The following is a 60,948-nucleotide window of genomic DNA, read 5'->3' as shown; positions in this document are numbered from 1 at the left end:
TTGACTTTTTTATTTTATTTTTTTGATATTTTTCCTTCACTTAGGAGCACAAAAGAAGTAACCACAGAAAATATGAGCTCAAACAAGTGAAAGACGTGGCCTGTGGAAATTTCAGAAGACGTGCTCAAAATCGACAAAAAGCTTGTGACCACAAAAAGATGATCTTGTGACCACTTTTTGACCAATCTAAAATTTTCGAACCCTGGCAAAGCGGGGGATGGACGGATCCGGAATTTTTTTCTGATTGATTTGCATATATGGAACGTCGAAAACGGAGTTCGTATGCGAAAACTAAACCAGTTTTAAGAATGAGCTCCAAATTAGAGGACAAAACGGGAACAATAATTTCAAACAGTATTTTCAAGTAGTAAATAATCTCAACTGAAAAAGTTGTCAACTACAAAGTTTCATAACTTTTCGAGATCTACAACTTTCATTTTGATTGTTTCTTCATCCAAGGTCGTTTAAAAAATTTGAATTTTAGTGCTTACTTTTTAATATTCGACGTCCATTTGTAGAGGCACTTCATTTTTGAGCCACCCCTATAAATCAATTTGTTGGGGCGACTGGATATTGAGCCGCCCCTACAAATCAATTTATAGGGCCCTACAAATCGGGCCATTTATAGGGGTGGCTGATAACACCGGCCGCCCCTACAAATTGATTTGTAAGAGCGGCTCATTTAGCAACCATTTGTAGGAGCGGCTCTATCACCAGCCGCCCCTAAAAAAAAATTCGTCCTGTTGCTAAAAAAAACGTTTTTTACGTAGTGGTAGGATCAACATCCATAGCATTACCTCCCTCTGGCTTCTCAACAGGCTGCGGCAACACTACAGTGTGCTCACCAGTCACGGCATCAACTCGTGCTTGGATAAAGTGGGCCTCAGGGTTCTCACGTTTCTTCCACTCCTGGTACATCTGGACCAGGTGTGGCTCAGTTCTACAAGAGCGAGACCAATGGTTCATAGAGCCACAACGAAAACAACCCTTGTTAGGGTGCTCAGACCCACCTGCATCACCTTTCTGGGCCTTGCCTTCACCTTGGCTATTAGGCTTCTGGCCTTTGTTAGGCTGCTTTTTGAATTTCCAATCGTTCTGTCCCTGTTTCTTGCTGTTTGGATTGCCTTTCTTAAAAAAGGTCTTAGACTTCTTATGGAAGCTTGCATGTGCTTCAGGCAAAGCATTAGCACCAACAGGGCGCATGTTAAAAATTTTCATCAGAAGTTCATTCTGAGTCTCAGCAGCAAGAAGGACATTTATCAGTTCAGAGTACTTTCTGTACCTATTGTTACGTGCTGCTGGAGCACCATATTAGCAGGATGGAAAGTCTCAAGAGTCTTCTCTATCATCTCCGCATCTGTGATTTTCTGCCCACAGAAGCGAAGTTGGCCAACAATGCGGTGAAGTGCAGAATTATAAGCCTCCAGAGTCTTGTAGTCAAGAAAGCGTAGCTGTGTCCAGTCACGCCTAGCCTGAGGAAGAATCACAGTCTTCTGCTTGCTAAAACGGTCCTCGAGTGCCTGCCACAACGTGAGCGAGTCACGCACCTCAAGATACTCCTGCTTGAGGTCCTTGTGAATGTGGTGCCTCGAAAGATCGCGATGCCTTTGCGATCTCATGCTTTGGAATAGCAGGAGCACCCTCAGCACGTGGAGTGATCGTGTGAGTCAGTTGCATGGCTGCCAGGTGGAAACGACAATCCACAACCCAGGTCTGGTAATTCTTGCCATTCAACATGAGGTAGTCAAACTGCCTTTTCGTGACTTCATCCATTGCCTTTATGATCATGTAAAAACACTTCAGGTAAGTATACATGAATATTACTTAGATTAGATCAATCAGCTAGTGTAATGGTCGTGTGTAAACTCATCATTTTTAATGCATTCTTATGACTTTTCCATTAACAGGGGGACTTATAATGAATCTAAGCATGTATTAAGCCATAGAAAAACAACTCTGTAATAAACGCAAGGAAATAAACATTAAACACTTCACGGCTATACAGCTTCGGAGCCTAAATCGATCTGCAAAATCTCAACCGGCGTACGCGCAAGCGTTGGGTTGGCCGGTGATGATGTAGTATGTGCATAAAAAAGACAGCCATCTAACCAATCTGATCGATTACGTTGGTTCAGTAGATGCACACAGGACCAAAAAAATCCAATCTACATTGATTTGCCCATGAGAAAAGGGTTCAGGCAATCACGCTGGCCACCACCAGGCAATAGCAAAAAGCATGCATGCAAGGAAATCGCTAATAATAGATCGCTTCAGTCAGGTTGCAGGGCCGGGTAGCGGTGCCGTAGTTTAATGTAGATGCAAAAAACCGATCACATCTACTATTAAAAAAAACATACTAGATACGAAACAATTCTTGCTAAAAGCAAAAGCCTATACAATCAAGAAGTACAGATTCGACCGACCAACTAAATCCATCAAAGGGGAATTCGGTGGAAATGATCACGAACAACGTACCTTTGAGTGGTAGAGCTGCTGATAACGTGTTAAGATCCAGGTGTCGTCGTGGATCTCCTGATCCAAACTCCCCTCCTGATAGCAGATTAGGTGTGTAGAAGATGGTAGATGACCCGTCTCCCTTCCCGACCCAAAAGTAGCACACACGAGAGACGGGGAAACGTGGAAGTAATTGATCTCTTATCATTAAATTAGATGGGTACAAGTTCCTTTATATAGTGTCCACCCTTCAGGGGTATATATGGTATGAGCCCATAATTAAGGTACCCTAGGGATATCTTAACAACATCAACATATCTTCCATGTACTCTCAGATGACCTCAAGTTAGTTATACCACGTATATATGGCACACATGCACGAAAGCGTAGGGATTTGTGTGACTAGTACAGTGCCCGTGCTAATGCTATGGCTTCATTTCAGAGATGCACATGAAAACAACCAAACGATGATATTTTTTTCGTGCTAATGCTACGGTGACCTTCAGTGGTATAAATCAAACATTTAAAAGATAATATGTGCGGTGACAAAGCATAGATATGGTATGTTTAAGATTCACTAAAAACAACGTACACAGCAAGGTGTGTGCGAAGCACCTTTCTACCAAAATCTTCTCTACATCTAGCAAGCATGAGATGATCCAGGCAATTGCGGAGCGAGCTTTGTCGATGTTTTCCATCATGATGCTTTTCACTTGTTTGACCTGAGCCTTCACTTTGGACAGCTTACTCACCTCCTCTGGGTGATCAGTACAGTACTGCATCTGGTCTCTAAGCCTCAACCTATATTGCCAGTCCCCAAGCATGCCCACAGTGAGGATTAAAAAAAAGGGTAGTGTACAGTATTGGAAATGCATCTGAAAGTCTGAAAAAAAAAATTCTTGTTCTTGCAGACAAAGAATGAGAACTGTTACCCGAAATCTCGGGTGAGACTGTTGGCTGTAGCTGTTGCTGCTTTGCCCCCTGCATATCTCTTGTTAAAGTCCTCCTTGATCATCCCCAGGAAGACCATAGGAATCTGCCGCCCAGCTGACTCAATTGCGACGACGCGGTATGCTGCAATTTGACTTCAGTTATTAACCTAGGTGGAGTTGAGCAAACATAAATAATGTTTCTGTGCATCTTCTTATGTTATCACAAAAGTGCCAATAATACATGAGGAGTATTTGTACAACAATCTTTTTATCTTATACACATGCCACATTTTTCTAAACAGAAAAATGCATAACCATTTTCTAGAATACAATGACAAGGATACAAAACTTGTATATGAAAAATAATCAGTCATCCTAATGATGTAACAGCATGTAGATATAATGTTAGAATCAGACATCCTGCAGATCATTCAGACCACCTAATGGCGATATAAGTATTTCCAGTTCCCTGTTTTCTTAACCAAAATAACAATATAATTATTTATTGAAGCAACCAATATAGCAGCAACAAAGGGAAGATTGTGAACAGTAGTCTGTAGTTCTGAATAAAAGCAATGTGTTTTTGTACTTCTGAAGAAATCGACAACTTAATTTCTATAGAAGTTCGAAATCATATACTAACTGTGCACCTTCTATAACCCCGAAACAGTTCATGATAATCGGTAGCATGTCACTTGTAGTCAGAAAATCATGAGATGCAACAAGTTACATCAATTTGCTACGAAACCATCACTTCTCATTGGATAGTACCTGGCACACTAATTTGCAAAGTAGTAATCTGTAGTCTCAAATATCAGTAGGGCTTAGTAGGAGCTAGAGTGGTGCAATCCTAAGCTGGAGAGAGTAAAAGCCATGTCTAATGATGAAACGACCATGTATCCAAACCAGTCCTATCACAAGTAAATTTGCACCAGCATTCACGATGAATGATCTCATGCAAATAAACCGGCTGTCGATCTTCTGCAGGGCTGGACTAAACTGAGCTAGTGCGTCACCCTTGTAGTCATGATTTCCCATAACTGAAAACGCCCGCGTGCACGATGAAGCCTCAGTGAACATATAATACAAGAGTATTTTCCGTTGTCGCATCGATACAAGAGGAATAGAACTGGTAATAGAAGAGCGCGAGTTTCAGGTTTAGTTACCTAGGTACCACGGCTTCTGTAAGCTGTTCGCCCTGTAGATGTCCGTGAAGGATTGCTCAAACGCGTCGTCATCAACGCCCGTCAGCCCGGTGTCGTAGAAGTTGACCCCGGTGGATACCATGAAGTCGATGTCGAGCTTCTCCCCAACCCTTCCCATCTGCAGGAAATTTGCTGATTACTACTGCTGCTCTTACCAGTATTACAGTCCCCAGAGGTAAATTTTCACATCAGATTGGTCAGTTGAGTAAAATCTTCTATCCTATCCCTGTGATTCGTAGATCGTAGATCCACAAGTGCCGGGAGTTTTTTCTTTTGGTCCATTTCCACAGATGCGCAGCAACAAACAGGATAAAAAAAATCACGAGCACGTGCCACTTGGAGCAGGGCGTCGACGCCTTGACGCATAAATAAACAAATCTGATGGAACAACTGTCAACTGGCGATCTATTGTACCCTGCCAGACAGTTTCATTCCCACGCCTTTTCTGCCTAACAATAGGAAAACAACCACCTGATTCCCTGGATTCCGGGCTCCCTATCCTGCCTGATTTGCTGACCACACATTTCTACCCCGACGAACACGAACGGATCATACACGGGAGGAGGCCGGAGCCCGAGGGAGATGAACATGCTTGTTACCTGCTCGGCGACCTAGAACTGGTTGCACTCCCCCTTGCGGCCCCAGTCCCCGACGATGAGCAGGCTCAGCGACCCGTCGTTCTTGGCTGGGTGCTCCAGCCGGAGCAGCGCGGCCGCGGCCAGGACGGCGAGGACCATGGCAGCGCCGCCCTTCGTCATGGCCTTCACGGCGCACCCGGAGCAAGAACGAACCGCACGGGCGGGAGGCCGAGCGCCCATCCTTGCGCCCCCCTGCGGGCTCCATCTGCGGCGGGGCGGCCCTCCCTCTCCTGCTTCCCTGCGGAATCGGGATCTGGAGGCGGCGGCTAGGGTTTTGGCTCGCAGCGCCGCGGGCCGCCGAGGGGGACAGCGCGGGCACGACAGCGCACGGGCGACGCCAGCTGGGGTAGGGCTCGATTAGGCGAGAAGGGCGGGGATCGGGAGGACGGGAATTTGGGTGGGGATTTCTACGGGAGTGGCGAGCGCTCGGGGGAAGGAGAAGGAGGACGATGTTCTGACCCTTTGTTTTCTCGAAAAAAAAGGGAAAACAATGTGGGGGCTGGGAATCGAACCAGGGTCATGGAGTGTTTGAACCGTGGCTGCGGGGCGCGGACGTGAGGGCTTGGGCGTGGAGGTGAGAAGGCTGGCATCACACATCAAAGATCGGCCGTTGGATTAGTTTTTGCGTCTTATTAGCCCATGATTTTAATTGCGATGAATTTTTATGTGTATTTTTCTAGGTGCACAATGGTTGGAGACTCTCGATGAGGGACGTTTTCGTGGGTAGACCTAGTATAATTTTGATTGGTCTGTTATAACAGAGATTAATATATAATCTCGAATGGCAAAATTAATAAGTTGAGGTAAAGCCTAAGATCTGCAGATGAATAGTGTACTCCGAACGGAATTGTGACGACCAGGCTACCGTACCGGCGAATTTCCCTCGTACGTATGAAACTAAACTGAAATTTATCGAGTAGTGTCACAGCAAAAGTGTCATAGATAGGGACCTCAAGTCGGCAGCATGTATCGTGTGTATGCATGTCTGCGCAGTAGGAACGGAAAATTTCATTCGTTACTCGCTACTTAACGCACTAAATTAAGGAACACATCATGATGCATGTCAGCAAATAAATTGATAAATAAACTTGCACAATTGCACTATACTAGTCAAAATTTTGTAGCCTATCTGAAGAAAAGGCCGAACAAAACGTAGCAAAGCCCAAGAAAGGACTTGTAGCCTATCTGAAGAATTCGAGTGCCTCATCCCAAATAACCGCGACAACTCCAAGCCCAGAGAGGTTTTCCATAGTTCCAGGGGTTCCCGCGGGGCGACATGCGCCACCGAACGCTCCAAGGCCCAATCACACTAATAACAGTACTAATGGCTACAAGTGGTAACATTCCAGAACAGAGCACACGGAGGATTGTCGTCCTTCCAGTCGTCCCATGCTCTTGCTTTCTCCTCCCCGGCATCCTCGTCCTCTCGCTCCGAACAACTAGCGCCATCTTGTGCCAGGCAGAGTTGGCTTCTTCGATCATCTTGGCGGTCCTTTCTTGCCATTTCTCCATCATTTTCATCTCCCGCAAACCAGCTTCTTCTATGCTCATTGTTGGCAGCCTATGATCCAAGCAACATAAAAGGGCAACACAGAAGTGAATCACAGGGTACTTCAGTACACTTCTACAGTGCCTCATGGCTCATGAACCGAAAAGGAACGGGCAATACTTACAGGCTAATATAGGGTTACTATCTGACTTATCAGTATGGAATTTTAGAGGATAATATCTATTATTGGTTTTTACCAGAAAATATCAAATGGATTAGCTTTTTATGTGATCATTGTCATAACCTATGGTCACATTTACAAGGAAAACTCGAAGTTTATTTATTAGCAACTGAGGAAACAACGCTGATTACACGTTCCACGATAACAACATTACCATTAGCACTTCAACAGAGATGCAGAATACAGAAAATGGAAAGCTTTGCAGTGTACAGGTGGTAGGCATATAACACTATCTTAAGTCATCATACCTGTAACCAGGCTGAAAAACTTGTGCTGCAATTCTTTCCCTTCCACTGGTTAGTCCCCCACCAACAAGGCTTGCAGGTCCGAGTATCAGGGGCTGGTGTTTGTGCTCATGAGCTTCTGAGACACTCGCTCTACCTTCGAGGATGTCTTGAGCTAATGTTGCGCAAGTGATCGGATCAGCTGGTTTGGAATATGGCACACGTTTGGCAGCATTATGGTGCCATGCTTCAGCCTTCTTTGTTCGTTCATCTAGCATTTCACGAGCAAACGCATTCCCGTCCTGAAGAAGTGGAAATTTTACAACAGACAATTCTTCTGTTTAGCAGAAGAAGTCTCTGTGCATCCAGTCTACTTGAAACAGCCATGTGTCAAAATAAACGAAGGCAAAAGTACCGGCAATTAATGGAAGTAGCTTTTACACATTTTTAACAGCCAGGTTTTCTTCATAAATACGAAGAAACTATTCAATACTAGATCCACTCAAATGACATATTTTTTGTAATTTCCCAAATTAAAAGAGAAACACATGGGATGAAATACATCCGGTTGTGTTCCGTAACAGTTGCCAATGTAAGAAAACAAGTTCTACAAAAGCATGGCAATCACAAGGCAGCACATCTTTGGTTAACCTTTAACAAATGCTATGTAGAAAATTGAGAAACCCAGCTAGCCTAAAACGTTGATATTGATCTATATGAAAGCTACAGTACTTATCACAACATTTTTCATAAGGCTGGTTCCAAGTTGAAAATTTCTCATTATATAGCTAACTACACTGTATCCAAATTGCAGAAAGCAGCATTCTATGCATTTATTCTATGCATTTATCATATTTATGTGAGACATGATAGCCTGAAATTCACTCCCACATTATCAGATGGGGAAAAATGTTACTGAAAATAATTTGCCTAAGATGCCACTGACAAGAAAATACCAAATCACTATCTTTGAGCATTACCTTTGCTTGCCTTTCCTTTACAGCTAGAAGCATTTCTTCTTCCTTCTTCAGCATGTCAAGAAGATCAAAAGCCTATATAGGGAAATAAATACAAACCTATTATAGTACAGCAACCAGCATATATTACTATAATTGCAAGTATACAATTTTTAAAACAGGGAAGCAGCATTGTGTAATAATTTTTGCCACATCAAACTAACCTTGCAGAGAGCCAATGAGATAGTAGCTAACCACGCCTGCAGCATAGGAAAGTAAATGAGAACCAAAACATATGTTCTGATTAATTATATTATAAAATGAAGTGCAAAGTAATAGAATATGATTTGGATGCACACATTGACAAGATATGAAACAAGATTAAAAAGAATTAGTTAGTCATGGGGTGGGGGGAGCAGAGAACAATGTTAAAAAATTTGAAGGCTTTGCAGTACAGATTTTATTGCTATGGGATAAATTTTATGGTAGCGCTGTGTCAGTGTTATCAGAGAGAACAAGAAAGATCCTCATCGGCTTGGTATGCACAAAAAGGAGCATCACAGGTCATGTAGGTATTTAAGAACCTAGCTAGTAGCTACACGCATCAAATTCATAAAGCTCCCTACAAGCATCACAGACTTAATAAATTAAAATAAGAGGTATCAGGGGGGAGGGGGCAAATTTTTATTATCTAAAGTCTAAATATCACATCTCATTCTAATTTGAATATGCTGAAAGATAGAACCAGAATAAACATATGATGAACACACAACAGCTTCAGTTGTGGGATGCTAACCTCTCTTTCTTCCTCCCCATCGTCTTCCAGATCATCTTCCTCCCCAGTTTCAATAGGAGCAGTTAAAGCAGCAGCCCTCAACGAGCATACACGCCTTTCTTTCCTCTCTTTGATCTCTTGGAGCTTTGTTTCTGAAGCCCTTTGACGTTTGAACCGGGCAACCTGGATCATGAAATAGTAAGGAGTGAACACTGGGGAACAAACCCACCCTAAACATGCTCGGGGTAAGAAGCCTATTCATTACAGATTATGCTAGCACGATGAGAGAACTATGTTCCATTTTACCCTGTTTCAATTGTAGAGGCAAACTGCTCATGATTCCTTGGCAAGTTGAATGGGAAAAAAAAATCAGTCAATCGGTCTCACCATGGAAGGTCAACCATGGAAGCCATTTTCTTATAGGGAGAAGAAGGACCTACACATGGTTTTTATTGACTTGGAGAAAGCTTATGATAAAATACCAAGGAATGTAATGTGGTGGGCTTTGGACAAACATAAAGTCCCAACGAAGTACGTCGGGCTCATTAAGGACATGTACAACAATGTTGTGACTAGAGTTCGAACAAGTGATGGAGACACGGATGACTTCCCGATTAGGATAGGACTACATCAAGGGTCAACTTTGAGCCCTTATTTGTTTGCCTTAGTGATGGATGAGGTCATAAGGGACATACAAGGGGACATCCCTTGGTGTATGCTTTTTGCGGACGATGTAGTGCTAGTTGATGAAAGCCAGACAGGAGTGAATCAAAAACTGAAGTTATGGCGGGAGACTTTGGAGTCCAAAGGTTTTAGACTCAGTAGAACTAAAACTGAGTATATGAGATGTGACTTCGGCACTACTACTCGGGAGGAGGAAGATATTAGTTTGGAAGGTCAAGTAGTGCCTAGGAAGGATACCTTTCGATATTTAGGATCAATGCTACAGAGAGACGGGGATATTGATGAAGATGTTAGCCATAGAATCAAAGCAGGATGAATGAAGTGGCGATAAGCATCTGGTGTCCTATATGACAAAAATGTACCACAAAAGCTAAAAGACAAGTTTTATAGGACGACGATTAGACCTGCTATGTTGTATGGTGCAGAATGTTGGCCTACGAAAAGACGACATGTTCAACAGATAAGTGTCGCGAAAATGCGTATGTTGCGTTGGATTTGCGGTCATACAAGAAGGGATCGAGTTCGGAACGATGATATACGTGATAGATTAGGGGTAGCACCAATTGAAGAAAACCTTGTCCAACACCGGTTGAGATGTCCAACGGAGAACTCCAGAGGCACCGGTGCGTAGTGGAATCCTAAGCCAGGATAGTAACGTGAAGAGAGGCAGAGGAAGACCGAAGTTGACTTGGGTAGAGACAATAAAAGGAGACTTAAAAGGACAGAATATACCCAAAGACTTAGCCTTAGATAGGAGTGCTTGGAAGACAGCTATTCACGTGCCTGAACCTTGATTGCTTCTGCTGAGTTTCAACTCTAGCCTACCCCAACTTGTTTGGGACTTAAAGGCTTTGTTGTTGTTGTTGTTGAGTCTCACCTTCTGTGCTCTTCTGTTAGCCATAGTATCAGGTTGCTTCTGTCTAGATAATTCTAGCTCATCCTCTGGAATAAGCTCCAGCACTTCAGATAGAGTGATGAATTCCTGTAGAGCGCAAAAGGATCTGTTCCTAATCCTATCCTATACTCTTATAAAGCTAAGCCCCACTCGAGATTTCTCTCAACATGCAAGCTATCAACATCAACAATCCACTAGAGTTTACAATTATAACCAACTAGCACATGTAATTATGATAGTTATCTCTTCATCCACTAACATGTATTTAGTTGTCCACATAGATGTGTCAAACCATTCCCGAAAATTAATTTAAGATAGTTTCATTCATATAACTATATATAAATATAAATAGTCTAAATTATCTGGAATCCCCGCAGCAACGCGCGGAGTATTCTCCTAGTTATTAATACATGAGAAACAGGTGACATGATGACAGAGAACTACCATGTGGGACATCTCTTACAAAAAACTGCTTCTAGAAAAACAATGTGACGTGGTAAATCACTAACCTTCAAATGGTCCTGTGATTCTTGAAGAATTGGGACCCGATCCTCATGTGCTATCTTCTCAGTCATTTCCGCAAGGTAGTATGGGACCTAAAATTCCAACAAGAGATCAGAGACATAATAATAACCTAACAAATGACGAATAAGTGAATCACCGAAACCTCCCTAGTACCCCACTATGTAACCCTTTAATTAGCTAATAAAAATTACTAATTAGTGATATATTTATTTATTATATTTTCTTTGTGTTAGTCTTTCTTTCGTATCGCAAAATAAATATTAATTTGGTTATTATTTATACTCTTACTAACTTAATACTCCCTCCGTTCTAAATTATAAGTCGCTTTGACTTTTTTTGGTTCATCCATTTTATTATGTATCTAGACATATTATTATGTACCAAAAAAGTCAAAGCGACTTATAATTTAAAACAGAGAGTATATATATATATATATATACACACACACACACACGCACATATTTTATCAATTTTATCATATGTGGTTATCATTGGTATAGCAAAACGGCACCGGTCAAATCGCTCCGTCCCTGTGTTCACGTGCCTGCACAAGCACAGTTCAGTGTACCTTCCTCTATCTCTCCTGAATCCTGATGGATGTTTCCTTTCCTCTCTCTCTCCTGAAGGATGTCGTGGCGGCCGGAGACTTGGCCGGCGTCAATATTTGTGGCCGGGCCAGATCGGAGCGGCCGGATCATCCGGACCGTAGACCACCGCGTCCTGCTCTGTCTGCAGTCTGCACTGAAAAGATGAGCAGAGCTAGTAATAAACGAGTAGTACGAGTATATGCATAGACAGTGCAATATAACCAGGCGGAGAAAGATTAACTTTGCACCGAACTGTCATGCTTCCATTAACATTACAACATCATCAGTACAACAGAAGTAAACAAAGGCCGTAGCAGCTCCGGAAGAGCAGCGGCGGCGGCGGCACACAGTTCCTACAATACAGGCACCACCTGTGCCAGCAACAGCCCAGCCCAACACTGGCTTCACAAACAAACCACCTGCGATCTCGCCTGGCGAGAGATCAAGCGGCAGGATCATCTTTGGGGGCCTTGTTGCGCTGCACAGGACGCCACTCCATCTTCCTTCCCCTCTGACCCTGCTGCTGCCGGCCGACGCTCCTCATCTGGTGCTGCCACAAGTTCTGGTTCCTCTGCATGCTGCCACGGTTCCGCTGCTGGTTTTGCCCCTCGGCCTCGTTCTTCTGATTGCCACGGCCGCAGCCATTCCAATTGCTGCTGCTGCCACCGCCGCCACCTCCACCGTTCCAATTCCTGCCAGCTCCACCACTGACGCCACTGATCCATATCCTGCCACCGCCGGGCAGCATCCTTGCAGTCCCAGATGACGGGTGGCCTGGATCCACCCCCTGCTGCTGCCAGTTGTTGGATGGTCTACCTTCATGCAAGTTATTGTTACTGTTGTTTGGTGTGCAGGAAGGCTGGGCTCCGCGGACTGGATCTGGTATTTGAATTCCCTGGCCTCCCCAAGCAGGGTCAGGTGTCGGATTAGCTGGTTCCCCCCATCCAGTGGGTTTCAGATTAGGAACCGGCTGTCCCCATCCTGTGGGTATCAGATTGCCTATCGGTGCTCCCCAACTCATGGGTGTCAGGTTGTCCATGCCTCCCCAACCCAGGTCGGCTACCAAATCCAGGCCAGCTATCTTATCGAGGCCAGCAACCAACTCCGGGTCAACTGTGCAGTGGTTATCGACCTCATCGATGTATATATCAGGGTCTAGCACAGGATCCTCATAAGGTTCGCCAAAATATTTTGCCCTGAACCTTTCCTTTGCGTCCTCAAAATTCTTGAGCGCTCCTGAATCATCCCAGTCCATGACGTTTTTGAATAATATTTCAATAAATCGCTTGTTTTCGCAGAAGGTCTCCCAAGGAATGCCGTAAGCGTTGCGGCAGAATTCTCTTTCCCATAATGGGACTGGGCGGACCTTGTCCCCTGCGCATATGAAAAAATGGCTATCAGAATTCATGGTAGCACCACGGCAATGCAGAAAGACAAAAGATTCCCTGATGTACGGCATTCAGCAATCTGGAAGAACATAAATAGAATTGTCTTATAGCTAGATTAATTAATATTCCAACATGCAAATTTGGAAGACACCAGACTGAAATTTTAAATTAGTTCAGTAAACCAAATAGCCCAGAGATAAAAATTGTTACAATCATCCATGTTTTCGACTGCAGAGAATATTTGAATTGATCCATAATAAAGAAAGATAGCTATTATGTGGTCACTCAAGGTGTTGTCTAGACACATAAGTCATCAAACCAGCTCTTGTACTTGTTACGTTATCTGAGAAAACAAAAGGTGATGTCCTGCCATTATAATTTCATTGGCGGTGCTAGCTTTACATGTTGGCCGTGTGCCGCTCTCTAATTACCAGAAGGGATTGTTGTTTCCAAGATATGCTGACCTCTGCACCAGTAATGCTTGTTTCAGTAGGGAAATGGTGCCGATCATTTTGTTCTAAAAAATGATAAATAAACTACAACAAACTCTTCCAATATTTTAGAAACAAAAGTGGACAACTACACATATTACTGAAATAGTTAATGAAACCCCCCCAGGCAGCCATGATGTAAGAAATTAATGGCAATGAGAAGTTTCCAACACTGAAAGTGGAAAATCGAAATGCAGTTAAAAGGAAGAAGATCAAGAAAAGAAAAAAGTATGATTGCAAGAAACAAGCCGAGGTTCTATCTTTCATGTGCTTGTTCTGTTAGAAGAGCAATTTCCCACTATGTCGATGCTCTGGTGCTATGATGATGTGCTGTAACTTTATTTTGGTTCCAACACAAAAGTAAGTTTCCTAAAATTTGCACAAATCGAGAATGATAAGGGAAACCCTAACCTTAAAACCAAAACCATTTCCAGAAAGGGTAAAACTTAGCTTAACCATACAGCCCAACCCAACATCCTAGGATTACTATCTTCTGACGTTCTGAGCCTATAGCTACATGGTGCTTATACCCTCTTACAACACTCAAGATTAGGATATAAACTCATCAATCATACGGATGGTCTTCCACTTGCTCTTATTCATAAGAATGGAGATCAAGGGTGTGAAAGAAACATCAGACAGTAACACACGTAGCATGCTAAATCTACAACTAAAACATACGGATTGTCAACATCTACCCGGCAGGACCAAAACACTCGTGCGATCCATATCCGGCAGGCAAATAATCACCGCATAGAGACACTAGAAGACAAGTAAATAAAATGGAATAAAACTCACGGAATCACCGGTAGGCAAATAATCACCGCATGGAGACACTGGAAGGCAAGTAAATAAAATGGAATAAAACAAAAAGAGAATTATGAGAAGAGAAAGGAATTTATTGGAATATCACCACGCAATGATCATTATCGTGATCCAAATCTCGTTTGTCGTCCTTCGCGTTGCGTGTTGACAACAAATACTTTTTTCTCTTCTCTTCTATCTATATCTATCTACAACTAAAACATACGGATTGTCAACATCTACCCGGCAGAACCAAAACACTCATGCGATCCATATCCGACAAGCAAATAATCACTACATGGAGACACTGGAAGGCAAGTAAATAAAATGGAATAAAACTCACGGAATCACTGGCAGGCAAATAATCACCGCATAGAGACACTGGAAGGCAAGTAAATAAAATAGAATAAAACGGAAAGAGAATTATGGGAAGTGAAAGGAATTTATTGAAATATCACCACGCAATGATCATGATCGTGATCCAAATCTCGTTCGTTGTCCTTCGCGTTGCGTGTTGACAACAAATACTTTTTTTCCCATAAAATGAATTATTGCCATGCCTCATGTGGGCTAGGATATTGTAAGTCCGAGTATACATGTTTTGGCAAGGCAGAGCATGGATAAATTCAATTCGATGCCTGGCAATAAATTTTCAGCCTTTGAGGCAACTGATGTTTGTCGTAACTTTTAGACAACAAGCTCCAAGCCTAGCTTTTATTTCAGATTCATTACGATAATGAATGTGTTTCTAGACATTATCATGGTATAATACATGTGAAAAATTGAATTGATATATTCTTGATTTTGACTTGGCTAACAAACATCTCATTCAATTTATGTTGCACCCGTTGCAATGTACGGGCACTCACCTAGTAAGGGGAAACATTCATAATTCTGAGTTTGACCCAAAAATGGCAACATTGCTTCTAAAGGTAAGTATCTATCTCCTACACAGGTCATTCATTTAATGGTAATATAAATAGTAAGAAAAAAAGTGAAAATGTGTCTTACAGCATATCATAACTTTGAGGCCATATTGTTGCTTGGAAAGAAAAAAAAAGGTACAGACACCATGTGTGGGACCAATGGTAATCAGTAATTCCATTGGCAATTGTTACGATATGTCAACGGACATCAGTTACTTATTACCCAGGACAGAATAAGCAACTAGGCGTTACAACAAAGTGCGCAAAACGACAAAGTATACAAATCAAAGATGGCGCGAAAGGCGCAAAGTGAGCCATGGATCCGGAAGATCCTAGCCATTGAATCCATAGCGCGCAACGGGCATTTCAGTACTTGAAATCGAACGCAGTACATAACGGATACTAGCACTTCCATGCATCTTCAAAATACTACGCACTGTGTAGAGTTGCAGACTGGACTGTGTCTGAAAAGATGTTTTGAATCCCCACCTGTACAAGTACAACACTGCTATCTCGCAATTGCAGTGCCCTCCAAATTCCTATTCCCCCCAAAAAGAAAAGGATGTCCCCAATAGATGTGATAATCATGCAGAGATAAAATTTCTGGCATCTCATCGCGTAGTGGAAAGAACAGTTCATATACATGAGGAAGCATACAGCAACAGGCATGTTTAACCAGTAATAACTCTGATCCTAAGCTTGAATCAGTATCCAAATCATCTGATAAACAAAGAGTAAGGAGTAGATCTAGACATCGAGTAAGTTCAAATCCGATCGCAACCCAACAGACTACGGATGATACCACCCAAATCGGAACATCGGGTTCAGAGAGAGGGGGAAGAATCCGTCCGTACCGTTATCAGGCCGAGGCAGAGGAGGACGCGATATGCCGACGGAGTGCTCAGGGTCGCTATTCACGTCCCTCGACCGATTCCAGGCCGCCATCGTGAGGAGGAAGAGGAGGATCACCCCGCCCCAACTCCACGAACGGCTCACCGGAGCACCGGACGGCACCAGACGGAGCCACCCCAATGGCGAGCAACCGGAATCCGCCGCTCACAGAACAACCTCGCGGGACTGCCCGTGCCTATCCTGGAGGGGGAGTATATCGACGCCAGCTGAGTGCAGAAAAGGCAAGCGAGGTGCTGCCTGCGCGGCGAGCGCGTGAGGCACGAGGAAGACGACGCCGAGAATCCGAAACTGAAACCGGCGCGGAAACGTGCGGCGATCGGCCAAGGGCGGTGCCTTGCGAGATGAGATTCCGGAGAAAGTAGGAAGCGGCCCAGTAGGAAGCGGCCCAGGAGGAGACGCGGGAACGGACGGACCTGGTCGACGGCGTGGAGCCGTGACGCCCCGCCGAGGAAGGACGGCGGCGGGAGGCCGGCGTCGCCTTCCGCCGCCGCGTGGTTGAGCCGCATTTGCGACTGCGTCCTGTCGCCCGCCTCCTCCACCATCCCGATCGGGCGGGGTCGCCCAGATGCGAGTGAGAGATTGGCGGTAAAACCCTAGCGCGGCCAGCAGCAACGTGGCGGGGGATTGGGGACGGAGAAGAAGAACGAGGCCGACATGCTGCCAGAATGTTCTCCATGGTTCAGGGGCACGCACCTATGCGCCGTTATAAAAAAAATCAAATTACTCCATCCGTCACAAACTATGTATGGCTTTTGGTTTTCATATCACAAGTTTAACTCAATTTATAGAAAATATGTACAATATTTATATTTTTTAAAAAATTTATTAAAAGATTAGATTCAAAGATTTTTCCAATAATACCAATTATGTACTGTAAATATTAGTATTTTTTAATATATATTTTGTCAAAGTAGTTTCTCAAAAAGCTAAAACGATAGATATTTTTTGGATGGAGTGTTGGGGGCGTGCCCTGCCTATGGGCACTCTGAGAGGCTCAATCGCCGTCCTGGTTTCTCGTGGAAACAGAATAACGGGAGTTGGGCTCCGGCGCGCTCAGCATTTTGCTATAACGAAATGCGAGCGGGCTGGCCATGTGTGATAAGAAGGATGTGTCGAGTCCCCTTCTCGCCACAGCAAAGTGAGGGCGGCACTTGCCGTCCCATCCGCAGGCACCCCTTTTCGCTATAGCGGAAAGGTGGACTCTACGGCCGGGGCCGAGCCGTGTCTAGTTCTTTTCCTTTTCGCTCTAGCGACCGGCTCGCTGGCAAATCTGGTTATTCGCTTAGGCGGATAGCTGTTGGTAAGTTTGGTTAATCGTTTCTGCAGGTTTCGCTAAAGGAGGGCGTGCAGTCGGTCATGGCTATTCGCTTAGGTGAATAGCCATTAACAGTTTGGTCGATCGTTTCTGCAGGTTTCGCCAAAGGAGGGCGCGCAGTCGATCATGGCTATTCACTTAGGCGAGTAACCATTAACAGTTTGGTTGATCGTTTCCACAGGTTTCGCCAAAGAAGGAGCTGGCTACCTTCGCGTGCCCAACGGTTTCTGCCCACCGGGGCCCGTCCGGTCGATTGAACAGGTGACATGAGGCGGAGCCGGTCGGGTCTTGCTCAGTCGGCGCTATCTGAGGCAGGCGGGGGCTCTAGATGGTGAACGAGTGCCAAGGTTGCGGGAAATATTCTGCGAATTTGTAGTAGTTCAGTGGGCATTTACGTCCAATGGAAAGCCCATGGGCATATATAAATAGCCCCTGTTGAGGGAATATAAGGGGAGAACAAATTCAATGAAATCGTTCTTCTTGTTTCGCTCAAGTCTCACTCTACCCATTTCTCGTGCTTGATTTCGCTTGAGCGGCAACCGGTGTTCGAAGGCCTTGGTTCAGAACAACATTGGCTCCCACCATGGTTGTTGCTCGAGCTTATCATGGCACCAAAGAAGTAGAAGACGAATAAAGCGAGAACATCCGTGACTGCAACCGTTGTGGCAGCAGCGGAAGCAGCCGCACTATGAAACCACCGGCGCCGCAGCCGCATATCAATGATATCATAGTGCCAGGAGGGTGAGAGCAAACGCTGGAGGGCGACGTTAAAGAAGTCGAGATCGACCAAAATGGCGATGAGGTCGAAGAAGATTAAGATGGCAAGATCACTAAGCAAGCTAGAAACCTAAAGACGTTGAATCAGTACTAGCAAGACATCCTCAGACTCTAGAATGAGAAGGAGCAGCTGCTCAGGCAAGCCGCTGCCCATAATAGAGTCGAACAGACATAGAGGGCGATTAGGGAAGTCGAAATCCAGAGGGATAGATTGGCAAGAGAAATTCAAGGACTACATGGAGCAGGAGCAGAAGATGCCATTCGTGCTGGCGGAAACATCATAATACCATATGACAATCTTTTGGAAGAAGACAAAAGTGCATATGACCCTACTTCACCCTTGTTGAAAGAACTCCAGCCGTATCCATGACCAGCCGGCTACAAGCCTTGCATTCCAATTTTCAACGGAAAGACAAACCCGAGAAAGTTCCTTGCGAGTTATGAAACCACGGTAACGTCAGCCGGGAGAGACGCTCAAATCCTCGCAAAGTCACTCATCATGGTAGTTGAGGACATCGCACATGATTGGTATACCTCACTGAAGCCTTTATCTATCAAGTCCTGGGGCCAAGTCAGAGCAGAGCTGGTGTCCACTTTCTAAGGATACCACCCAGGAACGAAAACAATGAGAGATTTGCTAAGATGCATCTAGAGAGATGACGAATCCTTGTCTGAGTTTTTGGAGAGATTCATTTAGACCAAAGCTTAGGTTCCGAATGCGCTAGAGGAGACGGTTATAGCAGTAGCCGTGGAAGGATTGCCATAAGCCAGTGTGCAGCTCATTTCGCTATGAATTATCCCACTTCTATAAGGGAGCTGTTTGAGGTGATGAGACAATATGCAAGATCAGATGATGACTTGAAGAAGCGAAAAGTGACAAGAACTTTGTAACACCCCAGGTGTTTGCCACCAGTTAAGCAATGGGTTTGAGCTAAAACATGGTATATTAAGTGATGATGAAGATGTCAAGGTCAAACCTATAGAAACGAGCCCCAACCTAAACTTGGATATTGCACCTGTGCTCGCCTATAGACCCCTTTTCAAGATATATGCTTGGGTGGTGTGATTGGAATATCTTCATGTGTCTCACATCAATACCCATCTATATTGATCCATGGAAAAGTTTCGTGAAGTTTGGAATCAAGAAGTCACATGAAATGACGAGTTATGTCCTTGCTTGAATAATTTTATAAAGCGAATGGAATTCTTGATCATCAACCAAATCTTGCAACCTTGCCCAAATGACTCTAGATGAACTCTACAACAAAAGTCATGAAAGGTTCATGTTGAGCAAATGCCAAGAAAATGCCACAATGGGTCACAACGGATAATTTAAGCTTTATCGTGGTCCTTCTTTGATCAAAGTAGAACTATAGCTTCTGCACCTGTTATGAAGTTGGGCCTTTAATAAAAGTTGAAGTTTGAGTGGAGTAGAACAAACTTTGTTTTTGGACCCAGAGCCAGATCAACTTGGAACTAAGTCAAATCGAGGCTCGAACTTTGAGTTGACAGCTGTTTTCAGTACTTAGAAAATTTTCTAAGTCTGGAATCCATTGTCATCGCTGTTGGCATTCCGCGTTCTCCGAAATTCATTAAGCAACTTGAGTTGGTCCAAAAAGAGAAGTTGAAGGTTATACTATGGAGAAGAGCATGCAAAAAGTTGCACTAAGTTTGACCGAGTTTTGACCTCCGAAAGTGAATTTCCGTGACCATTATCAAGGCGCTGACACTGACAGTTTGTGGCCTAATTACCCGCTGTTGAAGAGCTCTAATGACCTTGGTCTCTAAATGAAAAATGAAGAGCAGTTCGTGGGCTACAAACTTCATTTTTGGCCCAAGGACTGATTCGGCCTGGAAGTGGCCCAAATTGGCTCCCCACGTCGCCCTCGCCGGTGCCTGCCACCTGTTCGACAGAACGCCAACGTGGTCGCCATGCACCAGAGCACGTCCCGCCATGGCCGACGCGCGTCCTACCTCGTGCCACGCGCTGCTGTACGCCCTTCTCCTCCGTAACAGAGCGCCAGGGCTGCCCCGTCCCTCTCCGTCCCTTCTCACTCTCTCTCGCTCGCGCTCTGGCCGCACCAGAGCGATGCCGCCATGGCCGCCGCTGCCGAAGCTCCATGGCCGCCTCGTTTCAGCTTCGGCTTTTCCTCAGGCCCCACCAACCTCGCCTACTCCTTCCTCCATTCGCGCCGCACCTTCCCATCGAGCTGTTTCGCCGGCTTCGCTCCTGCAGCTCGCCGCCACCGGCGCCGCCGTCGCGGCTGCAGCTGGCGTGCGTGGCCGGGCCACCTTGAGTCGTCTCCGGCCAAGCTGAGAGCCTCAGTGGATGCGCGGGGACCCCCTGATGCTGCGCCGCCACCCCATCGCCGCCGGCGAGCTTCCTCCGGCCGGCAACAGCAAGCCCGGCGGGCTCCTCTGCTTTGAACCCCGTCAAGGACCTCGCGCAGCAATTCGACTAAAGTGAGGGGTGTAACTGCAATGTCATAGACTCAGGTGAATAGTGCCGTAGGACTGGTTTGTAATTATTTTGCAGGAACTTTGGAAATTCATAGTAAATCGTAGAAAATTCGTAAAATAGTAAATGAGGACTTTTTGGAATCCTTGTGAAATTCTCTATGCACTAGATCTATAATATTACATGTTTTACTTTAAAGTTTTAGCTGTAAAAATATATTTATGCAGCTAGGTTTGTAATACTAGTGGTATTTGTCTTTTTCATAACTGTAGATCTAGGGCTCCAAATGGAGTGAAATTTTTGTGGCACGCTACTCATATGATAGTTGATGTGTGATAAAAATTTCATGAGTATTGGATGAAGTATGAGTGAGTTATTGGTTTATCTTGCTCTCACATGAATTCTTGCTTTAGCAACTTGTCTTTTTCGTAGAGGTTGCTATACATATCCAAATGGAGTGAAATTTATACAGTAGACTATTAAGAGGATATGTGAGCCACTGTAATTTTTGTAGAATTTATTGTATACTTTTGGTATATGTTCATTAAGTCACCTTATTATCTAAAATAAATTAAGAAATGCATTAAAATAATTTATTTGGTCATGAACACTAGGTTTTCTGGTGTTCTTTAGTCATGTGTGACATGTTGGTAAAGTTGGTTTTGCCCAATTATGTATTTGCAACATAAGTTAATAATTATTTTCTTGCCGATGTGGTTTATGGACAGATCTGGGAACTTAGCAAAGTTCTTCATGATAATGTGCTTTGTTGTGAAACTTGTTTATACAAAAGTTGTAGATAATTCATGTATCTAGCTTCTATTAAAATTTGGTGTCATTTGGCCAAGTAGTTTAAGAGTTATAGCTGTTTAAAGTTGGGTTTCAGAAATGGCTGCTTTCTGTCAATTGTAGACCAGTTTCTGTAAATGGGTATATTTGACTTAGTTAACTTGAGAATCATGCTGAGATGATTAAAGATGAAATGTAGATAATTTCCTAAGCTTTCCAGAATGTCTTGTTTCATATCATTTGGATTTATAAAACTCCAGATATGATTGATTTATGAAGCTGCTGTTTGCAAGTCCAGAAATTGGCATATTCCGGTTATAGTTGTTGCTTCACCTTGACTTGCTTTGCATGTTGCTAAGTGTGGTTCACGTCCTTGGTAATTAAGTTAAATACACCTGAGATCTTGTGAGACTTATGTGCCATGTATAATATTCTTTGTTATCTCAGCATGATAGATTGTGTGATGTTAAGTTAAGCATCGCAAAGTACTTAAGTGTGTTTAGTGTAAACGATACTTGTCTTGCTTGCTATTTGTGATGCGTCTCATGGTACTATTCTTCATATTCCTACACTTGCATCTTGCATCTCATCTAGGTACGCTAGATGAACCACGTGAAGAACATGATGTTGAAGCCGAACCCGAAGACGATGTATGGAGGATCTATCCCGAAGATGGAAGGACTAAGCGAATGCTAGGACCTGAGACATCACCAGGACGGTGCAAGTTAACTGAACTGACTTGTGGCGGATCCCAGGCAAGCCCCGGAGCATTATAAGTCTCCTACTTTATAAAAGCAATTCTTTCTATATATATGAGTTTATATATATTGTTGCATTAAGTTGTAGGAGTTGATTGAAACCGTTGATGCATTTATTACTATCCTTGCCTACCTTACTACCATGTTACCCTGTTAGGTCAGGATCGAATAACTGCTTAGCCTTGCTTAGACCGGTAGCGATCGGTGATATCCGGTCACCTACATTATAGGTGGTTACTGGAAGAATTTAGCTATGGAAAGAATGATATCCTGGAATTAACCATATGTGATGGATAATTGGAGACCGGACGGAAAAAGTTGGAGGTAACCAGACAGGGTTCTGGGGTGCTGTTAGTTTCCGTCTGTGTCGATTAAGGACCGATCGTTGTTGGCCCTCGAGTCATGTTGAACGCATGCCTTACATTTAGCTGGCCGGATAAAGTACCTTCCGACCGCGAAGCTGGGAGATTTTTCGGGCCGAGTAGATTGCCCGCAGCGCACTGTGCCGGAGCAGGTGTGGTAGGACACGGGGGCGAGATGATAAGACCAAAGTGCAGTCGGTCGGCCCCCGGGTACATGTGGTTCCTGGCAAACTCGAGATTCCTGGAAAGTTGACTCGGTGATCAATATCTCACTTTAGCGGGTGAGTGAGGTTTGTGTAAGGAATAAATCACCAGCTGGTTAGGAATCGATTCGAATCGCCATCGCTCCTGGATAGTGAGCACTTGACTCGAGTTACTTCATCGTAGTAATTATTATGGAACAATGATGGTTATCTGGATGGTACGGGATATGCTAAATCTAAATTGGTAACTGGATGTTATTGGTTAATCAAGTGATTGCTATAGTACAGGTGCTTACCTAGATGGATAGGTTATAATAAAGATGATGCAAAGTATTTACAAATGGTTTATTCATGATAACATATGCTTTTCGCAAACGAGTCAGCTAGCCTACTAAAGAAAGCCTTGCATGATCCTTGGTGTCACTTTATTTCTGGTTTACGACGGGTAAGTCTGGCTGAGTACATTCGAGTACTCAGGGTTTATCCCACCTTGTTGCAGGTGATGTTCTTGACCTGTTGATGATGGTGGCTAACCACCGGTGGGCTCGGTGATTCTATACTTACTTCTCATCTATATGCTTTTGTCGGATGATGTCACTTATGCTAGCACTATATTTGGAACTTATATTAATGTAATCATTTGAAAGCTATGTTGTTTTCACTAAGCGGTTTTGAAACCCAAACTTGTACTATTATTTGTTAACCCCTTTGTAATATTATTTCCGCTGCAACTCGATGTATGTGATGTGTATTTGCTTAATCACGCGATCTTGGTTGTGATGTTGATTTACCGAGGTCTTTCGGGACACTCGGCGGACTACCGGGTTTATATGAGTGAAAGTATGGGTGTGTCAACGTGTTAGCGGGGACAACCGTACTTGATCTTGTATAAATTGGGCGGTTCTGTCACAGCTGGTATCAGAGCGAGATTAAGCATAATACTGTCAGGTACATAGTTTTAAAAGCTAAGTTTTGGTTTTAAAAGGTCTATTTTAACTAAAACTTCAGCTACAAGCAAATTTGTCAAAACTTATTCGCAAAACTATGCTAGCGACATCTTCCTTTATGCCCAGTTAAGGACTATTAGGTGGCTATCTAAGTACTAACTTTAAGGGATGTACTTTATTGCAATTTTTCTTTCGTCGTCCATATGGCGTGCTATTGTATGGATGCTATTCGCTTGAATAGTACTGTATGGATCAATTGCCTCTACGCCCAGGTAAGTGTGAGTTGTGAGAGTATGACCGTCCAACTGTCGGTCTAGGGGAGAGTTAGCTGTGGTTACTGGAATATTTACATGTTACACACATGTATATATGAAGGTACTTAATTGTGGGTAGATCTGTCGGGTAGCTATGGATATCGAAGTATATACATCTGGGGATGTATATATGGAGAGTATCTTAGTTTACTGTTTTCATTGTGCGCTTATTTATCTCTTGTGGGGATGGGCTGCAATGAATTTGCCTGCAGGTACGCTAACCACGAATGCGTAGATTGAATGTAGCTGACGACTAACTATATACCGAGAGAGTACGTGTTATGCCACCGACATAGAACGTGATTGCCACCTTAGGCTGGCAATTTCATGAGGACGAATAGGACGAGCATGCATCATGATTGTGCTTGTGCATAAATATGCTTCCCTTCCTTTGTTCTAAGTACTAAGTAACTTGTGGTCGATGTATTGCACTATCTTCCTTGTGTGGAGTTAAACAAGAATGCCGTGTTCCATGTTGTTTGAATAGGAAGTGCTTGAGAAAAGTGTGTGCTTAGCCTTGCTAGAAATAATTGTGGTTACATGCTTAATGTCCTCTAGTTTAGCCAAGTGGTGGATATGTATGCTTGTTATCTAATTAGTGCCATAGTTATCACCCCTTTTGTCCTCGGTAAGCATACGAGTGTTGAAGAGCGCTATCCTAGAACCACGTCCAAGTTTTGGTAATCACTTGGTGGACACAAGACGTATATGGAAATTCGGCAAGAAGTCCCCTGCTCAGTTGTCCTTGGAAATTAAGCTATGCTCTCTTGCGTTGTGTTTTGATTTTCGGATCCCCTGCTTGTTGACTCCTAACCTTGTGACTACCTTTGTTTGCTATCCCTCCTTCGCATAGTGCTTGCTCCTATGCAACCCAATTTATGCCATGTGAGATTTCTTGTGGGTTGTATGTTCAGTAATGGTGCCACGATTAGCGATCTATGGTGCCGCGACGAAACCGAGAGCCTCCTGTGGGTGCACACACAAGGCTGTGCTGCTCGGCACGCGCTGGTATCAAGGTTTCTAGTCATGATCCATTGCAGAACTACACCAATATGTTATTCTCACTTGAGCTCTTCCTTGGTTATCTCTCCTTATCATGTTAAGAGATCTATATGCAGAACTAGATGCAATAGGACTTCCTTCTGGAGTAGTCCAACGGTTAACCTTTGAAGAACAGGTCACTAACAGGAACATAAATAGACTGCAAGAGGTGGTAGACAAGTGACTCTACTCGACGTGACTGTCCCTATAATGACGTCGATCATCTAGTGAGCAACTTATGTCATTTTCATTGGATCAGAAAGGTGCACCACACTTAAGGTTAAACAAGTTATCAGTCGGATGATAAATGGACCAGGATATTATGTGCTGTGATAGGTCACCTGATATATATGAGTTCCTGTCCAAGTTCGCAATCTTTAGGTGCATAAGGATCACGTAGACGAACCGACCTTCTTTGGTGTGACCCCTTTCTGCAGACTTCAATGGCGACCATCTATAGGCTTTGACCACAATTTTTATTATCAAGAGTGAAGATTCGGAACCTTTTTAGTGTTGAGGGACAACTGAGTTGTTACCAGTAGGAAAGTTAGTCTTCAGTTAGGTAACGACTATTTGGTAACTATGAAGGCCAGATTTCACAGAACAATGTTGATCAAGGAAATAGCAAACCTGGCCCCGCAATGCAGGTGCTACTTCTTCTCCAAATGTGCTATCCAGTCAATTCTATCTTTGACAATCACGTATATAGTACAAGACGTTGTATCGGCTAGGTAGGAGCTAGCAAAAGCACGTCCCTAGTTTTTAGTCAGCATCTTTGTGCCCCAAGGTGCCAATTACACATGTGTCCGGACTCTATTGGATGAAGTGCCGAAGGATATATAGGAATGGTTCCTTGTTAATATAGAAATGCCCTGCATGTGGAATAATGTTTTGTGCCCTGCGAAAACAGCCCACAAGTCCAATGCTTGTGCATAGTCAAGTTGGTGTCTAGAACGATGGTTGAAGTGTTACTAGAGAAGCATGTAAGGAAAACTCTAGCCTCCATCCTCAGCTAGAGAAAGGCTATTGCTGCTATGAGAAAGATTATAGAGTGCAAAACACACATCTCAATGTGCGAAGCGAAGAAAAGAGAGGACACGAAATCTGTCCAGATTTTGTGGCACTAAACCGGTTATCTTCAAGCCGGCGGTTAGTGACTCAAACGAAGTTGGATTGACCCCAAACTTGGTGATCTCATTCCTTGCTTAAGGCCCTACAATGTCTTAAGTTGGTTTGAGCATTGGCTGAGTAAAACGTCGGATTTGAGAGATATCTTGTCAAGCTCGGTTTGCTGCCATTTTAGAACAGAGCAGTTTTGGTAGATGAATTGTTTGGATGGTCAAATGGTGTCCATTTGAGTTGAATTTTGGTGAGTAGTTAGAAGACCCATGGATCTATATGCCCACCAAAATTTGTGCATATTGAAGCAGTAGTTTGTGAGATATGAATAGAAAACAAAAGGGTACAGAATCTGCAATTCTGTTGTGACTGCGATCATCATTTGCATTAAACGGTTGTGTTTGTAATTCATGCCAAGAAATTACAACTTGTAGGTGTATTGCTGATTAGACAACCCTCCATACCCTTGAGAAGACTAATTGCACCCCTATGTGCCTTGCCTTTGCCCTCTTAGATCAGCAATGCGTGAGCAGTCAAGGTGTTCTAGAAGTCAAAAATTGTGCCCTTGCAATTCGAAAGCAATTGGAAAGATGTCAAACCGCAGATTTTTGGATTATGGTTTTTGAGATATTGATTGGCCTTGGAATGGAAGTCTCGAAGACAAATGTAGTAAGAAGGCTGGTTTTGCTACGATGCAAGTCAACCCAACTTGTTGTGCAACTGCACCACGAAGGCAAATTGTGCTCAACCTGCTTGGTAGTGAACTAGTCCCTAGTTTTGTGATTACTTGCAACTTGTGTTGTCCTCCAAGTCTCGCTAACATCCTTCTACGTCAATGGTTCTCCAATGCTGACATGCCTTTGGTACCTTATATGTGTTTTTACCCAAGAGGTTGCATCAGATCCAACCTAGATCACTGTTGCAACTTGGATACGAAGGCTCCCTAAGGAATGATCATCGAGAACGTTGAGCCGACAGAGTCAGCTACTATGTTTACCACTCACTCAGCAGACTCAGACCATACAATATTGTTATCAGAGAAAGAGAACTGCACACATGGAACCATTGCAACGAGTATCCTTCAGAAGATTATCATCTAGTGCAAAGTCCATAAGGTCTGTGCTATATCCACTTGGGAAGTAGATGCTGCAAGTATTTAGTCTACGTTTGTATCGCTCTTCGTACATCAAGGACGAAGTACGTAGGACATTGCTATCTTGGATTCCTCCCAAAGTAACAATACATCATGAAGGCCAACGAAGGAAATTCTTCAGACAAAACTTACTACAAAGGACAAGTATCAGAAAGTGTCTTGACCAAATTAGCCTCTCTTATGCTTGAAGCTATGTAGCCTAAAGCTCTGGCTGATATTGGAAACTGGTAGCATGTCTCTCTTCCACAAAAGTCTTTCGTCCTGAATCTCGGGACGCGATTCTTTTAAGGGGGGAGGGCTGTAACACCCCAGGTGTTTGCCACCAGTTAAGCAATGGGTTTGAGCTAAAACATGGTATATTAAGTGATGATGAAGATGTCAAGGTCAAACCTATAGAAACGAGCCCCAACCTAAACTTGGATATTGCACCTGTGCTCGCCTATAGACCCCTTTTCAAGATATATGCTTGGGTGGTGTGATTGGAATATCTTCATGTGTCTCACATCAATACCCATCTATATTGATCCATGGAAAAGTTTCGTGAAGTTTGGAATCAAGAAGTCACATGAAATGACGAGTTATGTCCTTGCTTGAATAATTTTATAAAGCGAATGGAATTCTTGATCATCAACCAAATCTTGCAACCTTGCCCAAATGACTCTAGATGAACTCTACAACAAAAGTCATGAAAGGTTCATGTTGAGCAAATGCCAAGAAAATGCCACAATGGGTCACAACGGATAATTTAAGCTTTATCGTGGTCCTTCTTTGATCAAAGTAGAACTATAGCTTCTGCACCTGTTATGAAGTTGGGCCTTTAATAAAAGTTGAAGTTTGAGTGGAGTAGAACAAACTTTGTTTTTGGACCCAGAGCCAGATCAACTTGGAACTAAGTCAAATCGAGGCTCGAACTTTGAGTTGACAGCTGTTTTCAGTACTTAGAAAATTTTCTAAGTCTGGAATCCATTGTCATCGCTGTTGGCATTCCGCGTTCTCCGAAATTCATTAAGCAACTTGAGTTGGTCCAAAAAGAGAAGTTGAAGGTTATACTATGGAGAAGAGCATGCAAAAAGTTGCACTAAGTTTGACCGAGTTTTGACCTCCGAAAGTGAATTTCCGTGACCATTATCAAGGCGCTGACACTGACAGTTTGTGGCCTAATTACCCGCTGTTGAAGAGCTCTAATGACCTTGGTCTCTAAATGAAAAATGAAGAGCAGTTCGTGGGCTACAAACTTCATTTTTGGCCCAAGGACTGATTCGGCCTGGAAGTGGCCCAAATTGGCTCCCCACGTCGCCCTCGCCGGTGCCTGCCACCTGTTCGACAGAACGCCAACGTGGTCGCCATGCACCAGAGCACGTCCCGCCATGGCCGACGCGCGTCCTACCTCGTGCCACGCGCTGCTGTACGCCCTTCTCCTCCGTAACAGAGCGCCAGGGCTGCCCCGTCCCTCTCCGTCCCTTCTCACTCTCTCTCGCTCGCGCTCTGGCCGCACCAGAGCGATGCCGCCATGGCCGCCGCTGCCGAAGCTCCATGGCCGCCTCGTTTCAGCTTCGGCTTTTCCTCAGGCCCCACCAACCTCGCCTACTCCTTCCTCCATTCGCGCCGCACCTTCCCATCGAGCTGTTTCGCCGGCTTCGCTCCTGCAGCTCGCCGCCACCGGCGCCGCCGTCGCGGCTGCAGCTGGCGTGCGTGGCCGGGCCACCTTGAGTCGTCTCCGGCCAAGCTGAGAGCCTCAGTGGATGCGCGGGGACCCCCTGATGCTGCGCCGCCACCCCATCGCCGCCGGCGAGCTTCCTCCGGCCGGCAACAGCAAGCCCGGCGGGCTCCTCTGCTTTGAACCCCGTCAAGGACCTCGCGCAGCAATTCGACTAAAGTGAGGGGTGTAACTGCAATGTCATAGACTCAGGTGAATAGTGCCGTAGGACTGGTTTGTAATTATTTTGCAGGAACTTTGGAAATTCATAGTAAATCGTAGAAAATTCGTAAAATAGTAAATGAGGACTTTTTGGAATCCTTGTGAAATTCTCTATGCACTAGATCTATAATATTACATGTTTTACTTTAAAGTTTTAGCTGTAAAAATATATTTATGCAGCTAGGTTTGTAATACTAGTGGTATTTGTCTTTTTCATAACTGTAGATCTAGGGCTCCAAATGGAGTGAAATTTTTGTGGCACGCTACTCATATGATAGTTGATGTGTGATAAAAATTTCATGAGTATTGGATGAAGTATGAGTGAGTTATTGGTTTATCTTGCTCTCACATGAATTCTTGCTTTAGCAACTTGTCTTTTTCGTAGAGGTTGCTATACATATCCAAATGGAGTGAAATTTATACAGTAGACTATTAAGAGGATATGTGAGCCACTGTAATTTTTGTAGAATTTATTGTATACTTTTGGTATATGTTCATTAAGTCACCTTATTATCTAAAATAAATTAAGAAATGCATTAAAATAATTTATTTGGTCATGAACACTAGGTTTTCTGGTGTTCTTTAGTCATGTGTGACATGTTGGTAAAGTTGGTTTTGCCCAATTATGTATTTGCAACATAAGTTAATAATTATTTTCTTGCCGATGTGGTTTATGGACAGATCTGGGAACTTAGCAAAGTTCTTCATGATAATGTGCTTTGTTGTGAAACTTGTTTATACAAAAGTTGTAGATAATTCATGTATCTAGCTTCTATTAAAATTTGGTGTCATTTGGCCAAGTAGTTTAAGAGTTATAGCTGTTTAAAGTTGGGTTTCAGAAATGGCTGCTTTCTGTCAATTGTAGACCAGTTTCTGTAAATGGGTATATTTGACTTAGTTAACTTGAGAATCATGCTGAGATGATTAAAGATGAAATGTAGATAATTTCCTAAGCTTTCCAGAATGTCTTGTTTCATATCATTTGGATTTATAAAACTCCAGATATGATTGATTTATGAAGCTGCTGTTTGCAAGTCCAGAAATTGGCATATTCCGGTTATAGTTGTTGCTTCACCTTGACTTGCTTTGCATGTTGCTAAGTGTGGTTCACGTCCTTGGTAATTAAGTTAAATACACCTGAGATCTTGTGAGACTTATGTGCCATGTATAATATTCTTTGTTATCTCAGCATGATAGATTGTGTGATGTTAAGTTAAGCATCGCAAAGTACTTAAGTGTGTTTAGTGTAAACGATACTTGTCTTGCTTGCTATTTGTGATGCGTCTCATGGTACTATTCTTCATATTCCTACACTTGCATCTTGCATCTCATCTAGGTACGCTAGATGAACCACGTGAAGAACATGATGTTGAAGCCGAACCCGAAGACGATGTATGGAGGATCTATCCCGAAGATGGAAGGACTAAGCGAATGCTAGGACCTGAGACATCACCAGGACGGTGCAAGTTAACTGAACTGACTTGTGGCGGATCCCAGGCAAGCCCCGGAGCATTATAAGTCTCCTACTTTATAAAAGCAATTCTTTCTATATATATGAGTTTATATATATTGTTGCATTAAGTTGTAGGAGTTGATTGAAACCGTTGATGCATTTATTACTATCCTTGCCTACCTTACTACCATGTTACCCTGTTAGGTCAGGATCGAATAACTGCTTAGCCTTGCTTAGACCGGTAGCGATCGGTGATATCCGGTCACCTACATTATAGGTGGTTACTGGAAGAATTTAGCTATGGAAAGAATGATATCCTGGAATTAACCATATGTGATGGATAATTGGAGACCGGACGGAAAAAGTTGGAGGTAACCAGACAGGGTTCTGGGGTGCTGTTAGTTTCCGTCTGTGTCGATTAAGGACCGATCGTTGTTGGCCCTCGAGTCATGTTGAACGCATGCCTTACATTTAGCTGGCCGGATAAAGTACCTTCCGACCGCGAAGCTGGGAGATTTTTCGGGCCGAGTAGATTGCCCGCAGCGCACTGTGCCGGAGCAGGTGTGGTAGGACACGGGGGCGAGATGATAAGACCAAAGTGCAGTCGGTCGGCCCCCGGGTACATGTGGTTCCTGGCAAACTCGAGATTCCTGGAAAGTTGACTCGGTGATCAATATCTCACTTTAGCGGGTGAGTGAGGTTTGTGTAAGGAATAAATCACCAGCTGGTTAGGAATCGATTCGAATCGCCATCGCTCCTGGATAGTGAGCACTTGACTCGAGTTACTTCATCGTAGTAATTATTATGGAACAATGATGGTTATCTGGATGGTACGGGATATGCTAAATCTAAATTGGTAACTGGATGTTATTGGTTAATCAAGTGATTGCTATAGTACAGGTGCTTACCTAGATGGATAGGTTATAATAAAGATGATGCAAAGTATTTACAAATGGTTTATTCATGATAACATATGCTTTTCGCAAACGAGTCAGCTAGCCTACTAAAGAAAGCCTTGCATGATCCTTGGTGTCACTTTATTTCTGGTTTACGACGGGTAAGTCTGGCTGAGTACATTCGAGTACTCAGGGTTTATCCCACCTTGTTGCAGGTGATGTTCTTGACCTGTTGATGATGGTGGCTAACCACCGGTGGGCTCGGTGATTCTATACTTACTTCTCATCTATATGCTTTTGTCGGATGATGTCACTTATGCTAGCACTATATTTGGAACTTATATTAATGTAATCATTTGAAAGCTATGTTGTTTTCACTAAGCGGTTTTGAAACCCAAACTTGTACTATTATTTGTTAACCCCTTTGTAATATTATTTCCGCTGCAACTCGATGTATGTGATGTGTATTTGCTTAATCACGCGATCTTGGTTGTGATGTTGATTTACCGAGGTCTTTCGGGACACTCGGCGGACTACCGGGTTTATATGAGTGAAAGTATGGGTGTGTCAACGTGTTAGCGGGGACAACCGTACTTGATCTTGTATAAATTGGGCGGTTCTGTCACAAACTTCATGGCGACAAGCATGCAAGGCCCCTAGGCCACCACAAACCCTAAGCCAGCGAAATATGAGACCATTTCACGTAATCAACAATCTGCAAGAGCAACTAGAGCACAACCCAGCAGAATAGTATAGAAGTTTTGATCAGTCTCCGCATGGAGGGCGAGGAGGACGAGCACCCCGTGGTGGACGTGAAGGCAGAGGAAGAGGACGAGCCCAAAGAACACCCTATTGCGCCGTTTGTGGCGAAAACGTAGGATACTTCACAAAAGATTGCAAATACAACAAAATGGCCAGAGAACTTATGGAGAAAGATGAGGCCGCAAGAAGCAGCGAAACATCTAACCATGTGTTCCACAACACTGGTCGCAAAACAGTAAACAACCAGGGTTACGGCAGCCATTATTGGTTGGCAAATAGTAGCGCTTTCTAGCACCCTAGCTTTTCACATGGATACAACCAGCATCCGTACATCTGGCAGCAGCCTCCATTTCTAGTATACCAGCATTTTGCCCAGCACCCAGGGCAGTTGGCAGTGGCATCTTCGCCAGTTCAGCAAGAGCAGCAACATTCAAGCCAGCCTCAGCCTACAAAGCAAGAAAATACTCAAGAACATCAAGCTGTAAACAATATCCTACCATCGCAAGGCCATATATTCGCAATCACCGATGGATCAAACCAAGAGCATGAAAACAAGAGAGCCAAAAGAGAATTTGAAAGAAGGGTGCACACCATCTCGCCAAGGGTACCGCTTAACAGGGTAACTTGGTCCATTGTGCCCATTACTTTCGGCAAAAATGACTTTCAACTGCGGGATTTTCCTCACATAGACGCTTTTGTAGCAACAACGAATATAGCCGGGTTCACTGTACACAACATCGTCATAGATAATGGAAGCTCCACCAACATTTTATTCATCAAGCCTTTCGAGCAGATGAACCTGGACAAGCGAATGTTGGAACCGGCCAGGAGCTCACTGTTCGGTTTTGGGGGCAAAAAGATTGATGCTTTAGGAAAGAAAGCAATCCTAGTCTCTTTCGCAGAAGGCAAGAAGGTCTGCACAGAAACCATAACTTTCGACATAGTCAACATGGATTACCCGTATACTGTGATTTTTGGTAGAGGAGTTATGAGCAAGTTCGAAATCGCGATAAAGTAAAGCTACTTATGTATGAAGATGCCATCCCCTTTGGCATCATCGCAGTACATGGAGATCAAGCTACATCCAGACGAATAGAAGGCAAACCAATCCTAGGTTACAGCCTTGTAAATGAAGTTTCCAAGAAACCGCCTAGTGAAGAAGAGGACAGTGAAAATAAAGTCAAACCAAGGGCAAAAGCAGCCGAGGACACTCAGAAAGCCCCACTGTCAAATTTGGTGCCAGAAAAATGCATGCACGTGGGCTCTGATTTGGTAGAGGACGAGAAAGACATGCTGTTAGCTTTTCTCCACGAGAATCAAGATTTATTCGCCTGTTCAGCAAAAGACCTGCATGGGGTCACCTGTGATCTCGCGCAACACAACTTGAATGTAGCAGCAGGGGGAAACCCAGGAAGCAAAAGCTGAGGAAGATGTTCGCAGAGAGAGTAGAAGCAGCGAAAGCAGAATTGCAGAGGTTACTCAACGGCGGCGTCATCAGGCCTGTTCAGTACCCGAAATGGTTGGCCAACGTCGAAATGGTCAGAAAGAAAAAATGGAAAATGGCGAATGTGTGTCGATTTCACCGACCTAAACAAGTGCTGCCCAAAAGATCCATATCCGCTTCCAAGGATTGACAAGCTAGTCGATATCGCCGTTGGATGCGAAGTGATGAGTCTATTGGACTGTTTTTCTAGGCATCACCAAATCTGGATGAACCCGGATGACAAAGAGAAAATGAGTTTCATCACCCCAGGAGGAACTTATTGTTATCGGCGAACGCCTGAGGGACTACAAAACGTAGGCCCTACCTTTTTGAGGATGGTAGATGGGGTCTTCGATAAGCAAAAATGCAAAAATCTCATCATGTATGTCGACGACATCATGGTCAAAAGCGATAAGGAGGCCCACATTCGGGACCTTCAAGAAACATTCGAAAACATACGCAAGGCCGGCCTTAGGTTAAACCCAGAAAAATGCATATTCAGCATTAAGAAGGCAAACTGATTGGTTGCCTAGTATCGGCGAGGGGCATCGAAGCAAACCGTGAAAAGATAGTAGCGATAGTAAACATGAAACCACCAGTAAGCAAGAAATAGGTACAAAAGCTCATGGGAAGGCTAGAAGCATTGAACAGATTCATCTCTATAACACCCTAAAAATTTATTATAATTTAGTAATTAAATTTGAGCATTTAATTAATTTTTATGCATTTTAAACTAGGTTAAATAATAGTTTTGGCTAATTAAAAATACTATAAGATTTAGTAACATGATTGCTGCATTCATGCCGAGGCATTTTGGTTTTTGTCTGAGTGTAGGGTTAGAGTTGAGTGGCTTTGAATTCAAATCTAGTTTGAATTTGAAGCAAGTTTGTAAAAACCAGAAAATGCAAAAGGTTTTTCTTTTTCTTTTCTCTATTTCTCCTTTTCAGCCCAATAGCAGAGCCGGCCTAGCCCTTTCTCCTTCCCTTCCATCTCTTCCACTCGCGCAATAGGCTAGGCTGAGGCCCATCGGCCTCCCCTTCCTACGTGCGCATGCAGCCCAGCAGCGCGGCCTGCTCTATAGCCTATCCCCGCGCCCTTCCTTTCCTCCACGTGCGCGAGCACGTCGCCCAGCTCGGCACCGCTCGGCCCACCTCGAGGCCGGGCCGATGGCCGCATTCACCCGCGCACCGCCGATTCCCCTCTTCTCTCACTGCGTCACGGGACCCACACGTCAACTGCTTCCTTCTCCTTCCTTCTTCGCCGTCCGGTGATGGCGCTTGCCATCCATGGCCACTCGCCCATTGCGCCCCTAAGCTAGCCAAGGCAGGCGTTCAAATCCCACATTGATGCCGGGCGATTGAAGTTGCACCTATTTCCTTTTTCTACCGCACTCGCTCGCCTTATAAGACCCACTGTCGATCCCCTCCTTCTCTCTATTTCCTCTCACCACCCAAGCTTGCACTGTCGCCTCCTAATTTGCTGCTCCAGTGCTTGCTCGTCGATGAGGTCATACTCAGGAGCTTCGTCATGCCCTGCCGCAACCATAGGTACCTTCTTCTTCATGATTTGGTCATGGGATTGGTGTTCTCGAGCTCACTGGCAGTGGTTTCTCTCTCTAGCTCACCGTCGACCAGACCCTTTGGAGCCTCTCGGACACCACGAACATCTTCCCCGGACCCGCGATGAGCCCCTCGACCTCCCTGTCCCATCGGCCTTGAGTTTAGTGCCTTGGAGCGTCGCTTAGGGGAGCTCTCATTCATCCCAGCCATGGTGCCGTCGTGGGAGCCATCGTCTCAAAGTGCTTCCCATCCTTGTTTTGTACCCCGCTGAGTTTGCGTGGACCCGCTCTTCATTTCTATACATTCGGTCTGGATCGAGGTGGCTGGAACCACAACCCCGACATCCGCCACTGTGGTTGGCTCACCGACGTCAATGGCACCGTTGTCGCTGGAACAGTGCTACCAGGGGAAGCTTCCCCCTTTCCTCTATGTCATCTGTTCCTTGATCAGCGGCCAAGATCGCGCACCCCTTTGGGGTTTATAAACGGTCCACTGGTTGGACTGTGGACATGGTCCACAGCGCTAGCACACCGCACCCACTGCACACAAGGTGCACCGAGCCAACCAGCGCACACAACGTCGCACCCAGTTAGCGGCAACGTGGTCAACCCAGGGTCAGCCAAGCTCATTTTGTAGTTTAGCCCCTATGTTTTCTGGAAATCAACCCGCGGTCCAACATCAGTTCAAAAGCATTTATTTTCAGTCTTGTATTTATCTGTTTTAGCCCTTGTACTTTTGAATAATAGTGCGCGCCATCCAGAACACGTTGAAGTTTAGATTTTATTCAAATGTGAGTTCAGTTTATTTACAGAAATGCCATTGAAACCTTATTTCATGCATAACTTTTGCGTTTTATGTTCGATTAGAGTGATTCTTTCGCTCATGTGTTCATAGCAGTACGTAGATTAGTTCTATAAGCTTTTTAGTCCCTATTTCTATTGTTTGGTGTACTGTTCTAATAGAAGTATATTTGTATGCTTGTGATGATTGGAATAGATGCTTGATTGGTGAATTGGAACACATTTAGAGGGTGATTAGTTCGAGGTTGCTGAGGATCAGTCGGGTGACCAGCAGTACCAGGAGGGAGACTTTGAAGAAGGCAAGTGTAGTAAAGGCCCCTTGTACCTATGAACTCTACAATTCATATACATGCATGTGTCTAAATTTGATTTACCATTAAGGACTTTACCTAGATTACTATTTGTACCACATATCCTTGATACCTATGGTTTGGGATGCATTTTGGATAGATGCTGCAGCGCTCAACATAAAATAATTGTTAAACATGACTAAAGGTATTATGCAATATGTTAAAATGGAGCTTTTTAGCAACAATTAGGAGGCTAGAGTACTGGGTTGAGTGCTCTAGTGCCTCTCCATAAGGACTTAATCCTGAAGCATCCACCCAGAAGGTTTCGTACAACCCCGAGTGTTAAATGGCTCTGACTTTAACCTGTTAACTAGATTGTTCTAGCTCGTTAGTAGCTTTCCATAAGGGCAAGAGTGGGGGGCAAGAGTGGGGGCACTAGTTGGTATATTTCTTTTCCTGCTAGGGTGTGTACCGTTCCTCGACCATGAGTGCCACTCCTAGGGGAGGGTCACATACGGCTAGACGGTTGAAACCTTAGCAACTACGACCTATTAGTGCGACTAGCGAAGGATTACGTAGTGAAACCCTGCCACACTTCCTAGGTAGAGGTGATGTGGGCTTTGCAAACCCCGGCATTGGGACTCACGACTCGGTGGGTAAAGTTGTATAATTTCTACAGAAATGTTTAACCTGTTATAATAGTCGTGCTCACGGATACGAGCGATTTGGATCCTTCATGATTAATGGTTACTATGGATGGTTGGGAATTGACATAATCTTGATTATTCATTATTACCACTTAGGTTGGGTTTATTCACTAAAGTAGTGATTCAAGATGCTAAAACTTGACCAACTAAAATTGCTAACTGCAGTCAAACCGTGTCTAGCCTTTGAGCCTCATAGATCCCTTTGTTATACTTGCTAAGCATGGTGCGCTTACACTTGTTTTACATTCAATAAAAATCCCGGATGGGTAACAGATAATGCATATGAAGAGTTTCCAGAGGATGTCTAGGATTACTAGGGTGATGTCCCCTAGTTGGAGTCCCTGTGGCATTTTGGGCTTAGTTCTCTACTCTATGTAATAATGTTGCCAATGAGCAAGACTTGTGATAACTATGTGATGAGATATGCGATGTAATAAAGTAATTTACTTTGATATTATTGGAATTTGAGATTATATGTGTGTCAGGACATCCTGGGCGCACATATATGAGCACTTGGTTTTGTTATGCAAAATTGGGTGCGATAAATTGATATCAAAGCTATAACTGACTGTAGGACGATCAACCTAGTTAGAAATGGACGTTTTTAGGATCACATTATCTTTATTTTGTTACTTCTAATTTACTATAAAATTTTTGCTTATATTCTATCTATTATCTATTGCAAAAATTATCTTATTCTAATACTCAACCTTTTCAATTTTATAGATGGCCCGCACCAAGTTAACAGCCCGCAAGCGTACCATTGTGATGCCAACAAGGAGGATGAGGTTCACGCTTGGCAAGTGCGTTCCTCCACACCTAGTTGAGGCATTGAGGAACATGGCGAAGGAGCCCCAGGAGGAACCGCCTGTGGAGGTACCCTTGGAGGAACCTCTAGAGGACAAGATGGAGGATAAACCTATGGATGAGGAGACTAAAGAGGGGCCCATGTATGAGGAGCCTATGGAGATAGAAGAATCTAAGGAGGAGCCCATGGAGGAAGATGAATAGTGGGGTCAGGATGGAGCTGGTGATCCTAAAGATGGTGATGCTTCTAAGAACTCTAATTCTTATAATGGGGGTAATAATGGTGGTGATGATGGAGATGGTGGAGATGATGGTGATGATAGTGGAGATGGTGGTGGTGATGGTGACAGAGATGGAGGAGATGGTGGAGGTAATGGTGATGACTACTATGCCACATTGCTGGCTAAGGGGTGGACCGCGGAGATCCACTATGATTTGTAGGGTGATACCTACTACCACCCAAAGCTTCTCTCCCTTGTATGTCGCTACCACACTAGGTGCACCGTGCAGTACCGGACGGAGCATTGGACCCACCCCGACTACACCGGCTTCTAGGAGACGGAGGTGTACATCTGCAAAGGGAGTCGGGTGCGCTACATCCACCGTGCTATCACTACACGGCTCACACATGCAGCCACCATCTGGGATGCTTCTCGACAGGCGTTGGTGGTCCATCGTGACTGCCACTTCGACGACATTGCATGGGAGGAGGATCGTTATCTTCCCCGTCGTCGGAGCAGCCAATCCACCTATAACATTGCCGCACCACTTGGGGAGGAAAATCATAGGCTTAGGCCTACCTTGGTGAGCTTAGCCCAGACCAACATCGACTTGGATCAAACCTTGGATGAGCTAGATGTCATGGGGAAGGCATACCTGCAGCTTGCCCTTGAGAATGCTATGTTGAAGCAGCAGCAAGGTGGTCCTGATGTGGAGACGCCAAGTATTCCTACTGAATCACCCCCAAGGAACAGAGGAGGCCATGGAGACCCCAACACCAGCACCAACATCGACCCATAGGAGGATTTCCCACAAATATGTAATAAACACACATAGATGTGCGAGAGTGTGTTTAGTTTCTTTTCTTTTCAATGGTTGAACAATTGTCACTTGAGTGGTTGGATATTTGTCATGATGGATAATGTTTGATTTGGATTTTTTTCATGATTGTGGTGATTTGTGGGCATGTCCACAGTCAATTAGTTTAAGATTAAGGCTTAATGATGATATGAATAAATAGTTGGGTTTCTTTTTATCTTGTTGTCCGTTCTATATCATTCTAAGCAGTCCACATTTATCAGTTCATATCTCATGTTCTAGATGTTCAATGGTCATGAAAATTTTATGAAGATAAGTAGACTTCTGCATCTTTCTTTTGGCTCTATAATCACCTCAATACCTGTTACGAATTGTGAGATACAACTGTTGTAAGTTGATGTTTCTGTGCTGTCAGAAATCTGGAGCAGTACCGCTTGCCTTTTATTTTTTCCTGATTAAACATCAGAATCTGAGCATGTGTTCTAAATGAAAGTTGTAGAGAATTTCATAAGCTTTCCATAAATTTAAAATTCGCATTCAGGTGATAAACAAAGAGTGAGATATGCTTATTTTACTGCACTATTGTCTATCCAACTCGCTAGAAAGTTTAGAACAATTATCTTCTTATATACCATATATATATATATAACTACTACCCTGTAGCTGGCAACAAAATAACTTATTCTGTAGCCACTTTGAGTTACGATAATTACTATATTAATTTACGAGATTATAGTGACTCCTTACTAAGTGGTTTACTATAACGTTATGGAAAATATCCACATACGTTATAGTAACCCAACTATCGCAAATATATATTGACATTATCGTAAATTAGTATATAAAATTATCGTAAATGGAGGTGGCCACAGAATAACTTATTTTGTAGCTGGCTACTGAATATACTCTCCCTATATATATCTTGTCTTTGATCTTGTGATACCTACTCTTATTAGGCCATTATCTCTTAAAGGTTATATATTTTGGACATATAAGACTTATATGATATATCTACAGATGGTGAACACCAGGAGGAACAACCAAGGAGGCGAGGACTTGCCGCCGCCACCCCCTATCACTATGGAGCAACTATGATGATGCAAACTCAACTATTCCAAACTAGAAAAAATAGCATACACTGTGGTCATGGCATCAAGAAAGCTGAAACATTATTTCCAAGCCCATCGCATCAAAGTCCTTTCAGCACAACTGCTGGAAGCACTATTTCACAACAGCGAAGCCATCGACAGAATCAGAAAATCGGCCACCGAGTTAAACGAATTCGTAGTGGATTTCGAACATAGATCCACTATCAAGTCTCGAGCACTCATAGATTTCATCGCAGATTGGACCCCAGCAGCTTACGGCACAATAATACAATTTGAAGAGCCAATTTGGACTGTGCACTACGATAGAGCTTGGGGAATGAATGGTGCAGGAATAGTAGCGATACTAATGCCGCCAAAAGGCCCAAAACTTCGCTATACAGCAAGACTCGAATTCTTCACTATCAACAACATTGCCGAATATGAGGCAGTGCTCCTAGGGTTACGAAAGCTCAGAGCTCTAGGAGTCAGGAGGTGTATAGTCAGGTCGGATTCTCAGGTAATAGTGGGACATGTCAAAAAAGAGTTCACTACGAAGGAACCCAAGTTGATCAAGTACTTGGCAACGGTAAGAAGAATGGAGAAGCATCACCGGCTTCACTTTTCGCCACATTCCAAGAAGCGAGAATGTGGAAGCCGATGAGCGGGCAAAAGCAGTTGCGCAGAGAGCACCAATGCCAGTGGATGTTTTTTTATCAAGAGCTGTCAGTCAAAGCAATACAAGAAGAAGAGGAACAGCCCAGCACCGTGCATGTTATCGCAAGTAATGATTGGAGATAACCCATATTCGCCTACTGTCGGTGCAGAAAATGACCAACAAGTAAATATTTGTAGTTTTGTCGTACGTTGTGATCGGAGGTGGGCTAGCACTCAATGACACAAGGTTTATACTGGTTCAGGCAACGTGCCCTATGTCTAGTTTGAGTTGATCGGTGACTTTATTCCTGAGCCCAGGTGCTCGAAGTTTGTAGTGGGGTTAGAAACAAGAAGAAGAAAGATGGGGGGTACAAGAGGTCTGGTCGGACTCCGGTCAGAAGGGCTAAGAGTGACAGGAGCCCCGCTATGAGCTAAGTGTTCAAGCATGAGCTTGAAGTTCGAACCTAGCGGCTCTGTGGTTGTGAGCTAGTGAACTAGATCGATTTGATGAATCTGGAATGACTTGGATGAACTTGAATGAATCTGAATGTTGGGAGAGAGTGCATCCCCTTTTATAGATGAAGGGGATGGCCTTACAAGTGAGAGGGAGAGAGTACGCATGCTTCTAATCCTTGTTGCCCACGTCGGTGGGTACAGGATGATGGTAGGCGTCCACAACACTGTTGGATGTCAGATGCATGTGGGAGGTTGTGTTATCTTCTTTGGGTATGGCAGACATCGGTGCCTGCCACACTGTCGAGACCTGGAGGCATGCAAGGGGTTTTACCATGTTCGCTCGGTATGGTAAATGTTGGCGCCCACAACACTATCGATGCCTAAAGGCATGTGGAGGGAGCCTTACCGTATGGGAGTTAACGGCGCCCACAACACTGTAGGGGAAAATGTCGGTGCCTATAATATTATTTGGGCTCTATCGTGCCAGGGAGATTGGAGAGTATTGTTTCTATAGGTGTACAGGTTATGATCCCTAGTATTGTGGTTTGACTTGTGTGCTCTTCCTTACTTTCTCCTTCTGTTTCCTGGTCTTTATCGAACAGGCGTCCCCAGTCGGTTGGTTCCAGTTGGCTCTGATCACGCCAACCGGAGAAGAGCAGTGAGCAGGGTTCGGTGCACCCCCAGTCGGACACATGGGTCAGAGTTGGAAGTGGTGTTTGGCCATGCCTTCCAGTCAGAGAGGCTGCCCGGAGGCGGGCTAGAGACCGAAGCGAGTGCTCTGGTCAGAGAGGTAGGCCGAAATCGGAAGCGGTTGTCGTTCCTCCTTGGCCAGGCCTTCCGGTCAGTGATTGGATTGTCCTTCTGGCCTGTCGTTCAGGTACTTGGGCTGGCCCATGAGTTGTACGTTTGTTTGCAATTATTGTCCGCTAGGCCAAACCTTTGTAGGGAATCCGGTCCATGAGGGACCCTGGGTTTATGAACCCAACAGGAGCCCCCGTGCCCCCGGGTGATTCAGGTAGAATCATCTAGGGGATTTCTTTTGCTTTGACGGCGGGTGTGCGCGAGCGCACCCACGGGTGTAGCCCCTGAGCCCCCAGGCGATTCGAGCATAATCGTCTAGGGGTTTTTCCAGTGGGCGTGTGTGCGTGTTTTTTAGTCGAGAAGGAGTCGTCAACCAAGGCGTTATTGCGCAGCCGAGGCGGTTTAGTCTAGGGATCGGACGAGATGGAGTTTTGCGGATCCTGGCATCGGTGCGTGCCGTGGGATCAGGCAATTCAGAGTGGTAGATCCTTGGCGTCGTTGCGCGTCGTGGGATCGAGGCAGTTAGTTTAGGGATCAGACGAGATGGAGCTCGCAGATCCTGGCGTCAGTGCGCACCGTGGGATCAGGTGAGTCGGAGTCGTGGATCCTATGGGGTGAGTTCACACCATGGGATTTGGACGAGACGGAGCTCGTGGATCCTGGCGTCAGTGCGCGCTGTGGGATTGGGCAAATCGGAGTCATGGATCCTATGGGGCGAGTTCACACCGTGGGATTTGGACGAGATGGAGCTCGTGGATCCTGGCATCGGTGCACGCCGTGGGATTAGGCGAGTCAGAGTCGTGGATCCTATGGGGCGAGTTTGCACCATGGGATCGGATGAGATGGAGCTCATGGATCTTGGCGTCGATGTGCGCCATGGGATCGGGCGAGTCAGAGTCATGGATCCTATGGGGCGAGTTCGCATCGTGGGATTGGACGTGACAGAGCTCACGGATCCTAGCATAGGTGCGCCATGGGATCAGGCGAGTCAGAGTCGTGGATCCTATGGGGCAAGTTGCATCGTGGGATTGGACAAGATGGAGCTCACGGATCCTGGCATTGGTGCATGCTGTGGGATCGGGTGAGTTAGAGTCGTGGATCCTATGGGGTGAGTTCACACCATGTGATCAGACGAGATGGACCTCGCGGATCCTGGCATCGGTGCGCACTATGAGATCGAGTGAGTCAGAGTCATGGATCCTATGGGGTGAGTTCACGCCATGGGATCAGATGAGACAAAGCTCGTGGATCCAAGTGTCGGTGCGCGCCATGGGATCAGGCGAGTTGGAGTCATGGATCCTGATGGGGTGAGTTTGGGGTCACAAACCTAGGAGGTTAGTCAGTTAGTTTAGGGGATCAGACAAGACGAAGCTCATTGATCCTATGGGGCGAGTTCGTGCTGTGGGATTTGGACGAGACGGAGCTCACGGATCCTGGCGGCGGTGCGCGCCGTGGGATCGGGCAAGTTAGAGTCATGGATCCTATGGGGCAAGTTCGCACCATGGGATCGGACGAGACGGAGCTCGCAGATCCTAGCATCGGTGCACGCCATGGGATCGAGCAAGTCAGAGTAGTGGATCCTATGGGGCGAGTTCACATTATGGGATCAGACGAGATGGAGCTCGTGGATCCTGGCGTCGGTGCGCGCCATGGGATCGGGTGAGTCAGAGTCATGGGTCCTATGGGGTGAGTTCGCACCATGGGATCAGACGAGATAGAGCTCGTGGATCCTGGCGTAGGTGCACCGTGGGATTAGGCGAGTCAGAGTCATGGATCCTATGGGGCGAGTTCGCGCCATGGGATTGGACGAGATGGAGCTCATGGATCCTGGCGTTGGTGCGTGCCGTGGGATCGGGCGAATCAGAGTCATGGATCCTATGGGGTGAGTTCACACCGTGGGATCAGACAAGACGGACCTCACTGATCCTGGCATCGGTGCGCACCGTGGGATCGGGCGAGTCGGAGTCGTGGATCCTATGGGGCGAGTTCACGACGTGGGATCATATAAGATGAAGCTCGTGGATCCTAGTGTCGGTGCGCGCTATGGGATCAGGTGAGTCAGAGTTGTGGATCCTGATGGGGTGAGTTCAGGGTTGCAAACCCAGGAGGTTAGTCAGTTAGCTTAGGGGATCTGACGAGATGGAGCTCATGGATCCTATGGGGCGAGTTCATGCCATGGGATTTGGACGAGACAGAGCTCACGGATCCTGGCGGCGGTGCGTGGCGTGGGATCAGGCAAGTCAGAGTCGTGGATCCTATGGGGCAAGTTCGCACCGTGGGATCGGACGAGATGGAGCTCGTGGATCCTAGCATCGGTGCGTGCCGTGGGATTGGGCGAGTTAGAGTTGTGGATCCTATGGGGCGAGTTCATGCTATGGGATTGAACGAGATGGAGCTCGCGGATCCTAGCATTGGTGCGCCGTGGGATCGGGCGAGTTAGAGTCGTGGATCCTATGGGGCGAGTTTGCGCCATGGGATTGGATGAGACGGAGCTCGTAGATCCTAGTGTTGGTGCGCGCCGTGGGATCAGGCGAGTCAGAGTCATGGATCCTATGGGGCGAGTTCGCGTCGTGGGATCAGATGAGATGGACCTCACAGATCCTGGCGTCGATGCGCGCCGTGGGATCGGGCAAGTTGGAGTTGTGGATCCTATGGGGCGAGTTTGCGCTGTGGGATCGAACGAGACGGAGCTTGCAGATCCTGGCATCGGTGCGCACTGTGGGATTGGGCGAGTCAGAGTCGTGGATCCTATGGGGTGAGTTCGCATTGTGGGATCAGACGAGATGGAGCTCACGGATCCTAGCGTCGGTGTGCGCCATGGGATCGGGCGAGTCAGAGTCGTGCATCCTAGGTAGTTAGTTAGTTTTGAGGATCAGACGAGACGGAGCTTGCGGATCCTAGCATCGTTGCGCGCTGTGGGATTGGGCGAGTTAGAGTTGTGGATCCTGATGGGGCGAGTTTGGGGTCATAGACCCAGGAGGTTAGTCAGTTAGTTTAGGGGATTAGTCAAGACGGAGCTCGTGGATCCTGGTGTCGGTGCACATCGTGGGATCGGGCGAGTCGGAGTCATGGATCCTGATGGGGCGAGTTCGAGGTTGCAGACCTAGGCGTTTGATGTGTCTTGAGCCCTGTCGGGCTTTAGCAGCGGTCGATTTTGAGTTGTGTGCGTTACCCCATCCTCGGTTTCTCACAACTAGAGGGGCTGAGTTTTGTCCCTTATCTTGATCACTCGGGCTCGAGTGACTCACTCGATGAGCTCGCTAACGGGTATGATCAAGTGGAATCCGGGTCCATCATTCATGATGGGGTCGGCATAGCCCTCTTGTGATATTCCACTGCTCCTTTACCTACAACCCGGTAGATGCCTAGGTCGTTCCGGAGACCGACTCGGGTGGCCTAACAGCCTCCCCTCGATGGAGATTCTATGAGCTTGGCAGAGGCTTAGGATCGAACAAGAGGGTTGAGATGACCCTATCTGCTAGACTAGGCGAGGGCCGCATGGGGCTCATCTACGTTTTTATCCCCTGGCTCTATCGTTTTCTCATGTCGAATGAGGCAACCGTCGCTTCATGACGCAACATGGAGCATTGTGATGCATTTCGCTGCATGTGCGATGCTTAATTCCCAAGCCCCCAGGCGGTTCAGGGCCCGAATCGTCTAGGGGGCACGGGCCTATGGAATGAATGTGTGTATCGATGTATGAAATGATTTATAAAGGAAATAGCGGGGGTCGGTAGTGTTACCTGGATGACTCGAGTGACAGGGTTTTGAAGAGCTCCAACCAGAAATGTCCGACCGGGACCTGTGCTCATTGTTCGTGATGGAGTCATCATGGCCTACATGGGGCATCCCTTTGCTCCTTAACTGACCCTCGGTGTGTTTTTCTAAGCCATTCGATCGACTTTAGGAAGCCCGATGGTCCCTCCTGGTGGAGATCCCATTTTGGGTTTTTTCTAAGTCCTGCCTGGGGATGTGGAGAGCTACCTGTGTGCGATGGTGCTTTGGTTCTTGTGCCCGGTGTGCGGTAGTGGTTGGCATGTAGTAGTGGTGGGCCATACCCAGGCCACATCCAGTCTGATCAGGCACCATTCCATCGGGCAGGGCACGTCTCATCGGTCAGGGCACGTCTCATCTGCATTAAATGGGAGAGAGAGAGAGAGAGGGTTTTCGCTCTACCATTTCGTCTTTCCCGATCGGTGCGCCTTCCCCAACCACTGCACCATTTTCCTTAAGTAGGAGAAGGGAGAAGGTTTTTGCCCTATTCCTTCACCTATTCCTCATCTGCTGCCTCCTTTCCTTTTCCTTCTTGCCGAGAGCGTTCTTGAGAGCCACGGCGGTTTCTAGGAAAGAAAAGAGAGAAAAAGAAAAGGGAGAGAGCGAGGGAGAAGAGGGAACTCACAAATCCTTTTGTGATCCCTAGGCAAAATGTCGGATTGGAGGTCGTCCACCATGAGGGAGTCAGTGTTGAACGGTTTCACCGTGAAGGGGTTTCTACCGCCAAAGAAGGTGGCGCACTAGAGGGCTCCCGGGAGGGAGGAGTTCCCGCAACCTCGGCCCGACGAGGAGGTTTGTTTTCTTGCCTTCCATGTGCATGGGCTCCACAATGAGTGGGGTCTGGAGCTGCAGCACCTCAATCTAATGGGGGTGCTGCACATCATCGACTTCATCACCATCTACGAGGCCTTCCTCGGGATGGAGCCACACACGGACTTCTTCCAACGGTGTTTTCTGGGCTAGCTTTATCGGTGGGGAATCTGCCCGAGGTCATGCCGGTGGGGGGCTTCGCCCTACATAGGAAAACAAGCATGGGAGGCTCGTATCCCGCATACATCCCCTGCGACTCCAACCGGGGGTGGCACAGGGAGTGGTTTTATATTAGAAATCCAGCGTAGGTGCCGTTCCTGGCGTTCACCGATGGGAGGCCAGAGAAGCAGGATAGTTGGTCGTGGGGCTGTTCCCATCGGGAGAAGAAGAAGGTGGAGATCATCGAGGAGGAGCTTCAGAAACTCATGCAGCATGGCCTTGATAGGGTGCGGGTGTTCCACACCCTCTACCTCCGCTAGGTTGCTCCATTGGTAGAGAGGTCACGGCCGATGTGGTGGTTCGGTGGCCTGTCAGACCCCGATCGTGTGTCGCTGAAGGAGCTGCCGGATGACGAGGTCTGGAGTTGCCTCGATCAGGTGCTGCAACTAAAGCCCAAAGAGAGGGTCAAGGGAAAGCCCATACCTCTCAATGCCTCAGTGGTGTCCAAACTGGTATGCTCCTCTTTCTTTACTTCGTGTTCTTTTCTTGCTTTCCTACTTTTTTGATCTTGAGTCGCCTGTTGCGTAGGGGCTTGATGCTTACAGGTCCTGGCCGCACCTTCCAAAGGGGCCAAAGGGCGTGGCTCGGTAGGCTGCCCAAAAGGAGGTGGCAGATGCCAGAAAGAAAAAGAAAGCCGAGGTGGCTGTAAGGTTGAGATGACAGACTAGAGGGGGTGAATAGTCCTTTCTAAAATTAATTACGTCGGCTAACCGAAATAAGTGCGGAATTAAAACTATCGGTCTATCCAAGACTACACCCCTCTATTTATGTTGTCTAGCACCTTCCAAAGATACTAATTAAGTAACAAAGGGTGTCGGGATAGCTAGAGCTCACCTAACCAATTCTAGAAGCAAGGTCACACAAACCTATGCCACTAGTACTTCAAGCAACAATGGAGCTTCTACACAAGCTAGTAAGCAAAAGCACAAAGCCACCTAAACTCACTAGCAATGCTCAATAACAAGGCAACCAATGCCAAATTAGAGAGCACAATTACATAGCTACACAAACTAAGCAATGTGACTAACAAGGTTACACAAAAAAAATTAGCCATGCAAGGGAGCTACTTCTAAGCTACACAAGCAAGAAGGTAACTAGTAAGCTACACAAGCTAACTAATTACAAGAGCAACTACACAAGCACAATGTATATGAAATATAAATACAAGCTTGTGAAAGGGGATTGCAAACCAACAGGAAGAACAAGGTTGACACGGTGATTTTTCTCTCGAGGTTCACGTGCTTGCCAACATGCTAGTCCCCGTTGTGTTGATCGCTCATTTGGTGGTTCGGTGGCTAATTGGCATCACCCACCAAGCCCGCACGTCGGGCACCGCAAGAACCTACCCCGAAAGTGAGGGTAGCTCAAAGACACGGTTTACTAGAGTTGCTCTTCGTGGCTCCCGCGGGGTAAGCACAATGCCCCTCACAAAGCTCTTCTCCGGAGCACCGCACAAGCTTCTTGCGGGCTTCGATGGAGACCACCACCAAGCCATCTAGGAGGCAGCAACCTCCAAGAGTAACAAGCACCACCATTTTGCAACTCGATCACCTAGTGCCACCTGATGCAACCTCACGATGCAATCGCACTAGAATCGCTCTCTCACACAATCGAATGATCACTATCAAGTATATGTGAGATGGAGGGCTCCCAAGCACTCTCAAGCATGGACACAAAGTCCCCCAAGGTGATCAGCCCTAGCCATGGCCGAGACACCCTTTTATTTATGGCCCCATAGGCTAAACTAGTCATTACCCCTTCACTAGGCAAAACTCGGGGTGACCGGATGCTCCGATCAGATTGACCAGACATTGAACCTCAGCGTCCAGTCAATGGATGCTCACCATGTGTCACCACTATTCAACCTTAGTCGCTTGATCTCAACAGTCAAGTGATGACCGGATGTAGCTGCTCAAAGTGACCGGACACAGCAACCCCATCGTCCGGTCGTTTCTAGTAAGGTACCAGTCGTGACCGGATGCATCCGGTCGGTCATGATCGGACGCAGCATCAGCGTCCAGTCCTTCTCCACCTTCTCTGTGTCATCTACGTCACCATACGTCAGCCTGACCGAATGCACCCTACCAGCGTCCGGTCACTTTCAGCACCAGCGTCTAGTCGAAGACCGATGCCTACGCACTCTCTACTGCCACTGACTGAACGTAGGACCCCAGCGTCCAGTCACCACGTGACCAGCGTCCGGTGCACTCTATGAAACCCTATCTTTTCTGTACAGAGCAATGGTGGCACCATCAGACTATCCGCACTCTATGGGTGGACACTACGTCGGTGAAGTTTCTAACCGTTCTCACCTCCGTTTCATCGCCGAGTTGATCCCCATCAACTCTAACTTCATCTCCTTTGTAAATGTGCCAACACCACCAAGTGTACACCACCATGCGTATGCGTGTTAGCATTTTCACAATCATTCTCCAAAGGATTAGCCACTTGTCGGGGACCTAATACCGGGGTACCCAAAGAGGTGGAACTAATAACCATCGAACATTGACGCTCCCGGTCAAACAAGAACGCTACTATGCTTCTTGCCCGAACGACGGAAGCTTGGTTCCGCCTCGCTTGACCCCCGAGGGCTAGACTCCACCTCGCTCGACTCCTGAGGGCTAGACTCCGCCTCACTGAAAGGTCCGAATGGCTAGAGGGGGGTGAATAGCCTAATAAAATTTCTACAACAACACTTAACAAAAGGTTAGACAATTATGAGGCGAAGCAAGTGTTGCGCTAGCCTACTCAAAATGCAAGCCACCTACCACAGTTCTAATTTAGATAGTGTCAATTCACACAAGAGGTATGACACTACCCTATGTTAGTGTGCTCTCAAAGGCTAACTAAAGAGCCACACCAACCAAGCAAGCAAGCTCTCACAACTAGCTACACTAAAGAGCTTGTCAACTAGTTTGCGGTAAAGTAAAGAGAGTGATCAAGATAGTTATACCGCTATGTCGAGGAGTGAACCAATCAATCACAAGGATGAATAACAATGAAGACCAATCGCCTCGAAATCAAAGGATGAACACAATGATTTTTACCGAGGTTCACTTGCTTGCCGGCAAGCTACTCCTCGTTGTGGCGATTCACTCACTTGGAGGTTCACGCGCTAATTGGCTTCACACGCCAAACCATCAATAGGGTGCCGCACAACCAACACAAGATGAGGATCACACAAGCCACGAGCAATTCACAAGAGTACCTTTTGGCGCTCTGCCGGGGAAAGGTCAAGAACCCCTCACAATCACCACGATCAGAGCCGGAGACAATCACCACCCTCCGCTTAACGATCCTCGCTGCTCCAAGCCGTCTAGGTGGCGGCAACCACCAAGAGTAACAAGCGAAATCCGCGGCGAAACACGAACACCAAGTGCCTCTAGATGCAATCACTCAAGCAATGCACTTGGATCACTCCCAATCTCACTATGATGATGAATCAATGATGGAGATGAGTGGGAGGACTTTGGCTAGGCTCACAAGGTTGCTATGTCAATGAAAAAATGGCCAAAGATATGAGCCACAGCCGGCCATGGGGCTTAAATAGAAGCCCCCACGAAATAGAGCCATTGTACCCCTTCACTGGGCACACTACGCTCTGACCAGACGCTCCGGTCTTACTGACCGGACCCTGGACTCAGCGTCCAGTCCACTGATGGACGCCACGCATCACCAGCTTCAAACGCTGTTCGTTAGATTTCAACGGCTACGAACCTGCTCGGACGCTCCGGCAAAACTGACCGGACGCTGGAGCCTCAGCGTCCGGTCGAGTATAGTAAGGGTCGAAAATCGGTTTTCCTCGACCGGACGCGTCCGGTCCACCTCTACCGGACACAACACAGCGTCCGGTGGTAAACCCTAGCCACTGTACCACCCGTCAACACGACCGGACGCAGCCAGTCAGCGTTCGGTGCTTTTGGATCTAGCATTCGGTCACTTGACCAACGCTGACATCTCCTCTGTTTTCACTTCTAACTTCTTCACCCTTGCTCCAATGTGCCAACCACCAAGTGTATCACCTTGTGCACATATGTTAGCATATTTTCACAAATATTTTCAAGGATGTTAGCACTCCACTAGATCCTAAATGCATATGCAATGAGTTAGAGCATCTAGTGGCACTTTGATAACCGCATTCCGATACGAGTTTCACCCCTCTTAATAGTACGGCTATCAAACCTAAATGTGATCACACTCTCTAAGTGTCTTGATCACCAAAACAAAATAGCTCCTATAGATTATACCTTTGCCTTGAGCATTTTGTTTTTCTCTTTCTTCTTTTCAAGTTTAAGCCCTTGATCATTGCCATGTCATCACCATTGTCATGTTATGATCTTCATTGGCTTCTCCACTTGAAGTGTGCTACCTATCTCACGATCACTTGATAAACTAGGTTAGCACTTAGGGTTTCATCAATTCACCAAAACCAAACTAGAGCTTTCAATCTCCCCCTTTTTGGTAATTGATGACAACCCTTATACAAAGATATGAATTGAAATTCAATTGAATCCATGTTGCTTGCCCAAGCATATTTACCATGTGTAAAGGATATGGACAAGTTTCATGAACCCCAAATGGTAGCAATTGCTCCCCCTACATATGTGCTAAGAGTTTGGATTGTAGCTTGCACATATGCTTTGATAGGAAATATAGGAGTCAATGTCTACACATGATGCTAAGGTATAAAAGATGGATCTTTGAAGCGTGATACCAATCGGAGTGCACCAATATACCATCCTTAGCACCATGGTTAGCTCAATATCACTTGGAAACATATTTTTGAAAGATACCACTTGTAAAGACTTTCTTGGAAATAAAAGTTATCTAGTGATTTCATTTCATCATTCAATCTTACAACTAACATTCAACACACAAGCATGGATGTTTAAATGTAATACTTATGCCATGCAAGCAAACATATGAAATGCACATTCAAATGCACCATACAAGTTCATGAGCTTGCTCCCCCTACTTGTGTGCTCAAAATTTTAGTTGATCCCTTTCCTTTTTCATATCTCTCCCTTATCTTTGTTTCTCTCTCCCCCTTGTTGTCTTTTCACTATCTTAGTACACTAATATCTTTGTTTTTCTCCCCATGTACTAGTGTCTTTGTTTCTCTCCCCCTAGTATCTTTGTTTCTCTCCCCCTTTGTCATCAATGACCACAAAGGTTCTAAATATAGATAGTATACTTGTAGGGTCGAGATTATCAATGTCAATCAATGGAGTGAGAATCATTTTCCCAAATTTGGTCTAGTCTAGATTATTTACCAAAGATATTTAACTCGGTTTGATCCAAGGACAAGCTTCTTCACACCTCCAAATAAGGGTTATCTTGTACCATGTTGAGTTAAACACTTATAGCTCATTTTCTAGATTAAACACTAGGTTTACAAGCCCATAAACATGTCATATGCTATCACTAGATCAAATCAAGCATAGAAGCAATAGTGATATCATATAAACATCAACATCATTTGATTTTCATGAATGAGCCTACTAAAATAGAACCATTTGAAAGGTCCTAATAAGATTGAAAATATGACTAGATGCACTAAACATGTCCTTAGCAAGGATGTATGCCATGCCAATCAACTTTTACCTTGGATTGCTCGAAGGAGAGGCATGTCATATGAGTGGGGGTGCATCAACACATATTTGAGAAATCCAATATGTTCAACTCATTCCTTAGCTTGCAAAACCTTTTCTCATCCAATGGCTTGGTGAATATATCAGCAAGTTGATCTTCGGTGCCTACACTCTTAATGCAAATGTCCCCTTTTTGTTGGTGATCTCTTATGAAATGGTGGCGGACATCAATGTGCTTTGTTGTTGCGTGTTGAACCGGATTGTTGGTTAACTTGATTGCACTCTCATTGTCACATAGCAATGGCACTCTCTTGAACTTGATTCCAAAGTCACTCAAAGTGACCTTCATCCAAAGAATTTGTGCACAACAACTACCGGCGGATATGTATTCGGCTTCGGCAGTTGATAATGCAACACTATTTTGCTTCTTTGATGACCATGAAACAAGTGATCTTCCCAACAATTGACATGTGCCCGATGTGCTCTTCCTTTCAACCTTGCATCCCGCATAATCCGAGTTGGAGTAACCAACTAGCTCAAACTTTGCTCCTTTGGGATACCACAAACCAACATTTGGTGTATGCTTCAAGTACCTCAATATTCTTTTTGTAGCCTTCAAATGACTTTCTCTTGGTGAGGCTTGAAATTTTGCACACATGCATACACTAAACATGACATCCAGCCTTGATGCGGTCACATAGAGTAGGCTTCCAATCATAGACCGATACAACTTTTGATCCACCATATTTCCACTTGCATCACTATCCAAGTTGCCATTGGTTCCCATTGGTGTGCTAATGACTTTGCTATCAATCATGCCAAACTTGTTGATCATGTCCTTGATGTACTTGCCTTGACTCACAAATGTATCATTCTTTAATTGCTTGATTTGAAGACCAAGGAAGTAACTCAATTCTCCAATCATGGACATTTCAAACTCATTAGCCATCATCTTTCCAAACTCATCACAAAATTCTTGATTGGTTGAACCAAATATGATGTCATCAACCTAGATTTGCAACACAAACAAGTCTTTTCCAATCTTCTTGATGAAAAGAGTGGTGTCAACCTTGCCCATTGTGAACCCTTTAGAGAGGAGAAAGTCCCTCAATCTCTCATACCATGCTCTAGGTGCTTGCTTCAAGCCATACAATGCCTTCTTCAACTTGTACACATGGCTGGGCTTCTTATCATCTTCAAAACCAGGAGGTTGCTCAACATATACTTCTTCATTGATATAACCATTGAGAAATGCACTCTTGACGTCCATTTGATAGAGCTTGATGTTGTGGGCACAAGCATAGGCTAGCAAGATTCTTATTGCTTCCAATCTAGCAACCGGGGCATATATTTCTCCAAAGTCAAGACCTTCAACTTGTGTATAGCCTTGTGCTACCAATCTTGCTTTGTTCCTTACTACTATCCCATCTTGATCTTGCTTGTTTCTAAAGACCCATTTGGTTCCAATTACATTGTGTCCCTTTGGTCTTTCTACCAACTCCCATACTTGATTTCTTGTGAAGTTGTTAAGCTCTTCATGCATAGCATTGACCCAATCAACATCCTTTAAAGCTTCATCTATCTTCTTTGGTTCAATGGATGACACAAATGAGAAGTGTTCACAAAATGATGCCAATCTTGATCTTGTTTGTACACCTCTTGAAATATCACCAATGATTGTATCCAAAGGATGATCTCTTGCAATACTTGTTGGTTGGAGCAATGGAACTTGATTGCTTGCATTTGCTTGATCATTGGGTTGAGATGATGTACTAGCCACTTGATCTTGATCAATGTCATGAGAGTCACTTGCACTAGCTTGATTTGTATCATCTTGCACATTTGAGTTAGAGAGCACTTGCACTTGATTATCTTCATCATCATTCACTTGCCTAGGCCTCAATTCACCAATATCCATGTTCTTCATGGCATTTGAAAGTTGAATGCCTCTAACATCTTCCAAGTTCTCATTCTCTTCTTGTGAACCCTTGGTTTCATCAAATTCAACATCATGAACTTTCTCAAGAGTACCACTATCCAAATTCCAAACTCTATATGCTTTGCTTGTAGTGGAGTATCCAAGTAGGAATCCTTCATCACATTTCTTGTCAAACTTGCCCAATCTTGTGCCTTTCTTCAAGATATAGCATTTGCAACCAAAGACCCGAAAATATGCAATGTTGGGCTTTCTACCATTCAAGAGTTCATATGGTGTCTTCTCTTTCAATCGGTGACAATAGAGGTGGTTGCTACAATAGCAAGCCGTGTTGATAGCTTTGGCCCAAAAGGATTGACTCACATTGTACTCACTAAGCATAGACCTTGCCATATCAATAAGTGTTCTATTCTTCCTCTCAACAAGGCCATTTGATTGAGGAGTGTACTTAGCCGAGAATTGATGTCTAATTCCAAATTCATCACATAACTCATCAATTCTAGTATTCTTGAACTCACTACCGTTGTCACTTCTAACTCTCTTGATGGTTGTTTCAAACTCATTGTGAATGCCTTTGACAAATGATTTGAATGTTGCAAATACATCACTTTTGTCCACTAGAAAGAATACCCATGTGTATCTAGTGTAGTCATCCACTATCACAAATCCATATTTGTTTCCACCAATACTAGTGTATTGTGTTGGCCCAAATAAGTTCATGTGCAATAACTCAAATGCTTTACTAGTGCTCATCATGCTTTTCTTAGGATGGGTGTTTCCAACTTGTTTGCCGGCTTGACAAGAGCTACAAAGCTTATCCTTTTCAAACACAACATCTTTCAAGCCTATAACTAAGTCATGCCTAATCAATCTATTCAATTGTTTCATTCCAACATGACCAAGCCTTCTATGCCATAACCAACCCATGCTAGACTTAGTGAACAAGCATGTAGATAATTTTGCTTCACTAGCATTGAAATCAACCAAGTATAGATTTTCATATCTAAAGCCTTTGAAGATCAAGTTAAAGCCATCTACACTTATGATCTCTACATCATCTACTCCAAATATGCATTTGAATCCAAGATCACACAATTGAGCTACGGATAGCAAATTGAAGTTCAAGCTCTCTACTAGCAACACATTGGATATACTCATGTCATTGGATATTGCAATCTTACCAAGCCCTTTGACCTTGCCTTTGCCATTATCACCAAATGTGATACTATCATAACCATCATTACCATTGGTGTTGATTGAGTTGAACATTCTTGCATCACCGGTCATGTGTTGAGTGCACCCACTATCAAGAACCCAATGCCTTCCTCCAGCTTTATAATTGACCTACAAAAGAAGATCAATTCCTTTTAGGTACCCAAACTTGCTTGGGTCCTTGAAGGTTAGTCACTAGGCTCTTTGGCACCCAAATGGCTTTCTTCTTTGAGCCCATCCATGGTTGACTAATGAACTTAGCCTTTACACCATTTGTACCCTTAGTAAGCATATAGCATGAATCAAGCTTAATAAAGGATACATTAGCATTTTTGTTCTTATTTTTGCATTCTTGCTCTTTGTGACCCACTTGCTTGCAACTAGTGCAAAACCGAGCATTGTTCTTCACAAAACTAGTCTTGTGAGGAGCAAAGGCCGCTTTGCCTTTCTTGGGGGTATAGCCCAATCCCTCTTTGTAGAGAGAAGCTCTTTGGCTACCCAAGGCCATAAGCAAGCGGTCCTCACCACCATATGCCTTAGCTAGGTTGTGAGTGAGCTTAGTGACCTCCTTCTTGAGGTTTTCATTCTCAACCACTAGTGAGGTATCACAAGTGAAACCATCACTATTAGATGAGGTAGAAGTGGAAGTGCTACAAGAAGGGTTAGTAGTAGCAACAATGATAGGCATAGATAGTGATGTATCAATTAAATCACAAGTTACACCTACATCACAAGTTTTAACATGCTTCTTTTTATCTTGTTCATTAAGCAAAGTGGAATGAGCTTTTCAAGCTTTTTGTGAGCCTTGCCAAGCTTCTCATGTGCTACCTCTAGCTTCTCATGAGTTGCTTTGAGCTCATCAAGGGCTTGCTTAAGGGCTTTTACCTCCTTATTCAAGCTCTTGCATTCCCTTCTCTTAATATCAAAGTGTTCTTTAGCATCTTCTAGCATGTCAAATAATTCGTCCTTAGTAGGTTCATCATCATCACTATCACTATCATTTTCATTTTCATGTTCATTATCATCAACATGTTCTTCATCACTTTCATCATCACAAGATTGTACCTTAGTGGCCTTAGCCATGAAGCATGATGAAGATTCGAAGAGAGAAGGCTTCTCATTGATGGCAATACTTGCAAGAACCTTCTTCTTGGTGGTCTTGTGATCATCACTATCATCATCATCATCACTTGAGGAAGCATCACTATCCCAAGTGACTACATATGAACCACCCTTTTTCCTCTTGAAGGCCATCTTGTCCTCCTTCTCTTTCTTTTCCTTCTTATCCTTCTTCTTGTTCTTCTTGGTGTCATCATCGTTTTCACTATTGTATGGGCATTGAGCAACAAGATGATCTTTGCTTCCACACTTGAAGCACCTTCTTGACTCCTCTTTGTTCTTGAATGAAGATTTCTTTCTTCTAGCACGGTAGCCCTTCTTCACCATGAACTTGCCAAATCTCTTGACAAATAGAGCCATCTTCTCATCATCATCATCATCCCATGATTCAACTTCTTCACTTGATGTTTCTTGCTTTGCTTTGCCCTTGGATGATGTGGCTTTGAATGCCACGCTCTTCTTTTTGTCATCCTTCTTCTCATCTTTCTTCTCCTTCTTTTCTTCCTTCTCATCATCATCTCTATAGGTATCATCGGTCATTATATCTCCCAACACTTGGTTTGGTGTCATGGTGTCCAAACCACTCCTCACTAGAATAGTGACCAATGTACCAAATCTTGAGGGTAAGCATCTCAAGAACTTGTGGGAGAAGTCCTTATCCTTCACTTCTTCTCCAAGTGCTTTGAGATCATTGATAAGCACTTGAAGCCTATGAAACGTCTCCGGCACACTTTCATCCTCCTTCATCTTGAAGCTTGCAAACTTTTCTTTGAGGATATATGCCTTTGCACCCTTCACGGCGTGAGTGCCCTCAAATGATTCTTCCAACTTCTTCCAAGCTTCATGTGTCATCTCAATATTCTTGATTTGCTCAAATGTTCTTTCATCAATTGCATCATGAATAGCACTGAGAGCAATGTCATTGTTTTGGAGAAGCACTTCTTCGGCGGTGGTGGGATTCTCCGGATCGCCAATCTCAATTTTGGTTTCTACCGCCTTCCACACCTTTCTATTGATTGACTTGATGTGTGTTGTCATCTTTGACTTCCAATAAGGATAATTTGTGCCATCAAATTGGGGTGGCTTCTTGGTGTTGTTGATTTGAGCCATTTTAACACCGAAGGTTGTTAAGCCTCAAATAACGGTGACCTCGGCTCTGATACCACTTGAAAGGTCCTAATGGCTAGAGGGGGGGTGAATAGCCTAATAAAATTTCTACAACAACACTTAACAAAAGGTTAGACAATTATGAGGCGAAGCAAGTGTTGTGCTACCCTACTCAAAATGCAAGCCACCTACCACAGTTCTAATTTAGATAGTGTCAATTCACACAAGAGGTATGACACTACCCTATGTTAGTGTGCTCTCAAAGGCTAACTAAAGAGCCACACCAACCAAGCAAGCAAGCTCTCACAACTAGCTACACTAAATAGCTTGTCAACTAGTTTGCGGTAAAGTAAAGAGAGTGATCAAGATAGTTATACTACCGTGTCGAGGAGTGAACCAATCAATCACAAGGATGAATAACAATGAAGACCAATCACCTCGAAATCAGAGGATGAACACAATGATTTTTATCGAGGTTCACTTGCTTGCCGGCAAGCTACTCCTCGTTGTGGCGATTCACTCACTTGGAGGTTCACGCGCTAATTGGCTTCACATGCCAAACCCTCAATAGGGTGCCGCACAACCAACACAAGATGAGGATCACACAAGCCACGAGCAATTCACAAGAGTACCTTTTGGCGCTCTGCCGGGGAAAGGTCAAGAACCCCTCACAATCACCACGATCAGAGCCGGAGACAATCACCACCCTCCGCTTAACGATCCTCGCTGCTCCAAGCCGTCTAGGTGGCGGCAACCACCAAGAGTAACAAGCGAAATCCGCGGCGAAACACGAACACCAAGTGCCTCTAGATGCAATCACTCAAGCAATGCACTTGGATCACTCCCAATCTCACTATGATGATGAATCAATGATGGAGATGAGTGGGAGGACTTTGGCTAGGCTCACAAGGTTGCTATGTCAATGAAAAAATGGCCAAAGATATGAGCCACAGCCGACCATGGGGCTTAAATAGAAGCCTCCATGAAATAGAGCCGTTGTACCCCTTCACTGGGCACACTGCGCTCTGACCAGACGCTCTGGTCTTACTGACCGGACCCGGGACTCAGCGTCCGGTCCACTAATGGACGCCACGCGTCACCAGCTTCAAACGCTGTTCGTCAGATTTCAACGGCTGTGAACCTGACCGGACGCTCCGGCAAAACTGACCGGATGCTGGAGCCTCAGCGTCCGGTCGAGTATAGTAAGGGTCAAAAATCGGTTTTCCTCGACCGGACGCGTTCGGTCCACCTCGACCGGACACAACACAGCGTCCGGTGGTAAACCCTAGCCACTGTACCGCCAGTCAACGCGACCGGACGCAGCCAGTCAGCGTCCAGTGCTTTTGGATCCAGCGTCCGGTCACTTGACCGACGCTGACATCTCCTCTGTTTTCACTTCTAACTTCTTCACCCTTGCTCCAATGTGCCAACCACCAAGTGTATCACCTTGTGCACATGTGTTAGCATATTTTCACAAATATTTTCAAGGATGTTAGCACTCCACTAGATCCTAAATGCATATGCAATGAGTTAGAGCATCTAGTGGCACTTTGATAACCGCATTCCGATATGAGTTTCACCCCTCTTAATAGTACGGCTATCAAACCTAAATGTGATCACACTCTCTAAGTATCTTGATCACCAAAACAAAATAGCTCCTATGGATTATACCTTTGCCTTGAGCATTTTGTTTTTCTCTTTCTTCTTTTCAAGTTTAAGCCCTTGATCATTGCCATGTCATCACCATTGTCATGTTATGATCTTCATTGGCTTCTCCACTTGAAGTGTGCTACCTATCTCATGATCACTTGATAAACTAGGTTAGCACTTAGGGTTTCATCAATTCACCAAAACCAAACTAGAGCTTTCACTCGCCTAATGGCTGAGGGCTGGCTCTGCCTCGCTCAACCCCTGAATGCTAGACTACGCCTCGCTCGATGGGTGAGGGCTGGCTCTGCCTTGCTCGACGCCTGCACCCTGGTCCTTCATGATGATGAGCACAGGGTACGATGGGACATTTGAATCAACCCTCGTATCGAGGACCATGCCATGCACGCCTGCAGGAAGGTACTGTCAAGCTACGATGGGACGGGCGCTTTAAGCCCTTTCCAACCTAACAGAGCTCAAATAGTGTTGTAGGCGCCGACTGTTGTCCTATAGTGTTGTAGGCGCCGCCATCAGCCCTCAGGCGTAGATACTAACAGAGGCATACGACAACCGCTACAATCCAAGGAAGAACTCACATCATCTATAGTAATAGGCGTATAGTCATTCCCCCGTCTACTCCTCGCAAAGTCATGGCTCGACGCCCTAACACACCGTACCGTCCACCGAGGGAGGATGGGACATGACCACTCACAGAGACGAAGCCTGGGCCTGGTCCTATTAGGATCAATGAAACAAGTTATCCCTAACATGGTCTGCCTTGTTAGCAGGATAGGCATAGGGGAAAAGGAAGACCCGGCTCCCTCGAAGGACCTTCTCTACCTTTGGTTTTTTCCTCTTTCTCCCATCTGTAACCCTTGCTCCCCCCTTGGTCTATAAAAGGGAGGGCAGGGCACCCCACTAGAGGGAGGGATGAATCGTTTTAACACACAAGACACAGCCAAGCAGCGACTAAGCTCTTGGCGTCCTTTCAACCTTTCCATTAGAGACTTGGGACCCGTCCCTCTCTCGACCGTTTGTATCGCCTACTACGAACCTTTTTTGGTACTAATAACATGAGCAGTAGTAGACTGGACATAGGGACATTTGGCCCAAACCAGTATCAACCTTGTGTCCTTTAGTACACCATCCGAGCCTAACGCGTAACAATTATAAATTCACTAGTTGGTGTTTGTTCGAAACACCGACAGTTGGCACACTAGGTAGGGGCCTTTGTGCATTCCAAATCAAGCCTCAGATGGCCAGCCATGCAATCAGCTAGGTCCTAGGTGCACACATGCATTTCGGTGACCTGGACTTCATCGTCACGGTGGGAGGAGATTTGGTGTTGGCCCACACCACCATCTAGTCTCTCCCCTCCGTCAGCTTCAACTACGGGAGGCTAGAGCTCTAGCACAGCGTCTCCCTTGGACCCCAGTCGTCTAGGGGGGACCCATGCTGC

General features: G+C 45.1%; 2 protein-coding genes and 2 pseudogenes across 4 annotated transcripts; all 4 read right to left on the bottom strand.

The window, feature by feature from the left end:
* Nucleotides 1-762: 762 nt before the first annotated feature.
* Nucleotides 763-1,773, bottom strand: LOC136507138 (uncharacterized). The gene is made up of 4 exons (XM_066501956.1): nt 1,606-1,773; nt 1,293-1,520; nt 1,007-1,230; nt 763-940 (listed from the first exon to the last, which is right to left on the bottom strand). The coding sequence occupies exons 1-4, from the start codon at nt 1,771-1,773 to the stop codon at nt 763-765; spliced, it is 798 nt and encodes a 265-aa protein (XP_066358053.1).
* Nucleotides 1,774-2,960: 1,187 nt separating this feature from the next.
* LOC136509261 (uncharacterized) lies at nt 2,961-5,755 on the bottom strand (annotated as a pseudogene).
* A 654-nt stretch (nt 5,756-6,409) lies between these two features.
* On the bottom strand, nt 6,410-11,914 carry LOC136508284 (PP2A regulatory subunit TAP46-like; annotated as a pseudogene).
* On the bottom strand, nt 11,842-16,791 carry LOC136508283 (uncharacterized). Of its 3 annotated transcripts, none has more exons than XM_066502934.1 (3): nt 16,540-16,791; nt 16,069-16,414; nt 11,842-12,979 (listed from the first exon to the last, which is right to left on the bottom strand). In XM_066502934.1, exons 2-3 carry the CDS (start codon nt 16,157-16,159, stop codon nt 12,048-12,050), a joined length of 1,023 nt encoding a protein of 340 aa, XP_066359031.1. In that variant the 5' UTR covers nt 16,160-16,414; nt 16,540-16,791; the 3' UTR covers nt 11,842-12,047. The 3 variants fall into 3 exon arrangements, with proteins under 3 accessions (XP_066359031.1, XP_066359032.1, XP_066359030.1); XM_066502935.1 differs by having other exon boundaries at nt 16,069-16,306; XM_066502933.1 differs by having other exon boundaries at nt 16,069-16,791.
* Nucleotides 16,792-60,948: the final 44,157 nt, after the last annotated feature.

This window comes from Miscanthus floridulus, chromosome 15 (assembly GCF_019320115.1).
Source record: "Miscanthus floridulus cultivar M001 chromosome 15, ASM1932011v1, whole genome shotgun sequence".
In the NCBI taxonomy this organism is placed as follows: domain Eukaryota; kingdom Viridiplantae; phylum Streptophyta; class Magnoliopsida; order Poales; family Poaceae; genus Miscanthus; species Miscanthus floridulus.
Note: the sequence above shows the minus strand (reverse complement) of the source record. Positions and strands in the feature narration are given on the sequence as shown.

Bases quoted from the DNA above. Each gene is read 5' to 3' on its own strand.
- LOC136507138 (XM_066501956.1), bottom strand. From the start codon at position 1,773: ATGGATGAAGTCACGAAAAGGCAGTTTGACTACCTCATGTTGAATGGC. The intron at 1,231-1,292 runs GTAACAATAGGT...GCTGAGACTCAG, and splicing joins ATATGGTGCTCCAGCAGCAC to AATGAACTTCTGATGAAAAT. The intron at 941-1,006 runs GTCTGAGCACCC...TCGCTCTTGTAG, and splicing joins CAGAAAGGTGATGCAGGTGG to AACTGAGCCACACCTGGTCC.
- LOC136508283 (XM_066502933.1), bottom strand. From the start codon at position 16,159: ATGGCGGCCTGGAATCGGTCGAGGGACGTGAATAGCGACCCTGAGCAC. The intron at 12,980-16,068 runs GTACGGACGGAT...TCATATGCGCAG, and splicing joins TCTGCCTCGGCCTGATAACG to GGGACAAGGTCCGCCCAGTC.